A 60,948-nucleotide genomic window follows, 5' to 3' on the forward strand; every position below is an offset into this window, starting at 1 on the left:
ATCTCTTCATCATAATGTTTTTGTGTCTCAATCTTGCGTCTTACGTTTCTGCTCAGTCACCCTCACTAAAAACACATCATACATTTTAGTAGTTCCAAATCAAAAAGAATCGCAGAACCCAAACGGAGCCACGGAGCTTTTGAGTGGCAGTCGGCAAGGGACGAGTCCTAGAGCAGAGTATGTGCCCCATAGAGTTATTATAATGTACGCTAGAGGTTCAACTGGCGCTAGTGTGCTGCTGCAAATCGAAGCAGACTGCAACCAGTCCGAAATTGACTTCCGGTAATGCATTTCTATGGGAAAAAACGAGTGCATTTTCTCGCTTCGCTCGATTACAAAAGCAAATATCACGAATATTTCATATGCACTAGGCACATTGGAACATATCTCAGTCACGCAGACGAAATAATTGGTCAGTTACGGCATTTTTATTTGAAATTCGTGGCATGAAAAACGGTGCTAAAACGGTTTTGTACATGTATTTGTGTGCACTGTCGGACACTGTTAGCGCGAACACGGCGTCGGCGCTTTTTGCGTGGGGGATATACGTGTCAAACGAACGAAGGACATGTGTAAAACCAAGAAAGACGGCAAAAACTATGCAGTAACACTGGATAAGTAACTCCTTGTGCATGAAGGCGATCAAAATAAATTGAAAGCCACGTAATATAGTATGATTTGCAATAAATAAGTACTGCTTTATTTTTTTCTGCCCATGAATATGTGCGAAGATGCATGTTCTGGGTTCAAATCATCAACAGCACGCTCCAAACCTTTACAAATAGGGAGAAGTCGGAGAACAGGTGCCCGATAAAAACTGCCTGACATAAGAGATAATAAAAAGACACACCTTTCGCAGCCCACATGCTTTATTTTTTACATTCAAATGTTCTTTAACCGATCGTAAAGATGCACGACGGAGTCATATTCGTAGAGTGACAGGACGGGCATATTAGCAATATATAAGTGCCACCGGAATGCTAGCGAACTTTGAACACACTCTACATTCCTTTCGATCGTTAGGTAGCTCAGAATCGTCGCTCGTTTTTACATACCTGCCATGGAACAGAGGTTTGGGCCTGAAATATAGCGAAGCATAACATCGTTCAACGGTAAAGAAAAATGCTGTAATTAAAGCAATTGTATTTTTACAATATTAATAAAGATACATACTATCCGGTACAACCGAAATAATAAAATTTATTTCTGTTATTTTCCGGCGAAGAGACGAAATTCACGCGCGTTTTCCCATAGGAATGCATGGGAGCACCGCAAAAGTTGACTGGTTGCTGTCTGCTTCAATTTGCCTCCCGAAAGTCGCATAGACACTAGCGCCAGTTGAACCTCTAGCGTACATTATAATGACTCTATGATGTGTCCCGAGCGATTGTGAGCGTGCCATGATACACCTTTAAAATCCGTTTAGGGTGGCAAAATGCAAAGTCCACCTCTGCTCATGTATAAAATGCCCTAGCCTTTATATTTAATTTCTCTTTCTGTGTCCCAGGTCCGTGTCGCCTTGGTGTCGATGTTGTTGATTCACCGTTGTGTCGGCCTTAATGAGCACATCTTTTCTCTCTCCGCAGGTGCAGAGCCGGAGGTGCAGTCGCCGCACAGCCAGGTGCGGGAGGCGCTGTCGTCCAGGGAGTCCTTCCTCAAGCATTACCTGGTGAGGACGAGCGGATGAGGTGGCGGGGGCCCTCACCCGGGGGTCCCCCTCACCCTTGCAGAACCTGTCGGAGCGCACCATGATCACCTTCAAGCACCTGGGCCGCATCCGGTCGGCAAGGCTGGTGGGCAAGGACATGGCTGAACTCTACATGTGAGCGGACGCCGGAGTGTTCCTACAGCTTTTAAACGAACGCTTTTTAAGGCACTTCAGACGGCCCGCAAAAATCGGTTTCTCAATGTATCGCGCTGCAATTTACTACAGAAGTGCAAGCAGGTGGTGTTTTCCTCTGGCAGGGGTGTGATAACTGCGCCAATTGCACCATTTTGATACAAACCGAATTTTCTGCTCTTAGTTGCGCCAGAAATGTGAAATCTGTCGAAATTGCGCCACACTGCGCCAAAGTAACTCAAAAACAAAAAAAAAAGTTTGCGGCAACACTAGATTTAGCGGAAAACGAGAGCTTGGTTGGCAACATTCAATCTCGTTGTAGTAAAGTACACGGCACGGTTACAGGGTGGCGCAAGCAACTGCCATATTCAAAGATTTCAGCTGTAGTACCCTTCTATACCTATGATACGTGATCTTTTCCCAATTTTCCTACCTCTTTCCGCTGTCAATCGTGACTGCATGCTAACGGTGCGCTGTCACGCGGTCTCGCTGTCTAGCCGCGGGAGGTACGACGCACAGGCTATCAAGATGAGCAAACCTAAGTATTTCTTTCGTTTTGAGAGTAAACTTTTTTTTAAAAGTGCTATTGAGCGCCTCCATTGTGTAATTGTTCATTCGTGTCCGTAATCTCGTCAAAATGGGCGTCGCCGTCGCCGTGAGTACTTTCGGTCACACACGTGTGCGTGAGCAATCAAATTCATCAGTCACACACCTGTATTTAGCGTGCATGTAGTGCTTATAGTTTTTCTACCAATTCAATATTTACCTTGTGACTCACTTTTGTGGGGGGCTTTTTCCATCTGCTTATGCTTTCTACGAGCGTCCGATCGATGTGTGGTTGTAGTAAACCGTGCTTCCCTCTCCATGCTCTCGAATCGCCGCTTTAAAAAGTTTTGCACTACAATTGCGCTTTGGCACCAGTTCGTATAAGCTTGAGGTATCTGGTACCCACCTAACTTTGCAGCAAGCCTCATCTTTGCGCATAAAACTCGCGTTTGCCTTTTCCGTTTCTTTTTTCTTTTATATTTTATCTCGGTGTGTATCAGCGCTGATGACTTATTGGAACCAGGGTGGACAAAATTAACAATTCAGAAAGAACAATCTGATTTATGTGATTTATATAAGATTTTTTATGATTTAAATTGCTGATAAGCTGCTCTAACATTTTCTGCTCCTAATCTGCTCCAAACTGCAGATTTTTGTGCTTCGAAGTTACTCCAAAATGCATAAACTGCTGCTCCGAAACGAGAATTTTGTGCTCCTAAGCTGCTCCAAAATCCTGATTTTTCTGCTCCAAAAATTGCTCCAAAACCTGTTTCACCTGTCTCGCCCCTGCTCTGGTCATTTCACACAACCAAGGCAGAGCATGCACATCAATAAAATTGATATGGCATGTGCATGTAACAATTTCAGAGAGGCACTCGTCCATTCTTGCAGTAGATATATTTTTTAGGGATGTGCAAATATTGAAATTTTCTAATACGAATCGATTATGAATAAGGAAAAAAACTGAGTTTGAATATCGAATATGTGTTTATTAATAATAAATTGCAAAACAAGAGGTAACAGCAGGCTTTATTTCCATTTTAAAATAAATCAATGCCACTGCATTTTACTGGGCTGCAGCAGGCTAAAGATGCTTCTAGTAATGCACCCATTAAAAATTATCATGTAAGAAAATTAGCTGCTCAACGTGTTTAGAAAGTATGCGCTCCCTATGCGCCGTGACAACATTTCGGCTAGTACAAACGACCCTTTCGCTCCGGACTGATGTAGCGGGGATGGCCTAGTACTTCTGAGCGAGTTTGCTTAAATGCGGGAACTTGAAGTGGACAGTGCGCCCCCACCACTCGCAAGGACCTTTGCCCCTGTCCAGAAGAGGCTTCTCGGCGTGTTCTATAACTTCCCTCTCTGGGGCAGATGCCAACTGAGTCTTCTCCTTGTTCATCACTAGATGGTCAAAAGCGTTCCATACACTGGATGCAACAAGTGGACACGAAGACGACGCTTGTATGGCAGTGTCCCCACTTGGTCCCACAACAGCTGACTGGAGCTCCCTTGTCGAAGGTCTTTCAGCCAGATCATATGGGCAGATGCCAGATGAACTGCGACTTTAAAACGAAAGTCAAGAAACATGGCCAGGCTGGCCACTTCATCAAAGTCACACTCCGCCAAGCGAGTCTTGATACATTTTTTTAGATTTTCAGCAAATCCCGAGTTATTTTTGCAACCGTGAAGGCAATGCAGAATTCCAAAAAATAATTGGAATTGGACATGGCAATGAGGAGTACTTTTCATCACTTGTGATCACAGTTGCATCAAACAAGGGCATCAATGCCTCTACAAACTCCACTGCATACCTCCACTCGGCAGTGTTAAAGCCATCTATGATACAGTCCAAAGTGGCAAGCTCAAATGTGATTGCTTCTTTGAGTTTGAGGAGCCTGGAGAGCACGAGGTACTGACTATTCCATTTTGTGTCAACGTCCTGGACAACATGGCGCACGTCTTTGTTTAGCTGCGTATGCAGATCGTCCAGTCGTTTCTGCACACTAGAGCTATGCTTGTAATGTTCTACAATCCATCTCGCCTTGCACAGTTTGTTGAGAGACTCGCATCCTCACATCGCTGATCGCCAGCTGCACGGTGTGCGCGAAACAGGCTCGCTCGAACCATGGCAGTTTACGTTTCGACTGCGCGGGAGTGGCAGGAGTTGTTGTCGATGGCGATGCAGTGTTCTGCTCGCACCTAGCTTTTTCTGTTTTTAATTTTCAAACATTTATATTAGATAATACTCTCGAGATTTATTTTATATTTATATTTCACTCTCGAGGTTTATTTTACTGTATCAATTTCTAGAACGTGCAATTACATCACATATTGCTATAAAAGTGCCACACAACAAAGGGCTTGGTGAAAAAGAAACCGAAACTGATCCTGTCTTGCCGCTATCGATGGATGGAAACAGAGCAGATCAATAACACACACAACATATGCATTTCCCAGTGAATAAACACATTCATAGGGGAATGCGTGGCAGGCAGATTATTTTTTACTTGCTCGAATATTCGCAGTTTGTGCAAATATTTGCCGTTTTTACCGAATATTCGCAGTGACTGAATATTCAGGAAATTCTGAATATGCAATTTTCGAATTGAATATGTTTCGAATAAGGAAAATATTCGACTGATATTCAAAATTTCGAATATTCGCACACCCCTAATAATTTCGTGTTTGGTGAATAAAAGGTTGGTAACCAGTCCCATGACACGTCTTGAATTTTTGAAGATCATTCCTATAGACAGATGGAGTACACAAGATCAAGAAATGAGCGCCTATTTTATCCACTTCATGGCAGTAGAGGTGTGCGAATATTTGGTTAAATTTATTACTTTTCCTTGAACCGTTATGTGAACCAATTAAAACGGGTTTGAACCGTTATTTTTTCTGCTCCAAAGCTGAACCTGAGTTTCGGTTTGGCACCCTTATTGAAACATGCTCGTGACACGCTCCACTTCCGAATAAATGCTTGTCTTCATCATTGTAAGGGATCGGGAGAACACAAGCATGTGTCGTGTGTACGGCATGTCTGAAACCCTCCCAAAGCTCCCCGTAACCAAGCCGAAGTGTGGCGAATTATAATGCACGCCTAACTCGCACACGACAGACTCTGCTCCCCGGGTTATCAGCATGATCGAGACAAGTTTTAATTCTTTCTTTCTCCTAGTGTGGAGGGGAGCCTCGCCATAATGCGTGATCCCAGAAAGCCCAGTAATTTAAATGGGAACTTACGTGGGATGTCTCCTTCACTCCATGCTTTGCACCTGCTCCCTGCAGCCGACTGGGGCAGCCTGAGCGTGCGGTGCCCTTCCTGACAGACCTTCTTCGCACGCAGTCGGACGAGGGCTGGACCCGGCTGGCTCTGGAGACCCAGCAGGAGCTCTGCAGGTGGGTCATCATCCTTCTGTTATTCTTTCGTTGCCCTTCCTTTGTTCTTTCATCATTTTGCCTCCGTTCTTCCAATATTTTCTATTGCCCTTCCTTCGTTCTTTCATCTCATCTGTTATTTTCTCATTTTGCTACATTATTTTGTTATGCTTCCGTTGCCCTACCTGTTTGTCCATCATTCTTCCTTCATTCTTCTGTTATCCTTTTGTTGCTCTAGATTTGTTCTTTTGTCATCTTTCTTTATTCTTCTGTCACTCTTTTGTTGCCCTTTCTTCATTCTTTCTTGGTTCTTCCATCATTCTTTCCTCATTTTTTTTGTTGGAGAAGCTCCCAGGCCCCAGCACTGCATCCAGCAAAGTTCGCACAAACAGCCATATTCATTTCAGGAGAAGCCTTTAGATCAAGTAAAGCTTTATCCCTACTGCTTCATTGAGCTGTGTCCATCCCTCGACGTCTTTGTTGATGTGATTACCTATGAACACGACTTAGTGCTGTTGAGTCGGATGTGTCCTGCTAAACATCCAAGTTTATAAATAACCATCCACTCCTGCAATGGCTCACAGATTATGATCTTCAGTAAATAAATAAATAAATGGATTTTGCCAATTCGGGTAGTATAGTGAACATATTTCTGATTCCTGTTGACTTCATTACCTTTTGTGCTACTTATAATGCCTTGAGAACTAGGAACTGGTATAGTGATAGAACCCCAAGGAAGGTTGCAATGAAGCGGCTACGAACATCGGTCTATGCTGGCAGTCATCATCTGCCATCTGTTGTATTCTTTGACCTCCACAGGTTCAACTGTACAAAGTACAAATTCCAAAACTTGAACAGTACGACAGGTTCACCAAGCACCGAAGTACCACATACCCCACAATTTGCATCGTTAAAACTCGGTCAGCCAGTTCTAACAGGTAAAGGTGTGTGAATGGTGATTCGAACCTAATGGCGCTGCGTTGTTACCACTCTTCACAATGCGAGGGAGTGGCATTGCATACCGACTCTTCTTACGATGTTGAAGCTAGTGATGACACTGTGCTATTTTATTTGAAGTGATGTTTGCACGCCCCTACTGACCAGATGTTACAATTGACGACTTCCACTGAGGTCTAGCCTCCCCCTGCTTTTGCAAAAAATGCAGAAGAGAGGCGACAGATTTGACGAAGCTGAATTGACCGGAATATTGTCCGATGCATCACTGACCACGTTCCAAGATTTCTTCGATCTCGCTCCACATAAGGGGTTTTGTACCTTGGCATTTGAAAAACCACTCACATTGAGCAATGCTCAGTCTGTGTCAGGGTAAAAACGAGAGCAGAGTGCAGTAAATTTTATGTGTTGATATCATTGGTCCTAGGAAAATGAATATGAGAGCAACAGGAAGGCGAAAAAAGAAAGCAGACCATAGGTTAGGAGTGTTTGTTTTTCTGTGGTGAGTTGAAAGTGTTCAAGTGCTTGTGAACTTCTGTTTATATATATATACTACAATATAAATCAGCCCCTCCCAATTCTGACCAATAAAAAAAAAAAAGTTTTTTCAAGAAATATTTTTACAGCAGAGCTGTTAAGGGCTAGGTTCCCCAGGATTCTGTCTGGTACCAAACAAATGTTGACACAAAACTCTAGACAGCTACCGCCATCTATGAGCGACGGCGGCAACCAGACAACCGGCCTGTTGGCCTCGCTCATAGATGGCGACAACCTTTCCAGCCTTTCCACTCTGGTTTTTACCAGAGTGGAAAAACTGAATTTCTCTAGGCGTGATCCTAGAAGTCGTCCTTGAGGTCGTCCTAGACGTCGTCCTTCAGGTTGTCCTCGAGGTCGTCCTAGAAGTCGTCCTTGAGGTCGTCCTAGAGGTCCTCCTAAAAATCATCCTTGAGGTCGTCCTAGGTGTTGTCCTCGAGGTCATCCTAGAAGTAGTCCTTGAGGTCATCCTAAACGCCGTCCTTGAGGTCGTATTAGACGTCGTCCCTGAGGTCGTCTTAGGCGTCGCCCTTGAGGTTGTCCTAGACGTCGTCCTTGAGGTTGTCCTAGACGTCGTCTTCTGGGCGTCGTCCTTGAGGTCGTCCCATCAAAGTACAGCTTCGTTGGTCTTCCTTCTTCACCAGAGCGGAAAGGCTGAAAGTTTTTTTTTTTAAATATTTATTTTTGAGATACTCTAATTTGACATACCTATTTCTGAAAAGGTTGGCTTATATGCTGTAATATGTGATAATGCTTGATGCCAGTGTTTTACTACTACAAAATAAAGGCTGGAACGCCCCAAAACAGGCAAGTGATGTTTTCCACTTTTTTGTGTATATTAAGCGTCACCGGCGACTGGCCCATCGAGACCACCGATGTCCATGTCTAAGCCCCACTGTTTCAAAGCAGCTGAAATGCATGGGTCTTTTCCCTCAGTATTATTATATGAGCCCTGTGATCTGTGTTGTCACATGATATGGCCATGGGGAGCGAGTCAAATCTGTCCGAGTGATATTTGGAGTATAGCCGCTCTGCCGGACAATGTTTGTGAAGAGTGGCCCGCCTGACGTGTGCAGGTGCTACCTAGAGCTGACCCAGTGGGGCAAGTTCCTGAGGACCAGTGCCCAGCTGGCCTGCCACCCGGGCCTGGGCAGGGAGCAGCGGCTGGCCCACCTGGCAGACGTCTGCCAGCACATGGGGGCCCTCAGGGACTCTGGTCGGTAGGCCCAGTAGGGAACTGCTTTTACTGTACTGCCTCCTCAGAGAAGCATCCTTTGGGGAAAAGGGATAGCCCGTAGGTTATTGACTGCCATTGGTGTGTTGGTTTAGAGGTGTCTAGTTTGTCGTTGCAATCCGGAAGTATGCCACATATAAAGGTACATTGCTTTCCGTGGGTCATTTTCTCTTGCATTACATCTATATAGAAACATGAACAAAATTGAACAGTGTCTACCAACCTGGAAAACCTGGAATTGTTAGGGAATTTATGAACATCTGGAAAAGTCAAGGAATTGTCGGGGAAATCTCCAGACAATTTCTGAAGTCGGGGAAAACGACCGATGTGGGCGGCACAGTGGCATGCAACGAGGCAAGAGGGTGTGGCATGCGGTTGCCTGGATGGCCTTCACGCCAAGTGACAGCATAAGCCACCACTCAATTCACCAGATTTAAATGAGAACAGCTTGAACAGCCATACAGCCCCATCCTACGCATTTTCTTCTTTTGTAGTGGCCGGGAAATTTAATAGTAATATTCAGGGAAACCTGGAAAACGCAAAGAATTTGAGAGAAGAAAATTGGCAGTGGTAATCGAGAAGACCTCAGAAGACAATTTAAATGCATCTTAATTTTACAGATTGGAAGACAATGTGCATAGTTTATTTTACGGTCTTCCACCATTTGAAAATCTTTTGTGGCAACACAAGTATGTGTATATGGCAATATAACCGTGCCAATCAAGGCCACTCTTCTAGTGAAGCAGAGAAATACTGAACAAGAGGTCAGTCGTTCGATTCCTGGCAGGGGACACGGTCTTTTGTGAGGACCAGTCATGTTATTGCATTTTCATTACGACAATTCGTGATGCTCTATGCCTGGAGACCAGCCCTAAAACGCATTCTGCATTCATACACCACGCGTAGCGAAGGGATATTGCCTCCGGTAATGCAGTTATCAGAACCGAGCCTCTCGGAACACTGATTGTCACAATAATTGGGTAAAAACTCTTGGGTATCTTTCGGGTTTGTTTCCTTAGACTGCAGTCGAGATGGTCGTAGGCTGTAACGTTCAGCCACCTCACCTAAAGTTCCGACTCAGTGTAAAGGCAGGTCGGGCCGCGTGCACCGGGGACCTTGCTCCACACCCTCTTGCAAGGGAACCATAGTGTTTCCCCCATCCAGGGCCTACACTTTCGAAAGCCGTGACATTCACCATGCAGGGAGGTTTCGTGTCTTCTTCCGCTTGGTGCGGGAACTTGCCCAGCGGCGGCCGTGGTTAAGTTTGGATCGTATGTTTGTGTTGGGAAAGGGGGGGGGGGGGAGGGGGATTTATTTTGTGACGTGTGTGTTCTATCCAGGTGCTTTAAAAAAAATGTTTCTGGGGAGTTCAGTGTCTATTTAAAAGGACAAATTAAGACGCTTCTGTGCTGCCCTCAAAAAAAATTCCCAGTTCCTTGCCGTGTCCTGCAAATAAACTGCGGCAAGAGCCGGCGCGCCGCACGCTCCCGCACACAGCTACACTGCCGCGTTTCAATTAGATTTAGCGGCTCAATTAAGGAGGGAAATTGCGACGTCGTGCAAAGGCATCAATTGACGCTACGATGCCTCAACGTCATGACTCAGTGATTCCCCGCTAAATTTAGCGAGGACATTTTTCTGCCATATCAAGTGGGCCACAACGTACGTACGCAAAATGCATGCGGGACGCACCGCAAAACCTTGCCAATAACGATTAATGCTGAAAAAGTGTGGGGTCATCACCGAAAAACCTCAAATCTGTCTGTCGGAAATTCGCTCAAATCCTCGGAGCGTACGACGGTGGAATGTATTGTGACAGGGGACGGCCCCTTGACACTGGAGTCTGAGGGCATTGTACGCCTGGACCGGGTCTCGGTGCCGGGCGGCGGCAGCTGGACCGCTGGGAGTGAGGTCACCCTGGGGCTGCACCTGACCAGTGAGCTGCCGGCCCCCGTGCGCTGTCGCAAGATCACTCTGCTGCTGGCACGAGAGGACGCTTCCCAGACGGTCAGAAAATGCACTTCGATCTCGCCCGATTGCCGAGCGGCTCGAATCAAATATGGCGAGAAACCGAGGGAGAGGAGGAGATTAGAGCACACAGAGACATTGGAGCACCGAGCTTGAACTGGAAGGATAGTGGGTAGATGCAAAGGCTGGCCGCGTTTGCCTCTACTCATGGTTTGAACATGTTTGAACGGGGAGCAGAGGCAAAGGCGACTAGCCTTGCGTCTACCCTCTAGTCATTTCAACCAGATTTTGGCGCTCTGATGTCCCCACGCACGTTCATTGCCTCCTCTTCCATAGTTTCTTGCAGTATTAGCAGTAAAAATCTATACTGTGTAGATTTTTTGCAAAATTATCCAAGCACTAAGGAGAATGCCGGTAACGTATAGGTACGGCTGGCGACAAAAGTCTACGGATCACGCGAGCCGTGCTTTAGCCGCCCAAGCTGCATCACTGCGCTACCTTGCGGCGCGGCACCTGTTGTCGAGACCCGTAGTGTGTGCATGTGCATCCTTTGGTACCTGTGGGCATGTCATCTCTCCCGCTTCCGGCCGACACCTTCTTATTCCCACGAATATTGCACCGGGCACCACTTCAGCAGTCACCATTGGTGGACGTGCTGCAGCTCTATCTCAGTGGTGTGTTGAGCGGCAAAGGCCGCCATATCAACTCTATCTCCCGCCGTCTGGCATGGTATCGTTTTGCCCAGCTCGGCGGCCAGAAAAACAGCCGTTCTGTCTTTTTTCTTTTCTTATTTGTTTAAGAAGCCCTTTAAGTTTGTCTGCACTTGCTGCTCTATCAACCAATCAGTGACAACAATTAATTTAAAAAGCGTTATTTTATTGTATAGTGCAAACGTTTTCTTTAAAAATCTTTAAAAAATCTTTAAAAACTTAAAAGCTTCTGACACAAACAAATGAAGGAAGAAAAAGACAGAAGGGCTTAGGGTATCTACATGTCTGTCTGTCTCAGGGTGAAGACAGCCTTTGTTGTACTGAGTGGGCCAGCCTGTGACGTGCTGGTGCACTCACTGCGTGACTTGTGCGGTAAATTGGTGTCTAAGCATTAGCCAGGGCTACGTGCTCGAGCCAAGTCTTGCCGGTTTGCACAAAAGTGTGTGCTTGTATGAATTCAGTCTAGAATAGCTGTTTTCCCGGCGGCTGAGTTGTGCAAAAGAATACGATGCCGGACGGCAGGAGATAAAGTTGATATCGCGGCTTCTGCCACTCATCGCGTCATTGAGATATGGCACGGCAGCCAGCGGCAGTTACCAAAGTGGCGCCCGGCATCGGCCGTATTTATGAGAATAAGAAGGCGTTGGGCTGGAAGCAGGAGAGTTGACATGCCTGCGAGTTTGAAAGTACACACATGCAGGCATTACAGACCTCAACAACAGGTGCCGCGCTGCAAGGTAGCATGGCAATGCAGCCCATCCCCGGCTCGCGTGGTTCGTAATCTTTTGTGGCTGACCATAGACACGCTGCACATGCTCATCTTGTCTGTATAAAAGCTTCAAAGCAAATAACCAAAAAAAGGCGTTTGCAAATGCGCATGCAAGGTGATTTATTTTTCCCTTCGAACAGGTTTTGCTGCAGATGCCAGCACGGGCACTGCGTGTAACTAAACTCACAGTGCACGTCTCGGTGGTTGGGTAATTTAGAGAAAGTTCTACTGGATTGAATTGGATTTTATTGACTACCCCAGTAGAGTTGGAGGGGACTGAGAAGAAAATGCCACTTTTGTGTGACTTCACAGAGTTCCTGCCCCAACAAATGTTAGCATTAGGGGCAGAAACGAAACAGAGAGAAGGATCAGATCTCTACAGGAAAGTGTGGGTGCATTACTAACATGGACAATAACAACAGCTGTACAATTTATAGTTAAAGTAAAGGACAAAACAAATGAGTGTCAAATATCCATGGGAATATGTACAACCGATGACACAACCCAAGAGAAATGTTACAGACCCGGGTTCTAATGCACAATTTTCACTACTTGTTTGTGCAGACATATAAGCACATGATGCCCACAACTATAGGTAATTAACCAATGTATGCTAAAAATAGATTTAAAAAATCAATAGTGGGTATGGATTTAGCAGTTAGTAATTCCATATCCGAGTCTCGCGAAAAGAGGCCATTCAGTGCAGTGGGTAGCGTATGTTTGGTTTTTTGCATGCCATAGTTGGTTCTTGATAGTAAGCCTCGATCTGAGTCTATGTACATTTTAGGCAATTCTCAAGTCTTTTGACGTGGACAGTGTTATGTTGAATAGCTGGCCCCTGGTTACTTCCCGTGACGCATTCATGTAATGGAAGAACATTGCGCGACTGCTGCATCAGCGTTCAGCTGGAACTCAAATCCTGGCTGAATGAAGACAAGCCACGGCCGAACATTGACACGGCACTCATGTCTAGACTTTGTGTCCCACACTCGCAGGAGTGCTACCTCTTGTAGGGCTTTCTTTCACAGATGCTACACACGATGATGTGTCAACGAGCCTTAAAATGCATGCCAAGTTCATCTGTGCAACCTCACTGCAAAGCAAAACACAATTCGTTTTGTGTCAAGGCCCGTTCACACTCTTGCGACCGAGTACGACTGAGTGAGACGAGATCTCTTACAACTTCTTAAATGTTTCTAGAATGAGGGAACGGTTGGATGGATGGATGGATCTGGCTAAACCCTGTGAATCGGGCGGTGGCTTGCGCCACCTAGCCAACATTATAAATCTAATTATATGTTTTGAATTCCAAGATTAAATCTCACCCCTGCCTCGATTTTAGCCACCAGTCTGATAACCTCCGCTTGGTTATTTCTACCCGTGTAAAGTCTATTTTTCCTTCACTGTCTTTAAAACCCAATGCTTCGATTAAATCCGCCCGGTCACTGTTAACTGTTGGGTGAAGCCCTTTACAGAAAAGTATTAAGTGTTCAGCCGTTTCCTCCTGCTCCCCACACACACTACATAAAGTGTCCATCTCCTGGTACTTAACCCGGTACGTCTTAGTCCGCAATACTCCTGTCCTGGCCTCAAACAACAAAGAGCTTCCCCTAGAATTATCGTAGATATTTTCTTTGCAAATTTCCTGTTTGAACATTCTGTACGTCTCCAGTGCTGGTTTTGTCTGCATACCCGTTTCCCACAGACCCTTCTCTGTTTCTTTTATCCTTTTCTTAGCCCGTAATTCCTGGTTGGCACCCCCACTGCCTCCCAAATATTTGCTTGATAATTTTCTAGTTCGCTTTCTCCATTTGGTATCTACATTCCTCATGAACACACTGACATTGTGGCGCCATCTATGCGGTGACCCTAGAACTGCATTTCACAAGAGCGAAGGTTTTGCGGGATTTCCGAGGTCAAATGTGCGTAATACCCATAGAAAGGCTCGTTTATAACATTGACAAAAGTTTTTTGAGCCAAAAAAGAAAGGATATTGCGCGAGAAATAAAAAAAAAATATGCCGGACCGCCGAGTTTACACTGCTTCCCAATAGATGGCGCCAGTGTGTTCTCTGGTTTAAGAAGTTTTAAGGAACCCAGGTTTAAGAGGTCGCAAGCAGTCGCAAGAGTGTGAACGGGCCTTCACCAATGATTTTGATACGACAGGGTTCTTTATTTAATTTGTTGACGTGCAACTGACACTACGAAACCCACCCCTTTTCCGCACTATTGCATCAAAGGCGGTGGTGACTTGGAATGTATAGCGCGTTCCTTTCACGTTGAAACTGAGTAGATGTACACTTGGCACGCATTTCGTGCCTTGGCGGCACAAACATTGTGGTATGTAGCATCTGAAAGAAAGCCCTGCCAAAGATAGTGCTCGAGCGAGAGTGGAATGTGAGGTTTGTGTCTATTGCATTGCACACCCCAGCTTTGACCCTGCTATTTCATTTCTCCCTGTTCACTTCAAGGCACACGCTTGTTCTGTTACTTCTTAACTCCAACATACTTTTCCATCATACATGGGAATGTACTCACTTTCTTAGTAACAGGGCCATAGTGCTGGAAGGTAGGACAGAACTGGAAGGTGGAAAAGTTAAAGGGCCCATGAAACAAATTTTGGGTTGGGATAAATGAATTTAGATTGGGATTTGACTAATAGCATATCATTACGTGGGCCAAAAGAAAGAAGATAGAAAGTCAAAAGCCTGATTTTCGGTACGAAAATTTTAAAACACAGCAGACTATTTCACACCTTCTCTCCTTTGAAAGCTCTTTGCCTTTTCAGTGTGATACGTCTTCGGACCTCATTTATTCCCTTCACGTATAAGTTGGCAGTGCGGTCGAAGCTATGCACTTGCCGGACCAATCAGCCACCTCCCTTTCATCACCTTTCCCTTATTTCTGCACTTAGGTATGTGCGAGGTAGTGTGATCACGTGGCAAATGTGTGGCTGGTCCAAGGAGCATGTAGCTTCCACAGCACTGTCAGCTAAGCGGTGAACGGGGTGGGAAAAGCAACTTTTTTCTGAGTTTTGAGGGACGGGCTAATCTTCTAGGGGAAGAATGGCAGTTTTGGGTACACGAACAAGGGTCCGAGCAAGGGGAGAGTCCCTCCTTTCCGTCTTCCTGAACTGTTAGGTACAATGCACGATTTGTGAGTTGAGGAGAAAAGCTAAGAAGGAAAAAGTTGAATAATTGTTTCATGACCCCTTTAATGTGGGTAATTGTCCGGCCACTTTGTGCTGGGTGAGGGGGATGGCACAAAAGGTGTAAAGACTCAAGCACTATAAACATGGTGCTCTTCGTGAACACCAAGGTTCGTCCTCTCTACCTGCAAGAGTCCAGGCATGTTTCCTTTAGGAAACAAACAAAAGCTTTTGTGGCCTTTGCTCCTTCGTGTGGTTTGTCCTGAGAACCTCTGCCACAAAGAAGGGCTGGTCATCCAGGCATGCAGGCATGCTTTCGAATTCACTTCTTTCTTTCTGACATTATCCACCAGAGGCGAGCACTGGGTGCAAGCAAACTGGACACGGGTGTTGCGTCAGTGTTCGGCTGGAATTCGTGTCGAATCAGTAAGGACACAGGTTCCAGCCAAACAGTGGCAAAGCTCTCTTGCGTTACTAGGGAGTGCTACCATGAGCTGCGAGGAGCTAGCCGTATAATGCATTCTGCATTAAAAAAAGGCAATTCAAAACTACTTTTTATGGTCGAATAGAGGCTTCTTTTTAAAGGGGTCATAAAACGCTTTTCCATCTTTTTCCTGTTTAGCTTTCCTCTTCAACTCATAAATCGCGCATTCTACCAAACAGTTCAAGAAGACGAAAAGAGGGGAGTCCCCTCTTGCTTGGAATCTCACTTTTATACCCGAACAGAGCAATTGTCCCCCTAGAAGATTAGCCCGTCGCTCAAAATTCAGACAAAAGTTGCTTTCCCCACCCCGTTCACCCCGAAGCTGACAGTGCTGGGGAAGCTACGTGCTCGTTGGGCCAGCCACACTTTTGCCATGTGATCATGCTCTCTCGCGCATACCAACGTGCAGAGAATGAGGTCAGGTGATGAAAGGGAGGCGGCTGATTGGTTGGGCGAGTGCGTAGCCTCCACCACAATGTCAGCTTAGAGGTGAAGGGAATAAGGGAGGTCTGGTATCATGTGACGTGCGTTTGGACCCGGTGACGCGCTTTGGGAATTGCGGATGTATCACAGTGAAAAGGCAGAGAGCTTACGAAGGGAAGGAGGTACGAAATAGTCCACTGTGTTTTCAAATTTTCGTACCGAAAGTCAGGCTTTTGACTTTCTACCTTTTTTCTTTTGGCCCACTGAACGACGTTATATTAGTAAAATCCCAATCTAAAGTGATTTATACCAGCCCAAAAATCATTTCATGGGCCCTTTAAGTATCCTGAGCTGCAAGTGACCAAAGCTGATAAGAGGTGGCCAGCCATAGTAGGGGTCCAATGGTTGGCCTCTTGCAGCCCCCTCTCCATTCCACAGTTTTGTTTTTCCCTTAGCCATGCTGTTCATAAGCTAAAAAGTTGCCTTGAAAGACATTCAGAAAATGAAATTGAGATATTGTTCATGTGGCAAACTGGGTAATGCGGTTGCAGGTGCCTGGGTCTGGCAGGGGCTATTCGGCGAGGGGTCGCAGGGACTGGGTGCCCCTGGCGCACATGGCCCTAGCCCAGGGACTGGCCAAGAAGGAGGGTGGCACGGCCGTGGGGCTGGTCTGCACAAACCTCCTGGTGAGTCCATCGCACAAGGGTGTTCTTGCTTGGTTACGACGCCGGGCATTTAAGTCACGTGAGAACACAAATGCTTTCACCGAACAGGCACAGACTCTGACTGTAAAAGCAACAGGAATGTATAGTGAGGCAAAATTCTTCCAGCAAAGGAAGTTAATTTGCATTCGGCATATGGAACAAAACTAGCTTGCCTGTCGTCACATTGCTTCCTCTCGTGTACTTCCGCTACTAGTTGAAGTCGTACCGTACAAGCACATGCTAGTATTACGAGTGGCATTATTAGACTGGAACTTACCAGAATAGATGGTCAAGTCTACAAACAGTGGCTGCTGGCAAGGACTGAATTTAGACCGTCTGCTTTAAAGGAAAAGTGAGCTAGCCCTGCAGCATGTTTTCCCCCTTCTGCAAGAAGTACAGTCGGCTCTAAAAAAAATAGCCCAAATGAGCGATTGTGGGGCTGCTGAGAGGGCATGGGGAGCTGCAATCATGCCAACACAGCGGGATCAAGATTACTTGGCAGTTTTCATATTTGTAGCATGGGGGAGGTCATCAGACAGCAGCTATTTTCAAAGCACACTTTCAGTATGCCGCTTCTCTGCCTCAGGCTTTCACTGGTGCCGGTCATGCATTACTGTGCATATATGGGGTTTTTCTTTTGCTCGCTCATTGAGAGCAGTGATTACTTCTTTTTTATTCACCTTCTTACCATCATGAGATATCTTTGAGACGTCAGAGTGGCAAAGAACATAGATGACAGTACCGACGTAGCAAAAAAAGAATTCTTTGGGAAAGAGAACTATCTTCTGAAACACCTGCGAGATCAAAAGGTGAAGGGTGGGAATGACACGACCACTCTCGCTCTTAGCATATTCGTGACTACTCGGTGCCGCATGTGACGCTTTTACTGTTCTGGTCGTTGATCACTTGTGCTAATCTTTTTGAATGCCAACTGTACCATTTTAATGTGGAAGAATAATTTTTTCTGAATAAGTTAAAATCCATGCACATTGTGTTAAAGGGAAGCTGAAACACATCTTAAAAAAAAACGAGTTAGAAGTGAACTCTGGCGTATTTTAGAGCGCAGCTCTTAGGCGCTCGTTTTCAGCTTGAGCGGCGTCGCTGTCCCCGTCGGCAAAACCCCGCGTTGCATCATGGGACGTTTCCCATAATGACGTCAGACGTGACGTCACCAGGGTCATTAGGGTTACGTCTGACGTCACTCGCAACCACGCATTGCATGATGGGACGTTTCCCATAATGACGTCACACGTGACGTTGTGTGCAACATCTTGAGGTTTACGAGTGACGTCACAAAGGAGGAGGGAGGGAGGAGGAAGAAAGGAGGAGGACAATGGAGGAGAGGGAAGAGGGGCATACTCTCCTCTCCGTACCCCCCCTCCTTCTCCTCAAGAGTTGCATTCTAATTCGGCATTACAGGGTGTTGTAAACATCTTTCATTTTTTATCCTGTGAATCTGAATATCACGTTTATTTTCCCCAGAGATGTAACGAAACGCAAGAAAACACGAAAAACCTCCGACCAGTCGTGACATCATTCTAGGATTTTTGGGCCACCAAGCGTGTGTCACTCATGTGGGCAGCCCGTGCAATTGGAAGCTTGCCAGGTATATTTTCCTGCACTGACGCCAGTCGTGACATCTATTTCTGACCTTTTTGAAAATTGCAAGAGTGTGTGTGCATAGCTTTGACAGGCACTGAAGATGTGCGAGAGCAGTGAGTCGGAAAACTCCTAGTATGACGTCACGCCCTGGGAAGGAGGGGCTTCAGCAGTACTTTAAAAATTAATTTCTGCTGCATCCGTGCACCAAATTGAAAAATAATCATGATATTCGTGATCCTGGAGGCCAAATGAAGTCGATTTCGGTGTTTTTCGTCAAATACAAAAACGCTGCAGTTTCTCTTTGAGTAAGTGTTAGAATAGGGACATAAAAAAAATATTACGAGTGAATTGAAGAAGTAAACAATCATGGAAAAGATCACAGTCCTAATCACGTAGTAAGCCTTTGTGTAGACGACCGGCACATCTTTGGGTCACGGCGGGTGACATGAAAATGGTCATATTTGTCACAAATGATTGGCAGAGAGACGGTTAGCACCGTAGGAAACTAAACATTTAATAGGGGCAAACTTGTTCCCCTAACAAAAAAAAAATACAATGAGGTAGCGTCGCAGGTGTCGAAGGTCGGCTGAGTGGCACGATGGAGTGCAAAAGCGAAGACTGACCCCGGACCGCCACACAGAGCATCTTTTATACCCGCGTGGGTTTCTGGAACATTCGGCGTAGAACTTTCGGCGCGTAGAACATTCAAACCTCGATTAGACGACAAGGCTCTCGAACTTACGAGAACGCCAAGTTAAAAGAATAAAAAAAAGGAGCTTCTGCTTCCAGGAATCGAACCTGGGGCCTCCGTGCGAAAGCCGAGCAAGGTAACCATTTGGCCAGGCCCGCACTCGCTCAGCAACACCCGTGGCAATATGTTGTCGGGCACGACTTATAGGACTGGACACAGAACTGGGTAGAACGAAGGCAGTAATGTGTTCAAAAATTTCTTTCCATGGACATGCCTAATGCTTATCAAGATTCCAGATTTTTACTTTGTCTGTGGTCAATGGCAAATGTGGAAGTGCATAAATGTAAGAGCTAAGGAACGCTCTTTGTCTTTAAAGTCTGCTCCCTGGGGACACTAAGCTCTACATTGTGACAGATGTGGCAGTTCTCCTCAGTATAGCGATATAAGACTTTTGGCAAAACGTTCTCATAGATACACCAGGGAAATTCACGAAGCTATCTATATTCCGTCTGCTCTAAAACCGTGCAGTACAGCCAAAGCTACAGGGGAGGAACAGGAGAGGAAGGCTGGGAATCCCAGCCTCTCTTCATTGTTTCTCCTTTCCCTTCTCTTGAAAAGGTTGGGACACACTCTCTCCCCTGTGGCTTTGGCTGCATTCTAGCGTTTTAGTGAGACGGATTATATATTAAACTGTTTTGAGGTATGCAATTCTGCGGAGATATTCGGTGCACATTCAAACGTTCTGGATGTTTGCGCATCCCTCGTGAGCACTCATTGTTGCCTCATTTGCACGGAGCAAACTTCCCGGTGTGCTCCAGTGTGCCCCAGCCGAGTGCTCTCTCTCTCTCTCTCCAGGAGTTGCTTCCAGGGCCACGCCACACTCCCACCTCCCGCTTCTCCCACTCCCCACTAGAGGGCGGCACTGTCGATCTGGTGTTGCTTGGGGCAGAGCTGGTCCCCGGCTCCAACGAGCTGGTCATCACCCACAAGGTTGGCCACGGCGCCTATTATATTTCTGTGTTGCCTTTGCACTTGCGAGCTCTTCAGTCTGCCTTGACAAGCAAGCAAGGTCATGGCCTCAGACACCAAATTAACCCTAGTCATTGCCTGCCAGTACAGTGTTGTCGTTTTAAAAGAAACATGGAAAGAGCAAAAAAGTTTTTTTTAACAGCTTGGATGAAAAAAGGATGTCATAAAATAAATTTACTACGAAAAAAACAAATATTTTTAGAGCTCTTTTTACTGCACGAAAAGAATTTGTAGTTGGCGCCCGCAATAGCCCGTGGAAAAGTGGCCACTAGCAGTCATGCGACTGGCCACCAGTAACGTGGTAGATCAGTGTACTGCCGCGGTGCACCACTGCCGCCGCAAGTTACGCTGGAGCTGTTCAGGGCCGCCGCTGAGGGTGCCGTGCCGCCGGCTGAATGCATTTTACAGCGGAGCTGTTAAGGGCTAGGTTCCCCAGTATCGTGTCTGGTATCAAACGCCTGTCGACACAAACCTACCTGGACAGCTACCGCCATCTATAAGCGACCGTGGCAAGCACACAAGCGGTCTGGTTGCTGCCGTCGCTCGTAGATGGCGCCAACCTTTCCAGCTATCATAGCAGAATGGATAGTTGGGCACGTTGGTGGGAATTCATCGTAGGAAACAGCGCGAAAAACGGACGACGACAAAGAAGAAGGACGGGAACGAGCGGAGCGCTCGTCACGTGTGTTTCTTCGTCCTCGTCTGTTTTGCGCGCTGTTTCCTACGCTCTTATCAGTCTCGGTTTGGACTTAGGATGGGTCGGCCGCACGCCCTTTCGGGGAAAGAAGACTGGCTGCAGAAGGAGCGGCGACGTACGCAGCAGCGCGAATGGGTCCGCAACCGCCGCAAAGCCACTGTCGCCTCGACTTCTACCGCATAGAGTGCTTAAGGTTCTCTTCCTTGCCAAAGAAGAGAAAATCGCTCACCTGGAAAGCCTGCGCCGAGAACAGAACCAGCGATGTAAAGGGCGCCGGCGGGCCAACACCACGGACGACGATCGTGCCACGGAGGCCAAGCGCAAGCGCGAGGCCCGGCGACGACGGCACTCCACGCCGGCTGAACAGTTCCCGGGCACGACGGCAAGGTTCCAAAGGGAGTTCGTGGATTACCCATTTTGCGTCACATGCGCCGTGTGCGACCGACTCTGGTTCGCCGGAGAGGTATCCACGATCAGCGGGGTGTCGGACGAGAAGAAGCGGGAAGCGTGCGCGTTGCGGCGGTGTGTCGAGAACAGCTCTGTTGGTCTTCCTTCTTCACGAGATTGGAGAGGCTGAACTTTTTTTTTCTTTTTCTATTTATACGCAAAAAGTAATTTAAAATATGCCTTCAAATTTAACAAAAAAAACCTTCACAAGTCTTAATAAATCAAAAAATGAAATAAATTTTGGAAAAAAGTTATTATCGTCATCATTACTTAGCAACCTCTATTCACGCCGCCGCCGAAAGGGAACACTCAGGCGCGCCGCCGCCGTCAGTTTCTGACCGGTGCACTGGTCTATCATGTGGTGCTTGTGCTCTTTCGGTAGCTTCCTATGAGCTCTAAAAGTTACTTGTTAATCTTCGTTTTTTTGTTGCACTTAAAATGGAGATTAATAAATAATTTTTAGAGCCCATAGGAAGCTCCCAAAAGAGCGCAAGCACCACGGGACTATATATTGTCCAGCCACGTGGCTCTCGTAGCAACTTTTCGGCGAACCCTGCGTGCGCTAACAAAAAATTTTCTCCTCTCTGTAAATATAGCTTGAAAAATTTTGTTTTTCTTTTGTTGTAAATTTATTTTATGACATCCTTTTTCCATCCAGGCTGTATAAAAAAAATTGTTTTTTTCCTTTGCATATGTCTTTTAATGCAGAATTGCATTCTTGCCGAGGCCAACTCGGATTTCTCGAGTATCTGTTGTACGCCATGTCCTGGCACGGTGGAAGCTAATACACGGTACTCTGTTTCATACTCGGTGCACGGTGTTGCCAAAGCTGCTGGCTCAAGCAGGTGGTTTCATCTTGCATTTTGTTTGCCCATGCTCTCACGAAAATGGGTTCTAGATGGTGTCGCGTGCTTGCATCAGTAGTTTTGACAGCACACAAGGGTTGGACCAGTTGTCCAGCTGCCAAACTCCTCCACCGGAAATCAACTGTGCATGCTGATGACAGATTGTGAGTTGCCCCACATGGTGCTCCCCCGCCTCGGTCTTGCATTGTCGGTGTAGCTGCAAGAAAGAAAAGAATGACAAGCTGACTCTTCGAAAGGACGCGGCGGCCCACACCATGAAGTTAAAACTAATACACGGTACTCTGTTTCATACTCGGTGCACGGTGTTGCCAAAGCTGCTGGCTCAAGCAGGTGGTTTGATCTTGCATTTTGTTTGCCCATGCTCTCACGAAAATGGGTTCTAGATGGTGTCGCGTGCTTGCATCAGTAGCTTTGACAGCACACAAGGGTTGGACCAGTTGTCCAGCTGCCTAACTCCTCCACCGGAAATCAACTGTGCATGCTGATGACAGATTGTGAGTTGCCCCACATGGTGCTCCCCCGCCTCGGTCTTGCATTGTCGGTGTAGCTGCAAGAAAGAAAAGAATGACAAGCTGACTCTTCGAAAGGACGCGGCGGCCCACACCATGAAGTTAAAACTAATACACGGTACTCTGTTTCATACTCGGTGCACGGTGTTGCCAAAGCTGCTGGCTCAAGCAGGTGGTTTGATCTTGCATTTTATTTGCCCATGCTCTCACGAAAATGGGTTCTAGATGGTGTCGCGTGCTTGCATCAGTAGCTTTGACAGCACACAAGGGTTGGACCAGTTGTCCAGCTGCCAAACTCCTCCACCGGAAATCAACTGTGCATGCTGATGACAGATTGTGAGTTGCCCCACATGGTGCTCCCCCGCCTCGGTCTTGCATTGTCGGTGTAGCTGCAAGAAAGAAAAGAATGACAAGCTGACTCTTCGAAAGGACGCGGCGGCCCACACCATGAAGTTAAAACTAATACACGGTACTCTGTTTCATACTCGGTGCACGGTGTTGCCAAAGCTGCTGGCTCAAGCAGGTGGTTTGATCTTGCATTTTGTTTGCCCATGCTCTCACGAAAATGGGTTCTAGATGGTGTCGCGTGCTTGCATCAGTAGTTTTGACAGCACACAAGGGTTGGACCAGTTGTCCAGCTGCCAAACTCCTCCACCGGAAATCAACTGTGCATGCTGATGACAGATTGTGAGTTGCCCCACATGGTGCTCCCCCGCCTCGGTCTTGCATTGTCGGTGTAGCTGCAAGAAAGAAAAGAATGACAAGCTGACTCTTCGAAAGGACGCGGCGGCCCACACCATGAAGTTAAAACTAATACACGGTACTCTGTTTCATACTCGGTGCACGGTGTTGCCAAAGCTGCTGGCTCAACCAGGTGGTTTCATCTTGCATTTTGTTTGCCCATGCTCTCACGAAAATGGGTTCTAGATGGTGTCGCGTGCTTGCATCAGTAGCTTTGACAGCACACAAGGGTTGGACCAGTTGTCCAGCTGCCAAACTCCTCCACCGGAAATCAACTGTGCATGCTGATGACAGATTGTGAGTTGCCCCACATGGTGCTCCCCCGCCTCGGTCTTGCATTGTCGGTGTAGCTGCAAGAAAGAAAAGAATGACAAGCTGACTCTTCGAAAGGACGCGGCGGCCCACACCATGAAGTTAAAACTAATACACGGTACTCTGTTTCATACTCGGTGCACGGTGTTGCCAAAGCTGCTGGCTCAAGCAGGTGGTTTGATCTTGCATTTTATTTGCCCATGCTCTCACGAAAATGGGTTCTAGATGGTGTCGCGTGCTTGCATCAGTAGCTTTGACAGCACACAAGGGTTGGACCAGTTGTCCAGCTGCCAAACTCCTCCACCGGAAATCAACTGTGCATGCTGATGACAGATTGTGAGTTGCCCCACATGGTGCTCCCCCGCCTCGGTCTTGCATTGTCGGTGTAGCTGCAAGAAAGAAAAGAATGACAAGCTGACTCTTCGAAAGGACGCGGCGGCCCACACCATGAAGTTAAAACTAATACACGGTACTCTGTTTCATACTCGGTGCACGGTGTTGCCAAAGCTGCTGGCTCAAGCAGGTGGTTTGATCTTGCATTTTATTTGCCCATGCTCTCACGAAAATGGGTTCTAGATGGTGTCGCGTGCTTGCATCAGTAGCTTTGACAGCACACAAGGGTTGGACCAGTTGTCCAGCTGCCAAACTCCTCCACCGGAAATCAACTGTGCATGCTGATGACAGATTGTGAGTTGCCCCACATGGTGCTCCCCCGCCTCGGTCTTGCATTGTCGGTGTAGCTGCAAGAAAGAAAAGAATGACAAGCTGACTCTTCGAAAGGACGCGGCGGCCCACACCATGAAGTTAAAACTAATACACGGTACTCTGTTTCATACTCGGTGCACGGTGTTGCCAAAGCTGCTGGCTCAAGCAGGTGGTTTGATCTTGCATTTTGTTTGCCCATGCTCTCACGAAAATGGGTTCTAGATGGTGTCGCGTGCTTGCATCAGTAGCTTTGACAGCACACAAGGGTTGGACCAGTTGTCCAGCTGCCAAACTCCTCCACCGGAAATCAACTGTGCATGCTGATGACAGATTGTGAGTTGCCCCACATGGTGCTCCCCCGCCTCGGTCTTGCATTGTCGGTGTAGCTGCAAGAAAGAAAAGAATGACAAGCTGACTCTTCGAAAGGACGCGGCGGCCCACACCATGAAGTTAAAACTAATACACGGTACTCTGTTTCATACTCGGTGCACGGTGTTGCCAAAGCTGCTGGCTCAAGCAGGTGGTTTGATCTTGCATTTTATTTGCCCATGCTCTCACGAAAATGGGTTCTAGATGGTGTCGCGTGCTTGCATCAGTAGCTTTGACAGCACACAAGGGTTGGACCAGTTGTCCAGCTGCCAAACTCCTCCACCGGAAATCAACTGTGCATGCTGATGACAGATTGTGAGTTGCCCCACATGGTGCTCCCCCGCCTCGGTCTTGCATTGTCGGTGTAGCTGCAAGAAAGAAAAGAATGACAAGCTGACTCTTCGAAAGGACGCGGCGGCCCACACCATGAAGTTAAAACTAATACACGGTACTCTGTTTCATACTCGGTGCACGGTGTTGCCAAAGCTGCTGGCTCAAGCAGGTGGTTTGATCTTGCATTTTGTTTGCCCATGCTCTCACGAAAATGGGTTCTAGATGGTGTCGCGTGCTTGCATCAGTAGCTTTGACAGCACACAAGGGTTGGACCAGTTGTCCAGCTGCCAAACTCCTCCACCGGAAATCAACTGTGCATGCTGATGACAGATTGTGAGTTGCCCCACATGGTGCTCCCCCGCCTCGGTCTTGCATTGTCGGTGTAGCTGCAAGAAAGAAAAGAATGACAAGCTGACTCTTCGAAAGGACGCGGCGGCCCACACCATGAAGTTAAAACTAATACACGGTACTCTGTTTCATACTCGGTGCACGGTGTTGCCAAAGCTGCTGGCTCAAGCAGGTGGTTTGATCTTGCATTTTATTTGCCCATGCTCTCACGAAAATGGGTTCTAGATGGTGTCGCGTGCTTGCATCAGTAGTTTTGACAGCACACAAGGGTTGGACCAGTTGTCCAGCTGCCAAACTCCTCCACCGGAAATCAACTGTGCATGCTGATGACAGATTGTGAGTTGCCCCACATGGTGCTCCCCCGCCTCGGTCTTGCATTGTCGGTGTAGCTGCAAGAAAGAAAAGAATGACAAGCTGACTCTTCGAAAGGACGCGGCGGCCCACACCATGAAGTTAAAACTAATACACGGTACTCTGTTTCATACTCGGTGCACGGTGTTGCCAAAGCTGCTGGCTCAAGCAGGTGGTTTGATCTTGCATTTTGTTTGCCCATGCTCTCACGAAAATGGGTTCTAGATGGTGTCGCGTGCTTGCATCAGTAGCTTTGACAGCACACAAAGGTTGGACCAGTTGTCCAGCTGCCAAACTCCTCCACCGGAAATCAACTGTGCATGCTGATGACAGATTGTGAGTTGCCCCACATGGTGCTCCCCCGCCTCGGTCTTGCATTGTCGGTGTAGCTGCAAGAAAGAAAAGAATGACAAGCTGACTCTTCGAAAGGACGTGGCGGCCCGCGTCCTTTCGAAGCATGTTTCTTGAAAAGACAATTCTGCACATGAAGGTTTGATCGGTAGGTAGAAATACAGCTCCAACTTTTTTAGCTCTTTTTTATATGATAGGTAGGCATAAATAGTGGATTTTGTGTTGAAAGCAAATAGTGATTTTAGATGAATATTTTCTAATTGAATATTGGATAGTTGCTACGCCCTTCTCAAAGCCTTTCACTACAGTCAAACCCGTTCATAACGAACAGCAGGAAACTCTACGATCAGTTTGATATAGCAAGTAGTTCGATATAGCAAAATCCATTTACAAAGAACTTTCACAATGCGTTCATTGTAAGGCGAGAGCTTCTCTTTCTTTCTCATCTCTTCACTTCCGCCTTGTAACAACGCGCTGGTTTTTTTTTTTTTGCATGCCTGCAGAGTTTTTTTTTTTATCTTCTCTCCCCTTCTGAATCGCTTCTCTTTGCTTAATTTCGTTCGTGGCTTGAGCTTTTAAAATTTTCTTTCTTTCCTACTTTTTTTAGGGGGGGGGGATGGGGAAGGGGAAGGGGAGGGACAGGCTAGAAGACGATTGTTTGCGTGTTTTTGGAAGCCTTCCCGGGGGGGAAAAGTTAGATATAGCCAATATGTTGTTCGTTATAAAAAGTACTTTTTACATGCATTTTTATTTAAATATTTTATGAGTTCGATATTGACAGTAATTTGCTGTACGTTGGTTCGTTCTAAACGGGTTTCACTGTACCGTTGCACCTAGCGTTCATCATATTGACACCGTTGATGCCACTTATTCAGCTTTGCAAATTTTTTTGGGTTGTTTTGTTCACATGTCGCGACATAGGATATTGTAGCGATGCAGTTGGTTTGAGGGGATAAAGGAGAGCAACATGAGTGATGGAAAGGACGAGAACAGGACAGGACTATGGACGTTTTGTCCTGTTCCCGTCTTTTCCATCGTTCATGTTGCTTTCCTTTATCCCCATAACTTTACCAGCGTGCTCTAATTTGTCAAGTTGGCCTGAGCTGCAAGAAATCCTTTAGAGCACATCCCTTCCACTGCATATATTATTCCAAGATTCGTGTATCGGCCTCTTTGCCTGAAATACATTGCCTTCCTTGCTTTTTCACTCCTGTGCAATTACCCGTGATCATTAATTGTACGGCATATAGTTTACCTCTCCGAAACATTTAACCACTTGTTCAGTTGCATTAATGGCACCAGACATGGCATCAAGAATGTTGTGACAAAAGCTATTTTATTTTTGTATAAAAGGCCCTGTTGCTGCAGCCAACTTTGTAATTGAGATTTCAGTTGTAACCGAGATTTCAGTTGCATGTCAAAAGATCCCTAGGTAATCAAAATTAATCCTCAGTCCTTTCTTTGGACGTGCCAGATGCCCTTTGCTGGTCTACTATGTAAACCCCCAAATTTGACTTTACGATGCTTGTCAGCACGCTCTTGGCAATGCCGAACTGGCATTTACCTCAGCCAGTGTCTGAATTTTTCTTTTAGAGGGACGGGATGACACTCGTGTCTTGACATTGTAGGTTCAGCCGTTGAGCGTAGTTGCATCTGCACCGTGACTGTGTCGCCATCGAGTGCAGAGCACGGTAGACTTGCAGTTTGTCTTTCTGTTTCGGAATGTTGAGTTTTTATGCAATGGGCGATGCTCACGATGCATACCGTAATATCCCGAGAGATAGCCCACCTTAATCCGAGAGAAAATCAGGCGAAAATAAGGAGTGGGCTGAGTGGGCTAACTTTGGGTGTACAATCGGAAAATATTGAAAAAACACTATTTTTAGATAATGTTTTTTTTTTTTTTTTTCTGTCAAACCATAGCTGACTAGCTGAATTTACATCCAGGCCATCATTGATCCCAACACTATGATTACTTGGAGTGGGCTATCTTTCGGTGTTTAAAAGAAAACAGCAAATTAAGCCAAAATTAGAGGTGAGCTATCTTTTGGGGGTGGGGCATCTCACGGGATATTACGGTAAGTGAGAGCTCTGGCGCTGACGCTTCAGTGAAGGCAAAATTGAGCTTTTTTCACATGTTTTATGCATGTGTGAAAATTTAATGGATCTGTTTTTCACGAGGTTATGCCTTTCCCGTAATAATGGGTTTGGCACAGTATGTATAATCCAAGATTTATATAAACAAACTATAAAGAAAGACCTTTTTTGAGGCAAACTCTTTGCTGATGGTTCTTAGTGAGAGTGCACCTGGAAGTTCGACTAGCGTGCGAACACGCTGTGACTGAGCAGGATTATTCTTGTCAAACAAGGCTAGGCAGCACAAACGTCCTATGCACGTCTACGGGTCATTTATAAAACGTTAGGACATGCTCAGGATGTCTGAGGACTGTGCATCTTGCCAAGAGGGATGTGTCAGCGGCTGGCCTGTGGAATTATCTCATGCCCCAGGAAATGAGTGGAGGCGGAGCGGGTGTGCAATAGGTTCCAGCGGCGGAACAGATTTCAGTCACCATTTTAAAGGCTGTGGATGTCTTCTGCTGGTCCCTAGAGATTTCTCGTTGGATGCCCAGCTCTATTGTTCCCTGACATGACAGGTGGACATCCCCGGGCGCTACCGACCCCGGCAGCTGTTTGTGGACTGGGAGCAACTGAGCCTGGTGCAGCTGGAGCTGGGTCCTCAGCCCTACCTGCACGTCACCAAGGAGAGCCCCAGGCTGGCTCTACACTTCCCACAAGGTCGGTATAGTGCAGCTGGGCAGCAGCAGGGGTGGGACCCATCAAGAGAGGGAGTCTACCATATTTCACCCTTCCCTACCCTAACCTAGGTATACTACCCTCCTACACTATTCTAAGCTGTGTTACCCTTCCGTGCTCTATTGTACCCTAACCTACCCCGTCTTGCCCTAGCCTATCCTACCCTAGCTAGCCTACCCTAGCCTAGCCCCGCCCCGCCCCGCCCTCAGGCGGTGTGCCGTCTTTGTTGCTGGCAGCCGTCCTCCACAGCGTATCTTCGTATGGTCGAAGACCCAGTTGCTCGCAGCGGCCAAGAAGTCCATTTTACACTCAGTTCACGCAGAACACAGAAGCTACAAAAGGCCGTGGTATGCACCGGAAGTTGAGACGCTGCGTACGTCGTTCATCCCCGTAGCCAAGTCAATTCAAGAGCGAGGGGTGGGGCATACTTCTTTTTCGCTCGGGGCAAAAGAGCGGGAGTTTCTAATGTGGAGAGGTTGTGACTCCAACTAAATTACGTCCTATAGTGTAAATATTGCTTAAAACTTTTTTTTTTCTTTTGCTGAAAATTTGTTTTGTGACATGCTTGTCCCAATTAGGCTGAATAAAAAAAACATCTTTTTTCCTTGCAGTTACCCTTTAATACATTCAAAATTTGTTTCCCAAGAAAACTTTTGTCAGGAAAGAAAACTAAAGCTAAGGAGCTGTTTCCTTGTTTAAGAGTTACCGTATTTACTCGAATCGAACTTGCCCTCGATTGTAACGCGCACCCGTGTTTCGAGGTCCGAAAAAAAACAAAAAAAAAACGCAATGACTTGATTGTTACGTGCACCAGATTTTGTGGGTTGGATACAGAAATGAAACGTTTTCTTATTCGGAACAACGAAGGTTTATTCCAAATGCTTGTGATGAAATGATGGGCGCTGTCTCTCTGGCGGCAAGGTCATCATCATTTTGAAATGTCAATGGCAATACGGTAGCGCAGTTTTGGGTCGCACTTGATTCTAGCGCGCATGTGATTTTTGGACCTATATGCGAGGAAAAAAGGTGCGCTTTAGATTCAAGTAAATATGGTATATGCCTTGAATGGCAGTTGAGGGACCACTTCCGGTCTTGGCATTGATCCAATAAAGCAATGTAGAAGCCTACAGACCTTGTAAATGATAATGCACATAGTACTAGGGAGTATCTAGCTCATAGTTATGTATCAATGGATGGCTCAGGCTGGCTTGAGTAGTGCACCAGAAGGACGCTTTACTTCAGAGAGGAACGATCGAAGAAATTTGGGGGCTCGGGGAACCCATGAAGGCACTGAAGGGAACCCCAAGGGTTTGAGAAGCCATTCTGTATAGCAAAGGGCTACAATAACGTTCATCTTTGAAAATTGTCCAGCTTAATTGAAGATGAAATACTGATTTCAAGACCAACTCCAGAATGTCACCAGTTCATCAAATCTTAGCTGTTCATAAGCCAAAACCACATAAGTATCTTGGAAAAAAAAAAAAAAAAGCAAGTTTGTAAAGAATGCTAAGTAATGAAGAAATAGGTCTGCTTTGTTGAAGGATATTGTTTGTTATGCTGTTGTGCACGAGGAATGCCCAGCAAAACGAAAAGAGATGAAGTGTGACCTTCAGCAAACAAGAACCTAACAAAATTTAAATGGCTTTTTGTTTTCTCTGTCATCTCCTAAAGTGGCAAGAAAAGAAAGAAGAGCCAGAGAGGGAACAAGAGCCGGGAGCCTTCTGCTCTCGAAGCAGTACGGGTATTTGATCTGCACGCATTTCAACAATAGCTGGGCAGTGCGTTTTTCATTGTGCTCTCTGGCGTTCCAAGAATGTTTTTAAAGGTTACGCTCGTCCTAGTGCGCGGCCGTGGGCTCAGCACATGATTTACTGCAGGAATACAACTTTTAGGCAACATTCTTTTTTTAAATGCTGCAGTGATAAGTTGTAATAGACCAGCAGTTCTCAAATGGGGGTCTGCAAAGGTACTCTAGGGGTCTACGAAGCCCAGCCCCATCAGTCAAGCCCAGAAATTAAAGTTGTCTTTTCTCAGATCGAGAAGAAACATTCTAATTTGTGGGTAAGTTTTCTCGTGTATATGTCAGTAAGATAAGTTTACTTCACATTAGCCCTTAGTTATTTTCATTTATTAAATCGCTATCTTAATTTACCTATACTCTCCCTTCTTTTCACCACTAACGGGGTCCTCCATCATCTTTGCCAATCCAGAAGGGGTCTGCAAAACATCAATGGCTGAGAACCACTGTAGTAGACCATGTGGAAAAATACAAATACCTCAAGTTATGGCTTAATGAGTGAAGGAAATTTTTAAAGGAACATGGAGGAAACATAATTAGGACAGGGAATATAAATTCAGCTGTTATGAGGCTTGAGGCATTGTTGATTTATAATAGGTATGAAGTGGTCACTGGTATATCGAAAGGAGTGATGGTGCTTAGACCGTCTTTTGGCAATAGGGTACTGTGCATGAGGTCGGATGTTAGATCAGGATTAGAAATCTGACAAAGGGGCATGGGCAGGCTGGCAATGGAGCGTATGGGAACACACTGAATGAGAGAGTACAAGGAAACATAAGCTGGTTGTTTTTTGAGAGAGGAGGGACATTCAGTAAGTTTAAACTTGAACAAAAGTTTTCTAATGTAGGATATATGGTAGGCGTTGAAAGTGTACAAGCAATTATTCATAAATAAAAAATTTAAACTCTAATTGGGCAAACTGAACCTGAAAGCTGACCTTTAAATACCTACACACTTGTGGTAGGACTAAGCAGACTAATTCAGTGGAGAAGGGAGTAAACAAGCAGAAAGGAAAATGTGGGATAAAAGAATAAAAGGGAAATCAGCCTTAGCAATATAGAGATCACAATAACAGAACATAAGAAATGAATAGATATTTAATAATTCACAGGGAAGCCCTTTACTGTTTGGGTGAGAACGGGAGTGTTAACGACAAAGACACGCTGTAAGGCTAAATATCGAGAGATAGACATATGAGCCTTGTGCCACAGTGACAGTGAGATGCTAGGACATGTGGTTTCGAAGTGCATGGGACTTTGTCCTGCCTTCTCTGAAGGGGTATCAGATTTGGCAGGAGCACTGGGTTTTGCTGCTCAGAATGGAAGGCCGGAGAAACAAAGAATTTTGATCACAAAAAAGTATAGAGAAGTGTACGACAATGCACAAAGTTGATGGGGCACATTATTTAATGAGGGACGTAAGTTACAGCCAAATTTAAAGGGGAGGGGATGTAAATGCTTCTAGGCTAAGTGGCACAAGCTACCGCCCAATACAAGGCGTACTGCCAATACAATGCATCCATCCTATGATGGAACACATACGCCCGCTGAAATTGTTTTGATCATCTTCAGAACGTCTTGCAATAGAACAGCGTTTGGCTAGGGACAGATGAGCAAGGTAGGTTTTTTCTGCTACTACCAAGGACAGAGTAAGAGAAAGAGGTTTGTCTCAATTATATTACAAGAATAGCACCTTCATAGAAGGAACATCAATGTGCCATCGCATATGGACGTGAAGCACTGCAAAAACGGGCCCATTTTTTTTTTTTTTTTTACACCGTTTTTATTTTAGGGGCAAAGCTCTTTAGGGTCTAGCCTTGTCCGTTTGGCGTCCGTGCTCACATTGATTGCCATCCCATCTGTCTTGTTAAAAAAAGAAAAAATGTTTGTGCAGTCAACAGGATTTGAACCTGTGCGGGGAGACCCCAATGGATTTCTAGTCCATCGCCTTAACCGCTCGACCACGACTGCGGAACGAGTAGGGGGCTCTGAGATGTGGTAGTAACTCGAGCTGGGGATGTCATGGATGAAACGTTGCATGTAGTCGCTCAACGTCTATACAGGAGAGGGCGCTGCGGTCAAATGCGTATATAATCGCGTTAAACTTTGCAAGCTCAACGTTAATAGATGAGAGGGCGCTGCGGTCAAATGCTCAAATGCGTATATAACCACGTTCCATACGAACGTGGTTATATACGCATATTCGAACCCAGGACCATTAACAATAGAACAGAAGTTAGAAAAGATTTTGGAAAATCAGGGCCAGATGAGTAAGGATCTTCAAGAAGTTAAAAGTGGTCAAGCAAACCTTAGGCAAGAAATGCATAATATTCACGGAAAAATTAATAAACTGGAAAATGCAATGTCAAATATTCAGAGCGAAATGGTGAAAGTTGATAGTCTAAAGGAAGTCGTTGCAAACCTAGAACAGACAGTCAGACAGCAAAGTGAAAAGCTAATTGACCTAGAAAATAGAGGAAGGCGAAATAATCTACTTATATTTGGCTTACCCGAAAAACACAACGAAAGCACTGAGGAACTGAAGCGAACCGTAACGAAAGATGTCTTCCTGGAGACTCTCGGCATCACAGTAACTTCGATTGAGCGAATTCACAGACTTGGACGTAAGCGCGAGGAAACGAATAGACCGGTAATCATAAAGTTCTTCGACTACAACGAGATAGAGGAAATATTTAAAAACTGTAGAAAACTAAAAGAAACTAAGCTCAGTATCAGTAGTGACTACGCAAAAGAAACAGTGCAAGTAAGAAAACTATTATGGGGAAGCGCGGCATCGAACAGAGCAAAGGGCGATAAGGTATCACTTGTACATGACAAGCTGAAGATTAATGGTGAAACATTTGTGTGGGATCTTAATCTAAACCAGCGACGTCGTGTTCAACCCAGTGGGGCAGCCTACAACTGACGCGATGCAAGGGCGGCTGAAAACAATCCACCTGAATTGAGAGTTATTAGCCTAAACGCCCGAAGTGTGGTTAATAAAATTGAAGCTCTAGAAATTTTGTTTCTTGCCCACAGTCCCCATGTGGTAGCTATTACAGAAACATGGCTAAACTCCAATATAGAAAGCAATTGCATTGTTCCCCCCAATTATAAGTTAGTTAGGTGTGATAGAACTACCAGAGGCGGGGGTGTGGCTATTTGTTTGAGAAATGACATTGATTGTGTGGTGCTTGAATGCGACTGTGATGAAACTGTTTGGTGCCGAATTTCTTATTACAGTCGAACGTTCCTTTTCGGAGTGGTTTATAGAACGCCAAACGCACCAGTAGAATTTTTGGAGGGCTTGAATGAGTTTTTGTGCAAATATGTAAATGATACTACCAAGGTAATCATGACTGGAGATTTTAATTTGCCCCATGTAAATTGGGGTCTTTTGACAGCTGGTGGCATTGATATCCTTAACGGAGAAAAAATAATTGACATAACGTTTAATCACAACCTTACCCAAATAGTCAAGGAATACACTAGAATCACCGACCAGTCTCAGTCAACATTAGACCTTGTCTTTATTACAGAAAACATATCGGATTACGAGATTTCAATTGTAGAAGGAATTTCAGACCATAAAATGATTTTGTTTACGATTCCACTACCACGACAGGGTCATTGCAGGGTTGCTAGGCCCCTAATTGTTAAAGACTTTACTCGCGCAGACGATACAAGTATTATAGATTACTTAGAGACATCCTTAGAAACATTAGACCAACTAAGCATTACAAGTACAGTGGATGATCTGTGGAATTTTTTTAAAACTACTACTTCCTTTTGCATTAATTCCTTTGTTCCCAATAAAACTAAAAAGACATATCGCACAAATCCCTGGATAACGCGTGAAATTATCCACCTAAAACGTCAAATCAAAAGGCACAGAAAAGGATTTAAAGAACATATAAATGCTCTAAAAATTAAATTAAAAACATCACTCAAACAAGCCAAAGAGAGATTCTTTTCAGTGACTCTTCACAACTTTATAAAAACTGCCCCTCAGAAATTCTGGCGTTTCTTAAGAGGAAAGAGGGAAATGATCGAGCAGATTGTTGAAAATGATGTGGTCATTACTGACAGTGCAGAAATGGCAGATCGGTTTAACGTGTTTTTCCAATCAGTCTTTTCAGCCCACGACGTACAAAATCTCGATGAGGCCTTTCATTCTGATATTGAAACGAGTACGCCAGAAATAGAGATAAGCCGGTCCGGAATATTTGCTAAGCTATTGTCACTGGATACAAAAAAATCAACAGGCCCGGATAAAATACCGAATGAATTCTTAAAGCGATATGCAGAGTGGCTATCTTTTTATTTAAAAATTATCTTCGACAAATCATTACAAACGGAGTCACTCCCGCAAGATTGGCTATCCGCACGTGTCGTCCCTGTGTTTAAAGGAGGAAGCCGCTTTACGATAGAAAACTACCGGCCTATTTCATTGACCAGCGTTTGCTGTAAAGTGATGGAGCACGTCATTTCAAAATATATATTTACTTTTTTAGAGGAGTGAAAGACGTTATACTCTCATCAGCATGGCTTTCGAAATGGTTTGTCAACCGTAACGCAGCTTGTTGAAACGTTTCATGATTTTTCTTTATCTGTAAATAATAAGGAACAGATCGATGTAATTTGTATAGACTTTTCAAAAGCATTCGACCGCATACCTCACAAAAAATTATTATTCAAATTAAAAAAGATAGGTTTGTGTGATAAAATCGTTAACTGGATAGAAGCATACCTGTCAAATCGGAGTCAAAAAGTTGAGATAAATGGAAACATATCACCACCTCTATCTGTAACCTCAGGAGTCCCGCAGGGCTCAGTCTTAGGTCCATTATTGTTTTTGATATATATAAATGATATAGCTACGCATATTGCAGAACCAGTAAAACTAAAACTTTTTGCAGATGATTGCCTTCTTTACTCTGTCATAAACAATACTAATGATCAATTAGCTCTTAATAGGAACCTGGAAAATCTAAGGCAATGGTGTGAGGACTGGCAAATGCAAATAAATTTTCGTAAGTCGACATATATCCATATAACGAACAAAAAAAGCGTTTTGAAATTTTGTTATAATATAGGCAATGTTAATTTGAGTGTTGTAAACAGTTTTAAGTACCTTGGTGTGGTGATCTCACACGATTTGCAATGGCGCACCCATATAGATAATGTCTACTCCTCTGCCTATCGAAGTTTGTGCTTTCTTAAACGAAAGTTAAAACATGCAACTAGTAATGCCAAAATCACAGCTTATAAGACAATGATCCGTCCTATTTTAGAGTACGCCAGCATTGTATGGAGTCCAACCAAAAAGTAGACATCAATAGACTAGAAAAAATTCAAAGGCAGGCTGCACGTTTCATTCTTAATAAATACAAACGAACAGACTCTGTGACTGAAATGCTTAGCCAGTGTGGACTTCAATCATTAGAAACTAGACGGAGAATAGCGCGGCTAAAGTTCTTATTTGCGTTGTATAACAATCACTTAAACATTGAACCTGAACTATATTTAAATGAAACACATAAACGATCGCGCAGATTAAATCACAATAAAACAATCCAACCGTATAATAGTAGGATAGACGTTTTTAAATATTCATTCTTTGTGCAAACAATTGAAGACTGGAACCAACTTCCAGATTATGTCATTAATTCTGCAAATATGTCCCAATTCGAGTCTTCTTTAGAAAAGATATTTACCCAGCAATAAATAAGAAGGGCGTTTTTCCTTTTTTTCTATTTCACTTCTTTTTACAAAGTGTGGCGATATGGTTCACGTTGTCTTCAATTAAAAATTGTATAACAGTCTTCTATTACGTACATATGTATAGAGTTCAAATTTTTGATATGACTATATATATTGTTGTTACCTCTCCTGTAATAGCCTTCAAGTGAAGGCTGACAGTATTCTTAAATAAAAATAAATAAAAATAGCACACATTCTCTTTCTGACATCAGCACTATTTATGAACAAAATCAGTATCATCAGCACCACCAGAGCTTCGCCCCAATCAACATCATTCACCACGTGGAGGTGCGGTCATTTTCTTTTTGTCTTATCAGCTTGTGCAAGTTTATACTCTTCCACTGCTCATTACGTCATTGTTAGTGGATTCCCGACCTGCTTCCAGCGGCAGGTACACCGAAGATAAACGAGAGTGTGCCTCAAAGTGTTAGACACGCACCTCTTTGACATCGCCACACTGTAGCATTGAGCTCCTTGTGACGCGCTGCATGACATGCTCGCGTCAACGGGAATATGAGCTTGGTGGGGTCTTGTAGATTTACTGGCGACAACACAAGAGGAATAAAAGGTGCAGAATTTGCGTTTGAGGTTGCATTGTTTCAGTCTGGGCATTGGGCCACGTGTCTTGAATCCCGGGAACTTGCCACGTGACCCATGCCACCTCTTGCAGGGGAGCTCCTGGCAGGGGTGGCCCAGAGGGTGCAACTGGTGGTGACCTCTGGGAGCCACCCAGTAGCACCCGAGGACAGGGTGTCCCTCAAGGCCTCCAGGGGGCTCCAACTCAAGGCAAGGACCCCGTCCCAATTGTCCACTTTTTTAGGCCCCGCAATTTGTCCGTCTATGGTCACCGACAACATACCATATTTACTCGCATAATTTGCGTCCACGCATAATTTGCGCACCCCAAACTTAAAGCCCAAATTTCCAGAAAAAAAAAAAAAAAAAAAAAAGCTTTTTTGTTAGTTAGGGTGTCTAGTGACTGGGAAAACCGGGAATTCTCAGGAAAATTTTAACCACTGGGAAAAATCAGGGAATTGTCAGGGATATTGTCAAAAGGCGAGCCCAGACAGGAAAAATGAGCCAGATACACCATCGAGTGCCCTGAGCAGAGGCTTGAGGCTTGGGGGCAGAAAAATAGGCAATAAATTCTGCTTAGAGCGAAGCGCAGGCTCTGCTTACCCGGTGTAGAGTCTGCTACACGATGCAAAGGGAACAGCCGACAAATTTAGTCCAAGCCTTGGATTAGATTGGTGTGGATACTAGGCTAGATCCAGTTATAGTTACTACATTTAGTAACAAATTGGAAAGCCACAGACCCCAATCCAACCCAAGCCCTAGGCCGAAAGTATCCGAAAGTGTGCATCTGGCGACCATGCTGCCATTTGGTTATTGACGGTGTGGTTGAGTGTTGTGTTCTCATCGTGTCTCCTTTCTGGAAGTGGCCTCTTCGCCAACGATGTAGTGCTCGTTTAATCCAGACTGGGCGAACCTGAATATTTTGGAATATGCAAGTTGGATTAAGCCCGTGCAAAATGATCCTTACAGTGTTCAATGCCTTGTGTAGTAATGGTTTTATATATTTAATCGCCTCTGCAGTAGTCAGGGAATTTCACCTGAAATAGTCAGGGAAAACCTGGAAAAGTCAGGGAAATTCAAGATAATGATTTTGCTAGATACCCTGCTTAATATGGACACCCCACTATGTAGAAATGAATTTTTAGGGACAAATTGAGTCGACATACAGTCGTGCCCGGTTAGGTATATCACACTCGGGTATTTCGAATTATTGTTTATATGAAACAGTCCAAACATGCCCTTGAAAATCACATGTAATAGTATAGGAGCGTTGCCTTTTTGTATCGAACTTTCATGGCAGGGACACTCTATGATATAGCAAACGAAGCCCTGGCTGCCCTTTGCTTTTCGCGAGATTCGACTCCGCCGGTGGCGAACACATTGCTTGCCTCGTATGGCTGGCAGACCCCCAAGCAGCATACATGCTGGAAGACATGCAAGGAAAGAGCAGTTGTAAAAACAATATAAAATAAACCGTAAAAAAAAAAGAAAAATATTGAGGATCGCAAAAGGAAGGGCATGCACTCATGTGGGGAGCGCAGGGAGTGCCTACTGTGGGAACGGTAGCCCGCGCCCTTTCCTCGAACACTGTTGATACTGGATGCTGCATGACTCCCTGGCCCCAAAATAAAATAAGCAAACAAAAAGTCTTCGGCAAGTCCAGTGTGTCGACAACAACGGTTGTGCAATTGCACTTTGAACGCCTTATCTTTGTTTACTTTGTTTTTTTGCCGTTATTGATTTGCCCCCTTTTTTTTTGCCTTTCTTTTTTCGCTGCTTGAATTTAGTGCTTTCTTTTTTTTTTGTTTAGCTTTTTCTTTTGCCGTTATTGCTTTGCCCGTTTTTGGGGGTTTTTTTACCTTTTTTTTTTTTTTGCTGCCCGAGTTTAGTGAGCTTTCTTTTTGTTGCTTGCTTAACTTTTTTTTATGGATCGAGATATTTTTTATGCGTATTGCTTTTCCAATTTTCTGTCATTTTTTATTTTTTTTTAGTTTCCTAGCTGTTTTGTTGTTTATACTGTGAGGTCCCGTCCAGGCATAGAGATCATACATACTAACGTTTTGCTGCCTGGATACACTTACAATAGAAGAGTTCACAAAATATTTATTGCACAGATAAAACAATAAAAAATGGAACACACATTAGACTGAAGGGTGGGATTACAATGAAAGACAGTATACATATTAGTGTGAAGGGTGAGGTTGCCTTGCTCGCAACAGCGAATTGATGCGTGGCTCAGTCACGCTTAGAACCAGCCTCATATCTGCTGCCGGGTTCAGTCGGTTCCTGTGCTTGTTTTTCAGGTAGGCTAGTGCTGAGAATGCCTGCTCGTAAGCATATGTAGTTGCAAAAGGAAGAAGCATGTCCACTGCCCTGCCAAAGAGGTATGGGAACAGTGAGGCAGTCTCCATCCAAAATGCAACCACATCTTGGCTGCTGAACTTCTCTTTGAGTGCAGTGCTTGCTCTGACTTCAAGGAACTCGTTTTCAATCTCAACAGCCTCATTGTTGAATGCTGTTATGTCCATATGGAAAGGGGACACAAGCCACTGAGCACTGGCCACCTCCGGAAAGTAATTGGCTAAATGAGCCCTGAGTGTACTGAGGTGAGCCGTGATTACCGCTCTGTCAGAAGCAGACAGATCAAGTTGAGCCTCACAGGTGCACAGCCTCTTGAAAGGGCTGTGATCTCCCCTGCTCATGTGGCTCATCCAGCCCTGCAGTTTGCTGCAGAAGGCCCTGATCTGGTCAGCAGCACTGACTAGGGTTAATTGTCTGCCCTGAAGGCTTTGGTTCAGTATGCTAAGGTGTTCAAACATGTCAGCCAGGTAGGCTAGCTTGATGAGAAAAGAGCTCTCCACAAAAGGATCAACAAGTGCTGGATCGTCGGCGAGAAAAGTAGCTAACTCATCTTTTAAGTCGAAGACCCTGCTCAGCACGTTCCCACGTGACAACCAGTGCACTTCTGTGTGAAGCAGCAGGTGTTCATGTGCTGCTCCCACCTCTCCTGCACAGTGCCTTGAAAAGCCGAATGGCTTTGGGCTTGGACTTGACCGTATTGATGATTTTGACAACATGGTTCATTACAACCATCAACTCGCTGCTGAGCTCTTTTGAAGCTAAGGCTTCCCTGTGGATCATGCTGTGTGTGAACAGAATGCTGCTGTTGACCTGCCTGATCAACCCTATCAGCCCCTTCACATGCCTAGTCATCGCTTTTGTGCCATCAGTGCAAATAGCAATGCACTTGCTCCAACTGAGCCCTCCACTTACAAAAAACACATTCAGCGCATCAAATATGGCCCTTCCCATTGTGGTTGTCTTCAGTTCAAGACAGCAGAGGAACTCTTGCACAATTGTGCCGTCCTAAAGGTACCTCACGAATACCACCAGCTGCGGGTACCCCGAAACGTCGCAGCTTTCGTCCACGGCGATCGCAAATTTCGGGGAGTTTTCGGCGCACTTGATCACTTGACTCTCCACGTCAGACGCTATTTCGCAGATCCGCCGGCCAACAGTGTTATTTGAGCATGGTATTTGCTGCAACCTCTTTAGGTGCTCTTCTCCGATTGCAGTCTTGATCACATCCTGAACGCAAGGCATGATGAGATCCTCGCAAATTGTGTGAGGTTTCAACCGCTTCACGATTCGGTAGCTGAGCAGATATGTCGCTTTCGTTTTGCTCAGAGATGATGATGTTAAGTCTTGGAACCAAAAACGTGCCTATATCAGAAACAGTTCCCCAGAGCGCTTGATAAATTTTCTCACCTCTTTGTGTGAACCAAGCTTCATCGCTTCCAGCTGTTGTTGCTTCTTTGCGAAATACTTGGTTGTCCTGTCCCTGTATGCTGGATGTTTCGTGGAGAGGTGACGCGAAAGCTTCGCTGGGTTCATAGAGCTATTGGCCAAAACTTCGGCACAAATAACACACTGAAGATTTCCTCGTTTTTGCGTAAATTCATACTGGAGGTAACTGTCGCAGTATGCTCTCGGTTTCTCTTTCTTGCTCATTGAGATTTAAATGCATAAATACACGTTTATAGCTCGTAATTGTGTCTAAATAGTGCAAGAAAAATACAATTTCATGATGACGATGGCAAATTGCAGCAATTGGTTGCTGCGTGCGAACGCGGGCGGCCCGTGTTGCTGCTGTTGCGACGTCAAGTTTCTGGGTGAAATTGCCCCATCTGAAGCGGGACTGAGTGGCGTGAGGGCCATGAGTGCGCGAGGGGCGTGAGTGGTTTGAGTGCGTGAGGGCCGTGAGGGCAGTGAGTGCATGAGGGGCGTGAGGGCCATGAGTGAGTGAGGGCGGTGAGGGCCGTGAGTGCGTGAGGGGTATGAGTGTGTGAGGGCGGTGAGGGCTGTGAGGGGCGTGAGGGGCGTGAGGGCCATGAGGGCGGTGAGGGGCATGAGGGCTGTGAGTGTGTGAGGGGAATGAGGGGTATGATGTCTGAGGGCGGTGAGTGCATGAGAGCTGTAAGAGCGTGAGGGGAATGAGGGGTATGATGGCATGAGGGTGGTGAGGGGCGTGAGGACCGCGAGGGCAGTGAGGGGCGTGAGGCCCATGAGTGCGTGAGGGCCGTGAGGGTGAGTGAAAGACTGAAGGTGAGTGTGACTGTGAGGATGAGGGTGAGTGAGGGGCTGAAGGTGAGTTTAGCTGTGAGGGTGAGGGTGAGTGAGGGGCTTAGGTGAGTGTGGCTGTGAGGGTGAGGGTGAGTGAGGGCGACCTGAAATGCCGATCTCTGCAAGGTGCCCCCCCCCCCCCCCCCTTCCGTAGCGAGGAGAATGCATGAGCGGCGCCGGCCGCTCAGGCGCAAAACATGACGCCCGAGGAATGCGAGCGAGTGGTGATTATGGCGGGCAGGCCGCCGGCTGCTGCTGTTTTGGTTGTTTTCCTTCACCAAAAGCTTTCTGCTACAAGAAGCAGCGCAGCTCTACGGTTACGCCGACTCGGTGACTCGATAGCTCCATGCCTTCGGTAGGGTCGCAAAATAGGTTGACTCTTAATATTTTACAACATTTCCTAAAAAAAAAAGTAAACTCATAATCGAATAAATACGGTATTCTGACTAGAGCCTTATTTAAGAAGACTGTTCCTTTTACGCCCTATCTATTCTTATCACAAATGGTAAAAAGTAATATGCTCGAGCACCAAAGAGAAACCCTCGATCACTGTCATAAATGAACTCATTTAAAGATTACTAACGAAAAACAGCGCGAAATATTGACAAAGGACAGGTAGAAGGAGTAGATACGACTAGTGCTTTAAGATGTAATCACTTTTCCATTCTCAAGTGATGTGCTACCGGATGTTGGCATCTGCTCCAAAAGCGTGAATGGCTGCTCGAAGCCAGCTACCTGCTACAGAACCTGCTAAGACAAGGTCAGATGTCGCTCCCATCGCTGCGCTGGCTCCTACGACATAATTTGCTGCTGTACGGGACCTGTTTAGATGTGGAGGCGGTATGAGACGCCGAACAGATCATTTGGAGACACGTTCCAGGCGCCAAACTGACTGCGAGCGTTGTCCGCAGGTGACCGGTGGGGAGTTTACGGCCGAAGCGAGCGTCCCGGTGGGGCCCCTGGAGCCCTCGCAGAGCGCTAGCGTAGAGCTGCAGCTGCTGGCCCAGGTATCCAGGGACACACTGAGCCACCAGGTGTCTTTGTCCCTGCTGGAGGCGAATGCCCAGGTGCAGCTACACTTCCTGCCACCGTTCGAGTGCTCCCACAGGCTTCACACCTGCCACCAAAGGTGAGCCCTGTCCCTTGCCACAAGCTGGCCCTTTAATGAGGAATGTGCTCTATTGGCCGAATTCCATGAAAAGACCGACACGTTTGAGCCACATGTTCCAGCATTACGCATACCCGTAGTTTAAAGCCGTATATAATGGGCGCCATAAGTTAATGCGCTCGAGCGCGCTTCAGCAGTCGGAGTGCACTTCAGCTAAACTAAATGACATTGTCTCATTTCCGATGCGCGGTGATGGGGCGAGCTCCTTTGTCGGACATGGTGCGCGAGAGGTCAAACAGGTCTGTTTCCGGTAAGATGATGGCGTTTCCACTTTCGCGGCCAGTCTCGCTGTAGTCTCACGCGTCTCGGATACTTCGACGGCGATCACTTGGCAGCTCATGCAGTCGTAAAAAATGCTGGTGTAGACAAGTATGCATACATCCTTCAAATGCCCGTCAAAATTCTTCATGTGCCTTGCTACAATTTCAGGATCAGGCGAGCCGATGAATTTGGCCATTCAGGCGTCATTCTTTAAATCTTTTGGGAATTCAGACGACGTTCGGCGTACTTTTAGTCGCTGCACCAACAGCGTGCAGAACAAATGCAAGCTCTTGCTGTTGCCGCCTTCACCGTCTCCGCGCACTTATTTGATCAAAGTCCTCGTCGAACAAACACTCAACGAGTTTCGAGTTTTGACATGGTGAAAGCCATGTTTAATTGCGTGCCAGAAAGCCGTAACTGGAAACATAAAGAGTAGGCGTCAGATGCCACCTCGGTTCGAAAAAAAGTGAGGTCGTTAAAGGGGCCCTGCAAGGACTTTTTTACTGGTTTTTAATTTGCACCAAACCTGAGCGCACTGAACAAAGTAACTTAATGAAACTTTTCTTTTCTCAAATTTCGCTTTAGTTTAAAAGTTATAGGCAAATTAAAATTACAAAAACAAGCAAAAAATAACCTCCTTCATGACGTCCTTGGTTGCCTGAGTGGCCGTGAACTAGAGGAGGGGTAGTGAGCCCAGCGAGCGCTCACGGCTGCCGCACTTCGTGTCGACGGCGCGAGAGGGCACCACTAAAGCATAATCTGAATAGGCTGTATGCAGCGGGCAGCCAGAGCGGCTCTCAATGCATCGTTGGTTGTTGCTTGCCGGAGGCCTGTTCATTAGATCAGAAATTTGCTATGAATTGATTTTAAAATGTGATAAAAGACTCGATGGACTAGACAAAAATGTTCCTAGAATTTCCACAGCAGTTCCTAAAGAGTAGTTAATAAAGAAAGTTTTACGCGCTACAAAATGGTGCAAAATTTTATTGCTTTAACAACAATCTGTGCGGCGATTTCGGTAACAGTTTATACTTGCGAGTTCCCGTGCCTGCATTACAGGAAGGGCATTGCAGGAAACTTCTAAGAAAGATCCATACAACGCACTCTATACTCTACACTAGTGATTCTCAACCAGCGATGTTTCAGAAATCCTTTCATCAGCGGATGCGATGGGGGACCACATCCACTGGGGTATCGAACAATTACAATAAAAAAAGTGTAAATGGGATATACTCACTGCATGCAAACCAACTTTGGAGCTTTGAAACAGAGAATAATCAAGCCTACTCACTTGGTGGGCATAGTTTGGTCTATTCAGCATTGTGGAACAGCCAGCATCAATGAAAAATTTGTAACTTTATCACTCGGCTCGATCGACAGTCGAGGCCTTCGTGGAACCTGGAAATGTCTTCAGGGACCTCCAAAGTGTCCATACCCTTTTTGGGAACCGCTGCACTATTCCAATAAAACAATTTTTGCTGCAGTTTGGACAACACATTACTGAAGGTTGTTGAAAGGAAGCCAAAGAGGTTCTCGAAAAAGCGAGTTAAATGTGAATTCTTGCGTATCTTTGTCCTGTGAATTTGAATATCACGAGCATTTGACCCGGATGTATTGACAGACGCGAGAAAAACCTAAAAACCGACCGCCAGGCGTGACGTCATACCCAGAGGTTTTAGCTGTCTCATGCGTGCCGCTTGTGAAGGAACGCATGCAGCGCTTTTGACTGCTCGGGTAAGGCTTGCGGAAAGCTCAGAAATGTGGAGATCTCTGTATATTATGTCATGATACCATCCTTGCACTGAACACAACGAGAAGGAGGGGCTTCGGCGCTATGTCGAAAGGGCCATTGTGGCTACTTGGCGCATTAATCTGAAATATAATTTTGATACTCGTAATTCTGGAGGCCAAATAAAGACAAAATTTTTTTCTCAAATACAGAACTGCTCCTGTTTCCTTTTAAATGTGTTTCTAGTCAAAACAAAAATGCAGTGCAGTTCTACAGTCGTTGACCGATTTTTCCGACACCGATAATTCGAACTTGTTTGATATGCGAGGAGGAGGCGAGGACAGGATGCCTTCATTATGCGCGCTTTGCTTAGGCGAGGGCTTCTCCGCCTCTCTTTCTTATCTCCATGCGCGCGACCCAAAATCCAGACTGCACTGTGCAAAAAAAAAAAAGCTCCCCTCCATGTTTTTTTTTTTTTCTTGCTTCCGTTAGATCTTTTTTTATTGTTTTAACGCCTTTGCAAGGCGTTTTATTCGCCCACGCTGCCCATGCATTTGCGACCTCACTGCACCGGGATAAAAAAGTGTGTTCATTTCGCGCGCGTGGGGGGACGGAGTCAAAATTTTTACGTCCGAGTTGTGGGTGCGTTTAATACGCGAGCGAATAAAAAAGTCGAAATTTTGAGAGCCGACTTGGGTGCGTTCGTTACGCGAGTGCGTTCATTGTGCGCGTAAATATGGTAGTTTACTTGACTAAACATAATATTTACAATATTCGGTGACCGAGCCGGGGCAGCTGGAGCTGGAGAGGTTGGAGCGGCCAATGAACTAGTGTTGCTGCTTCTAGCTGCTTCCAAACGGTCGTCCTCCACTGCGCCACATCGTCTGCTACGTGATGCCATTCAAGCAGTTGTTTTTAGAATTTACCCTCTTACGTGGCACTTAGTGCAAATAATTCTAAAATTTTATTTTTTTATGTCAAAAACTATTGTCATTTCATACATCCTCAAAATATTGAGTAAAAATATATTTTTTCACGTTCCCCATGCATTTGTGATCAGAGCTGGAACCTCCGGGTGTTCGCTGCCAGTCGCTGAGAGATATGGCGTTCTAGATTGCGCTACTCTGCTCTGAAGGAGTTATATAGTGCTCTAGGAAACACAACCGAGAAGCGGCCATTTTGGCTTTTATGTTGGCTGCACATGGATTGGCTTGGCTTGGCAGCGCTACTTAAATCAGTAATGCTAAGTCCTACCACTAGGTGACGCTGTATGTTTTTTTTCTCTAGCTGCACAATATTATCATCATCATTGTTGTTACCATTTTGCTTTGTTCATTTGCCATTGCAGTCGTGGACTTTCGCCTCTCATCTCGACCTTATCTTTGTGAATCATGTTTTCGGACTACGGTAGCTTGGGCATCATTGCCCCATCTGTTCTTCTACGCCGCAATGTTTCGCTAAGAAGCGCAGAAAGTACTCGACGATAACACTAGAAAAGAAGGCAGTGATTTTTAAGCTAATAGAAAGTTGCCGAATGCAAACGGAGGCATAATCTGAAGCAAGGTGCGCAGACGTAACCTGAAGCTAAGCACTATTTATTAGGGATGGGCGAATATTCGGTTATTACGAATAGCCAATCGAAATTCTGTTCTATTCGGCATTCGCTTCGAATCGAATTTAAGTATTCAACAATATTGAATTATTCGACAATATAGAAATTATTGACCTTTCTAAATACAGTCAAACCCGCCTATATCGAAGCCGTTTACATCAAATGATTCCTTATATCGAACAGTTTTTGTGCACAGTAATGTTACAGTGATCTTATATAGCAAAAACTATGGTTACATCGAACAAAAATTGCAGAGCGCCGTTTTGCTCTGCAAGCTGGCTTTCCCCCAACGCGAGCGGCCGCATTGGGGGAAAGCCAGCTTGCAGAGCATGCTGACTTTTTTCCGGGCGGTTGCGTTGGTTGCTTGGAAAAAAAGAAAACATATCGTTTGTGAAGGGAGCGGAGAGAGGGTGTTCCGTACTCCCTCTACCCGCTCCGTCCGCAATAGAGAATATTATTTCTTCTTTTAAGCAATTAACACAACCGCCCGGGAAAAAAAAAACAAGAAAAAAAAAAAACAGCTTGTTCTGTTCCACCTCTTTTAGGGGAAAGCCAACTTGCAGAGCAAAACGGCGCCCTGCAGGAGAAGGCGCTCCTGCTTGGACGTGCTCCGTGCTCTCAGCATAGTTCGGCGCCAATGCGCGAATATACAAGGTAGCGGCCTCATCGTTTTGGAGTCCATAGATAGCGTAGAAAAATATCGTTATCGCGGATGCAATGAAGAAAAAGCAGCAGAAGATGCAAGACTACTTCATTGTGTAATATTTCAGCAGAAAGTGTATTTTTGAGAGTCGAATTCATTAAAACTTTTATATTGAATTGCCCGCTCTATCGAACTGGTAGACGTTTTTTTGCGAGTTCGATATAAACGGGTTTGACTTACTCTGACTTGGATTTCCGGCCAGGTGGCGCGAGCTTCCGACCATTTCGTGCTCCCGAACTCAATACACTTAAAATTAACAATTACAGTACTTCTAATACCAAATAAGTGCAAATATAAAACTATAGTTTAAACATATCTTGTGGTATTTGTTGCTTGTACTATTCAAACTATTTGATTTGAAATTATTCGGCCAAAGTCACTATTCGCTTCGAATTCGATTCGGACCCAAAATCCTCTATTTGCCCATGCCTACTATTTATGACTTTTTTTGTTTTTTTAATTTGATGATTTTTTGGACTGCTTTATTATTCTACCGTCTTTTCGGTCCCTGCGAAGTCCGAAAAATCGGTTGGCGACCGTATTGATTTTATCTGAGATCTTTGTGGAGTTAGGCAAAGATTGTGCAATGGACGGTGCTTTCCTGTCTCTTAGCCGGCATTGCTTTCAGCAAGGGTGAAGTATGGGCGGTTGGTGATGCTTGTTTTGTGACTCCCTTCAGGAAGTATGTGCAGGTGTCCCTGCAGGGGCTCACGAGCCAGTGCTTCACAGTGGGCAACGCCAGCCTGGTGGCCACTGACAACCAGCAGGTCTTCCTCAAGCCGCTGCACTCCAGCTCCCAGCTGCTGGTGAGGGTCCCACCTACAGCACGCAGGGAGAAGGTGCCCCGGTTCTAGGGAAAGGGTGTCGCATCTTGCCGTCCAGAGATCCTGCTCTATGTTGCCTCCTGGCTTCACATCACTTGTGTGGAGGATTAATTTTTGCCCGTGGATGAATTTTAGCCTGTCCCGCCGAATTCGTGGTAAAGGTGTTTGAATGAGGGTAAAGAAATATGGGTGTTGAATGGCAGTGCCAACTTGTAAAATTTCGCCTTTTGTTTATATGACTGGGCACCTTTCCCATTGGTGCAAAAAAAGCCATGAATTATGTCCTCAGTAAAATAGAAATACTGAAAAGTGCCGCATATATTAAGGAAAATAAATAGCAAAAACCACATGCGGATTTTGGAAAAATTAACATAAAAAAGCACAGAACTCGAGTTGTAAGTTTAGATTACAAGCAGTTTTTTGGCCTTCTGGACAGTCATAGCAATAGTAAAACTTACACGCAAACAATAGATTCTACAATTTTTTTGATTGCCAAGCACATCTTAGGGCAGATTATTGATACCTAATTATCTGTAAATTTTAGGGATTTTCAATTCTGACCCACCAGAGCTTGTATATGAAAACCCCAAGAGCTGTGTAATATGCAATCTGCTGCACTGTTTTCGCTTTCTTTTTTCCAGCCATTGGGATGCTGCCAAAGCTTCGTAAAATTGTTTGTTGGTACCGTGAGGGTTACCTCCAGATGGCTCGGACAACCGAGCAGGTTCAGCCACTTGCACGAGTGGAGAGGGTGCTCGACGATCCATTTTGTAAACCTGGTCAGTGTACGCCTTGTATGTAGCGCACGCAAGGGAGCCGGGAACCTTGAGAGCCGTTTCAGAGACAGCATTGGAGATTGATGACGGTGGCCCTTACGCTTTCACAACCATCTTTGCTTGGGTGGAAAAATAAAAGTTTGGGGGGGGCTGCACTAACACTTTACTCCCAGGCATTTTGCAGTCAGATGGTATGTGTGGCAGCATTTCGGAGAGAATGATGCACTGCCCCCAAGGAAGAGGTGCAGGGATCTCTCGCTGTCATTTCTAATTAAAAAGGAGAATTACGGGGTGATGAGAAGTTAAAAAGAAAGGTTATAAACAGTCCTGATACGGTACATTGTCCAGTAAAAAAGCAAAACAAGAAAAAAAGCTTTTTTCCCCTTGCATTTTTGAGTGAAATCGGCTTGGATCACTCGCGGTTCCTACGATTCTCCACAGCGCCCACGGTGGTGCTAGCATTTGCAGGATTGGAATAGGGAGGTGGGACAATGGGTTACACTTGTAATGTGTGTAGACAACAAAAGCAAGGCTGGAACAGTGGTAGCGCAAGGTTCTTAGTAGTGGGAGATTGTCTTTTTAGGTTTTTTTATTCTCTTGGCTAGGGCACGAGGCTTCTTTTAGCTTGCCCAGTACAAAAGGAAAACCATCATCTCGATCATCATCAGCATAATTATTATCATCATCATCACAATCATCATCAACATCATTATTGAATCTCCTTGTGCACAGTGGGTAAGCCCTGGGCAGACGGTGCAGTTGCCCCAGGGAATCACAAATGGGGGCGGCCAACTTTTTTTATAGTCTCGGCCAGGGCGCCAAGTTTCTCGGAGAAGTCCTTTACGAAGGGCAAAGCAGCATCTTTCTCATCCCCGTCCTAATTGTTGTTCGTCCCCTCGTGCTGCAGCGAGTGAGCCCCGAGCAGACGGCGCAGTTCCTCTGGGAGATGATGAACGGGGACGGGAAGCCCGTGCGCTTCTCCTTTTCGCTGCTCTACAGCCTGGCCGGGCAGGGAGGCCAGCGCATCGAGAGCACCTTCACCCATGACTTCCGCATGGACAGCTACCAGGTACGTGCATGGACATTCTCCCTCACCACGCTTCCTTCACCAGCCCCATGGGGCAACCAACCAACGACACTGCAGTGACCGACAAAATGAGAATGGCAGGGAGGAGCTTCAGTTTTGCCCCCAGCACGGGCTTCCTACCTTCAATAACGCTTCCGCGTCGGAGGGCACGGAGCGCATGCTGTAGGACGGGCGTTCGTAATGCATGCCATGTCGTTCTCTTTTAGTCAGTGACTGCAGATTATTTCGGTTGTGGAACTTCCCATAGTCCCTGTCCAACAAAAAGCGTCCAAAAGCGTGTCCCACTTTTTGTAGCGGCGGCACTGCCAGCGCATTAGGTGCACGTCATCATGCCCTAACAGATGCAACAGACTGATTGCTTTCGTTTGAGGAAGCTGACCAAACACTGTAAATTTTGTGCCCTTACATTCTTAAACCATGAGAATAGGGCCTCTTCCACGTGCGGGTCGAGGCAAGGCCTGAGACTCTTTCGGTCAGTCTTGTTGGTGTTATTTGCATAGCGGTCTTCGATCTTCCTTGCACTCAGGGTGGTAGATACTGTGCTTGGTACAAGCTCGATGTCCGGAGTGATGTCTTCTGTCTTCCGACCGCTGTCCACTGCCTTTAAAACCCTCATTTTTGTCTCCAGAGAGATAGTAGGGAGTTTTAGTAGACCGTGTTTCCCCCTCCGCTAGCCCTCCGCTATGAAGTAACCGCCTTTGTGCCCGGTCGCCGATGGCCTTGGCTGTAGAGTGCAGGGTAGCGGAGGGGCTTAGCGGAGGGGCAAACATGGTCTCCTAAAACTCGCTAGTTTTTCGCTTCGTTGCCATCTGCAGCTCCGCTATGAGTGGCGCGGTTGGCTTTAGTTTGCACTGGTTCTTTATGCCTCGCAGAGAAGCCAACAGCGGCGCCACCGCCATTATTTGCTGGAATCATAGGTGGCACTACCTTTCGAAACGCACATTTTTGTACATCGGGCGATCTAAACTTTCAGAATTTTTCATTTAAAAATTACTTTTTGTATATTTTCTACTTTTTAATAACCTTCGTAGTATTTTGTGACGCAAGAAAAGCAGGAATTGTTTCACCATAACCGATAGCGCATCAGATTTCACGGTTTCGGTTTCGTTATATAACTAGAACTCCCATCCAAATAAAGCATGACCAACCAAACTTCATGATTAGTTTGCTATGTCCAATAATTCGCTATATCAGTGTTCTTTATAAAGAGGTTCAACTGTACTCCATGCCCGTTGGAAGCGCTCCCCAAGGACGTCGTGTCTTCCTGCTTCTCTAACGCCCGTGTGCACCGCGGGATGGCGCCACCTGCTCTGGGAGGCTATAGAAAGCCAATTGAAGAGAGAGTCCATCTCAAGCCACGGGGAGTGTTTCCAATTCAATGTTCAACGTTTGCCACGGAGATCGGTCGCAAGTGCCCATGCGCCGCTATTTTTGCGGCGAAGAGGAAAGCAACCAGAAAGGCGGAGACGTTTGCAGAAGGTCATTGCTTTCGGCACCTCCTCGCAGGTCGTATTGCAAACGCGGCCCATACATCACGTGACCCCGATCGAGCAGTTGGAAACTTTCTGTGATACGGGCTCTCGGAAGGCTAACGCCGGGGCTTTGCGCGCGACACATGGTGTGCTCCTTCCTGCCCTAGAGGCCTGTATTACAGTTCCAACTGAGCAATCGGGGTCACACAGGTTTAAGGGGCTGCAGTTGCAATACGAGCTGCGAGGAGATGCCAAAAGCGTCGGTCGTCTGCAAACATCTCTGCCTTCCCTCCTGCTTTCCTCCTCACCACGCAAAAACATGGCGCGTGCGCACTTGCGACCGATCGCCGCGGGAGGTGTCTGCCATTAAATTGCGAATGCTTCCCATGGTTTGAGATGAGCCTTCAATGGCGGTGGCACCCCCATCTGAAGCAACGGCAACAGCATACAACTTCTTGGACGGCGGCCCCCATTGTATTTTCCTCCGTCCAACAGGCATAGAGTATCAGGAGGCATTGCTTTTGATCATCAATATTTTCACTTCTTCCTTCTCTTGTAAGTGCATGAACCCATTGAAGAGTAATTTTCGTTTTCATAGCATACTGCAAAATTTGATTTCAAATCAGCTACTATTTGCTCGAAAATGAGACAAAACATTAATTTGGCCTCCAGGTGTTGTTTGCTGCTCTCGCTATTGATTCCCGACTATCTGATGCGTTCATTTGGGAGTTTTCCACTCTGTTAGAATGGTAATGGAGGCATGAATAGCACTTGTAATAAGTAGCCAAGGGGGGGGGGGGGGGGGGGGGTTAAAACGCCAGTTGCGAATTAGCACTAGTCTTATCTTTGTGCTCTTGTCCACTCGTAACATCTTTCTTTTTTCATGTTTGCCCCCAGGTGCCTGACTGAAAAAAAGTGTTTTTTTACAGCGGAGCTGTTGAAGGGCAACTCCTTTCAATTCCAAAAAATTTAGGCTTACATGTGATTCCATTTCACAAAGCACTGCTAAACAGCTCTACGACTTCGGATTTGCGAAATGTGGAATATTATTTGTGTAATCTTAATTTAAACATCAGCTGATACGGAAACCGAAACTTCGGTTGCGCCAGGCAACATTGGTCTCGTGTCGTCAGAGTCATGGCCACATCGCTTCGAACTACGTGGTCTTGTGACGTTCGTAAGGGCAAGGTACAGGACACGCGACGCGAGCGGGCCGCTTCGCATGGCGTGGGCGGTGAGGGCCCGGGGGAGAGGTAGAAGGGGAGAAGACGAAAGAGGAGAGGGGGAGCGGAGAAACAGACTGATAAGCGTGCAGGGCACCGCAATCTAGCGCATCCATGTTACGGTGATCACATGAACGCCGTTGAGCCAACACCGGGAGGAGAAACTCATGACATCATCGTTCAATTTCGCTCTGAGAAGTAAAAACAAACAAAACATGAGAATGACGTAGTCATGCCTCTGACGTAGTGGTTCAACGTTGACCGCTTCAACTCCGTCGCATTGACTGTGCTGACGATTGCGCCTCACGTCGCATGCTAGAGTTGGCAAATTTCGGCGACATGGCTCATTTGAAAGTTAGCTGGCCAGTTTATTAAATATATAGATGGAATTAGATTGTAATATTTGATATGGCGTCTACCTATATGATACTGAAGAGGGCTGCATAGTTTTCTAAATATCAAAAATGAAGCGAGTTGCCCTTTAAGGGCTAGTTTCCCCAGTTTCATGTCCGGTACCAAACAAGTGTCGACACAAAACTACACAAAACTCGGGACAGCTATTGCTATCTATGAGCAATGGCGGCAACCAGACAACTAGTCTGGTTGCTGCCGTCGTTCATAGATGGCGGCAACCTTTCCAGGGCTATCATAGAAGAATGGATAGTTGGGCGAGTTCGTAGGAATTCATCGTAGGAAACGGTCCATATGCAAAATCTCACACGAACGTCGATCATGCGCCATCCTATCGTCGTCGTGCTGTTGCTTTCTTGCCATCGCCTTTGCCTCTTGCACAGCCATATTAGGGGTGAAGCTCCTTAGGGTCTAGCCTTGTCCGTCCGGCCGGCGTCCATGCTTACATAAAAAGAAAAAATTTTTGCGCCGTCGACAGTATTCGAACCTGTGCGGGGAGACCCCAATGGATTTCGAGTCCATCGCCTTAACCACTCGGCCACGACTGCGGGACAAGTAGGGGGCTCTGAGATGTGGTAGTAACTCAGAAGCTGGGGTTTCTGTCATGGATGAAACGTTGCATGTAGCCGCTCAACGTCTACACAGGAGAGGGCGCTGCGGTCAAATGCGTGTATAATCGCGTTAAACTTTGCATGCATTGGCTCAACGTTTATAGACGAGAGGGCGCTGCGGTCAAATGCTCAAATGCGTATATAACCACGTTCCATACCACACATTCTCTTTCTGACATGGACCGTTGACTTAAGCGGTGGAGATGCATTCCCACGCCATCTAGCAGATCCAAGCTGATCCGCTAGAAGAACCACTGGCTCTGCATTTCACCAACCATAAAGCAGTCATAATGAAGTTGAAACGCAACCCGGAACTCAGCACTACCTATGAGCAATAAAAAAAAATTAGCATCATCAGCACTACTTATGAACGATAAAATCAGTATTATCAGCACCACCAGAGCTTTGCCCCAATCAACATCATTCACCACTTGGAGATGCGGTCATTTTATTCTCCCCCACTCCAGACACGGCGAGACTATGCAAGATTCGCTGTCCGTCCGAGGAGCGGGAATGGCAAGTGGGCCGCCCCGAGCAGAGTAGACGGAGGGCCACAGCCGCATGAGGATAGCAAAGGGCACAGGACCCCAGCTATCACACAGGAGAGGCAGTGCGTGCAAATATCCCGAAGCGCATTGACTGAACACAAATCTTCTAAAGCAGGGTTTCGAACAGTGCAACCGCTGCCGCCGTCAATCGCATCTCACTTTGTATGATAGTTAGCAATTTTTTCATTGTGTGTTTCGTTTCACCAATTAAAGTTAAGTCTCCTTTTGCCTGTCTTGAAATGGACATTGAAGGAAGTCCCAAGATTTCTCTAAAACTGCCTTGTTCCACTTGGTGGTGGGGGGATAAAAATTCCCCAACTTTAAGCATGCGCTTTCTATCCTGCTTTCTTTGGTTCTTTTGCTGCCAAGCTACTTTCTATGGCAACTTCCAAAAGCCACAGTCTCCTCGTTTCTCTGTTTTGCCTTGCGTTACATAATGCTGCCTCACCTTGAATTTCAAACATCTCTGATATTCTCAAAGATCTTTAGACCGAGCATTTTCTTGCGAGGGGCATTTCTTGGCAACATAAAGCGTGCGAAAACTAGATGCTATCGCAAAAACCAAAACTTGCTCCGGGAATCGGATCGAGAGCCGATCCGATTCAGTCCGATGCAGTCGAACTTGGCATTGCTGGTAGACTCGGTTTTTTCTCTGCTAACTTCCAGGGTGCGGGGTCGTCTCACAGAAATTCGTGAATCATAGAAATAACAGAGAAGATACAGGTGAATGATTGTGCAAATCACATTCCCACAATCACTCGAGCTCCCCGCTCCCTTCGAAGTGGCCTGGGAGGGTTTGCCGGAGACGTCAACACTGTGGTCATCCTAGACCGGGGTCTGTATGCCAGGGGGTTAAAGATGGGAGCAGAGTATGGCAAATTGTATGTGTTGGTATCAGTGGTTCCGAAAGAAAGAAAGAGAGTGACAGAAAAGGAAAAAGGAAGGGGACGACGCATTGGACGTGTCCATTTCGGTGCGACTCGCTGAAGTTGTGCAATTTTTCGTCAACTTGAATTTTCTTTTATTCAACTTTTAATGCCCACGTTTTCTCGCAAAGTAGAGCTAGGGGTCACCAATGTTTGCCTCCTATACGTACTGTTTACCATGTAGCTGACAGGACGGTGAAAGCCTTGGGAGTAGTTCACGCTGTTGCAGCTGACTACGACCAAGTCCGACAAAATCAGTTTTTAAGCCTCCTGCTGCAACGGCTTACGACCACGCCGCGCAGGAGCAACAAGGTCCTAAGCGGCCCATTTTTTTGGACTCTGTCACAGTCTGTTGTAACAGTGTGAACTAGCCTTTATTGTTGCTAGACCAATTAGTCACCCGTTTTAAATCACACAACTCCAATTTTTGCGCAATGGTGCACACAGGAAAGGCGATTACTTGGTGCAAGATTGCCAGTTACCTCGTCCAGTGAGCACGTAGCCTCCACCGCCCCGTCTACACAGGCAACCTTTTCCTCTCGCTTCATCGCGCAATCGGCCTGTATTGCCACGCGCAGACGCTGTACGCGGTGAAGGTGCGGGTGGACCCACACTCGGGCTCCGAGTTCTGCCGCGCCGAGTGCCCCTGCAGCCTGGAGGTGCGCATCTCGCAGCTGGGCCCTGTTGCCCACACGTCCGCCCTCATGTACGAGCTGCTGCCGGACCCCAACGTCTGGGCCGTGTGCGGACGCACCGCCGGTGAGTTCCGTGCCTCGCTCCCATCCCTTTCGCCAGCACCGCAGTGCCTAGAACGCATCTTCTGCAGGTGCGTTTACCATGTTCCACACCGGCCACGCACCAAAAAGCGATCCCGAAGTGGGAACAAATTGCGTCGCGGAAGCTGGCACGTCGCACCGTCGAACGGCACTATCCTGGCAGTTGGTGTAGAGGTTCCGACAAATAGCGCAAGCGAACGGGAAGGGCACCGTCGTCGCGGCATCCGGGATCCCAGCTGCCAACGCTTCACATGCTGGAGAGTGACTTGCAGCAGAACAGGCATCTCCTGCATCCAATGGAGTGACATTTCGATGACGTCGTCGAGCCGAACTCGAGGGAAAACAAATGAGAACGCAATAAACAGACCAGTCGGTGACGTGTTCCGGACACCATACCTGAACTGTTCGGGGAGTTGGGTCGCCATCGAACCAGTATTTTATATTAATACCGCAGGAGTTTCGACCGGTGGACCAGTCAGTGCTGTATCACGGAGCGATGCATTGATATGACCGGGAATAAGCGCACATGCACAAACCATGTTCGTGTGGGGGCGTCGTCTGCTAGGCTCTTCTGGTAGGTTCTTCTGCTCACTGCACATGGCCCTTCTGTTGGTGGAGCTAATTGTTTGGGCTTTATTATTGCTTTCGGGTTGAGCTTGTGTGGTATCAAAACGAAAAGTAATGTGTCACTCATAAAATCCTTCACAATCCCCGTTGGGGCTTCCTGAGCAAGTTGCACAGTTAGGCGTCACCTTTTTCGCTTGTTCCATTGTGCCCAGTCTAAAGGATGCCACGAATTAACTTTGTTTTAAAGGTCTCGTAACTGCACAATTCCGAAAGAACCCTACCGTCACTTATTTATCCTTAGTAATGTATTTGCGATAGAAGCCAGAGGCCATTTGCACTTAGTCTGTCAATCATTTGCGGAGCTTATCTTCAAAATCAAGTTTGACTTACATTGTCTACTTGAGGCCAGCTACCTGCAAGTCGCAATTGAGGGCACTGAAAACAAGACACCGAGGGTTTGACCGTATTTTAGTGACAAAGGGGTCAAACTCTGCGTAAGGTAGTGCAATCCCAACATCTACCCGGGTCCATCTGGTTTTAATGAACAGTTGCGAAAAAAACATGTTTGTATAATTCACCGCTGTAGATAATCGGCACAGCATAAAACATCATCTCTAAAACTGGTGCATCTATGACCATAGTTCGGCAAATACTGTAACGTCTTTGCTTCTCACTTCTAGCTGCCTCCCACTAGTCTGTTGACTAGTCCTCCAATTCACTCTTCAGTGGAGAAAAGTCTTTAATCCTTTGACGGTCGAGTTTTTAGGGGCAAAGCTCCTTAGGGTCTAGCCTTGTCCGTCTGGCGTCCGCGCTCACGTCGATCTTGCTGGTGCTCGTGCTCGTGAGCTCATGTGCTCGTGTAGGGCAAAAAAAGAAAATGATGGAAAAAAAAAAAAAAAAAAAAACAACTAAATGTTTGCGCAGTCGACAGGATTCGAACCTGTGCGGGGAGACCCCAATAAATTTCTAGTCCATCGCTTTAACCACTCTGCCACGACAGCGGGACGAGTAGGGGACTCTGAGATGGGGTAGTAACTCAAGAGCTGAGGATGTCATGGATGAAACGTTGCATGTAGCCACTCAACGTCTATACAGGAGAGGGCGCTGCGGTCAAGTGCGTATATAATTGCGTTACACTTTGCATGCATTGGCTCAACGTTTATAGATGAGAGGGCGCTGCATTCGAATGCTCAAATGCGTATATAACCACGTTTCATATCACACATTCTCTTTCTGACATGGATGAAAACGAACGAAAGGCTCGGCATGCTGTGGGTCAGCGTCTACGCAGACAAGCACCACCAGAGCTTCGTTCCAATCAACATCATTCACCACGTGGAGATGCGGTCATTTTTTTCTTAATTATTTAGCAAGAACACATACAGTGCTTGTGAGCTGTTTAGAAATAACAACTGAAAATATTGACTGCAAAAAGTTGTCACCTTTCTTCCATTCGGTTTCATCGTGGCGAATCCCCTTCTGCAACTTCTCAGTGGCTTCAGATTCCTAACCAGAGAGCTTCTCTTTTGGATGATGAGCTCTCATCCTCTGAATTTATTTCCAAAAAGTTACGGAAGACTGAATTGGATTGGCACTAACGCCAGAGCGGCGGGTATGTGAAGCGAGCATCACGTGCGTGCGTGGAGGGGCTAATTTGAAAACTATAAATAGCCCAGCAAAGCGAAACACTATGCAAATAATACGTTTATATATCACCAAAGACATAACAGATAGCAACACCTCCTACGGTGCATGCAGTTTCACGTTTAGGCATTAAGGTTAAACTTCACCATGTCCATTGCTTTTTTTTTTCATTACACCATTAAAGGTGAAGTATGATTAAATATTTGCACACTCTTTAATTTATATACCTATTGATTCTGCTTTGCTTGGTTTCATTTTTTCTGGTGGTCAGAAAGCATTATGTTCTTGCAGGTGTGGTGCACATGAACGAAACGGAGGAGCACACTGTGACGCTGGAGGTGAAGCCCCTGGTACGGGGTTTCCTGCCCCTGCCCACTGTCCGCCTCTCCAAGTACATTCCTTCGGGCACACCGAGGAACGGTGAGTCAACAGTCTTGTCGGCACAAACACTTTTCCAAGTGGTGTGCTCGGCGTCTTGGGACCTCCCATGCCTCGGGGTCGGTGTTCTCCCCACAGTAGACCAACAGTCCCCGGCTGGCTGTCTACATCTGCTATGTCCAACCCACCTCTATATTTTGCCTCCGCTAGACAAAACAAAGTGAACTTTGAAAATTCATGATGCCCCAGATTGTTGTGTTTGGCAGACTTATGTGGCACTACGCAACAGAACTGCATAATCCCCGCAAACAAAATCACTGCTGTGCGGCACAGTCAGTGCCGAGAAACCAAAAGTTGCAACAGTTGCCCCCCTCCTCCTCCCCCCGACACCCTGGAAATTGTCAAATGTACAAATCTCAAGAATTTCTGGGGGAGAACCCTGCTCAGTGTTCATAAATATTGTGGCAGAGGCAGTGGTAACGTAGATTCTACTTTGCGTTGCTCATGAGAAGTGCACGAGTGCTTCGCCAATACTTTTTTTTCCTGGGTGCCATTTTCTGCAATGTGCCTTTTCCACATAAAGACAGTACTGAGTGACAAATGTCCAAATTTACTTTTGGGGACACCTGTCATCAGTGTGTTCGAAACAGCATCTCCGAAAGAAATCCCTTTCAAAGTTGGTGATCGAGCAGGAGAGGAAAGTGAAGTTTGCATCTCTTGCGGTTGAACCTGATATTTTGCATCTTCCCGTTTCCTCCAAACCATGTGCTTGTTCTCTTCCCTCCTGCACACTCTCCCACCGCACGTAAAAGTTGTGGCAAATTTCCAGGCAATTCTGTAGCATACAGGAAACGTTTTAGCATATGCATACTGTGTGTACACTTGGTAATTGTTCCTAGAATGAAGTGATACTACTGCTAATCGGTCCAAAAAACCTGGCGATCTCCCAGCGCCTTTTGTATCTGCGAGCTCCTCTTCCTCAGTGCACGCAGGTGGTCGAGTTCCTCCTCGCCTATCCCTCTGGTCACACGACCTCCCCGTTGACGAATCTGCATCGAGCACCTCACTTCTTTCCCACCCGTCAACCAATCAGTGTCTAGCCTCGCGGCCACATTCTTGTCTGGGTTTCATGAAATGCCATACACGTGGCCAAAGAATGTTTCATGTTAACACATTCTGTGCCGTGTGCATGGCAAAGCCGGCAGCGCACCCGGCTCTCACGTGGAAGTGATGGGTTAAAATTTTGCCAGTTTTCTTTTCTTTCTCGTTTCCCCCACTAGAATAGAAAGTTGAAGTCCATTCTCAACAACCATTGTGCATTCTTTTTCCAGACATTCCTGAACATAGTAAGGCTGCGTACAGTTGGTCCTATGCTATGGTACCTGGAAAGCATCTCGGACTAGTGCGTTAACCGCGTCACAAAAAGTGATCCCTCGATTTCCGCCCGATGACTTCACCAAAGTGTTACGCTGTTGCCAGCCACGATTGTGGCGGTGTTGCAACAGTGGTGATGGATGTGGAAGACGACCATTCTACTGCAAGTCGCTCTCCTGTCCGCGAAAGCCGTCAGCCAATTGAGATGCCGCGATGGCTGCAACACTCGCGTTCTCTTCGTGTTTTTTCCAGAACTTCTACACCCGACCGCCAGGATTGCGACATCTGACAGCGTGGCACTTTTGTTTTTGCAACGTCATTTGTTGCCACTTTGGGACCACTTTCGGTGCATAGGCAGAATAGCACACTAGACGCACCAGTCCAGTTTCTGGCAACATACTTACGCAAGCACTTGATCCTGCCGTCTCGCCGGCATCCGCGACGTCCATTATCATACTTTTGTTTTGGCACTAATTTGCCACATCAAACCTTTAGTTCTCCCAGTCATTCCTGCTGCGTCGCATCATTCACGACATGCCCTCCGGTGGGCCACGACTCCAATGTCGAAATGGTGACCAGTTATGGTGTTCTAGAAATGGAGAGCTGTTGGTCTTCGAGGCACTAAGGCTGCAGGTGTGGCTTTCCCCTTGCAGCTGCGGAGAGTGGTGCCCAAAGCACGGCCAAGCTGGAGCCCTTCCTGCCCGGCCAGATCTACAACTGGAGCCGCGCCATGCAGGTGCACGTGCTGGCACCCTCCACCCTTAGTTCGGAGGCCGCCTAGCACCCCTTTTGAGACCCCCGTCCGTGCCGGAGACATGCCAACGACAACCGAGCTAGTCTTGGCCTAACCCTGCCTGGCACTTGGAAGCGGACAGGTGCGGGCAGGAGACGTTCCTAAATTTAAAAAATAAATCCTTTTTTTTTTTTTTTGTGTTTTTTTTTCTGAGCCCCATTTGCATGCCTCGTTTCCACTAATTAATTACCTTCTGAAATATTCACTTTAGCTGGCATTGCCCGTCGTAAAATCTGCCAGATACAGTCTATGCTCATTACAACAGACCTGGTTACAACAGATATTTGGATATAACATACCGATTTGTGAAGTTTGGTTGGTTTTCCTCTATGTACCATTGACTTAACTTTATATCTGCATACAACATACTCCTTTTACAATAGACCAAAATCTTCGTCAAATCAAGGTCTGTTATAACAAGCTTAGACTGTATTGCTAGAATTGAAA

At 46.1% G+C, this 60,948-nt stretch overlaps 2 protein-coding genes and 1 non-coding gene across 3 annotated transcripts; 2 read left to right on the plus strand and 1 right to left on the minus strand.

The window, feature by feature from the left end:
* The first annotated feature begins 1,435 nt into the window (after window positions 1–1,435).
* LOC115322760 (trafficking protein particle complex subunit 10) lies at window positions 1,436–60,634 on the plus strand. The gene is made up of 16 exons (XM_042291477.1): window positions 1,436–1,442; window positions 1,587–1,669; window positions 1,731–1,822; window positions 5,678–5,788; window positions 8,332–8,471; window positions 10,309–10,496; window positions 16,542–16,676; window positions 19,843–19,977; window positions 28,700–28,841; window positions 37,090–37,205; window positions 42,530–42,747; window positions 47,771–47,897; window positions 49,599–49,760; window positions 55,548–55,728; window positions 58,248–58,376; window positions 60,362–60,634. Exons 1-16 carry the CDS (start codon window positions 1,436–1,438, stop codon window positions 60,487–60,489), a joined length of 2,094 nt encoding a protein of 697 aa, XP_042147411.1. The 3' UTR covers window positions 60,490–60,634.
* LOC120837346 lies at window positions 32,908–33,582 on the plus strand. The gene has a single exon (XM_040206622.3). The coding sequence runs from the start codon at window positions 32,923–32,925 to the stop codon at window positions 33,580–33,582; it is 660 nt and encodes a 219-aa protein (XP_040062556.1). The 5' UTR covers window positions 32,908–32,922.
* Trnaf-aaa lies at window positions 53,351–53,432 on the minus strand. Its single transcript has one exon. It is a non-coding gene; the product is annotated as a tRNA-Ser (tRNA).
* Window positions 60,635–60,948: the final 314 nt, after the last annotated feature.

The sequence above is a fragment of the Ixodes scapularis genome, unplaced genomic scaffold, assembly GCF_016920785.2.
Source record: "Ixodes scapularis isolate PalLabHiFi unplaced genomic scaffold, ASM1692078v2 PGA_scaffold2__306_contigs__length_199485367, whole genome shotgun sequence".
Classification (NCBI taxonomy): domain Eukaryota; kingdom Metazoa; phylum Arthropoda; class Arachnida; order Ixodida; family Ixodidae; genus Ixodes; species Ixodes scapularis.

Bases quoted from the DNA above. Each gene is read 5' to 3' on its own strand.
- LOC115322760 (XM_042291477.1), top strand. The intron at 10,497-16,541 runs GTCAGAAAATGC...ATGCGGTTGCAG, and splicing joins GAGAGGACGCTTCCCAGACG to GTGCCTGGGTCTGGCAGGGG. The intron at 49,761-55,547 runs GTACGTGCATGG...TGCCACGCGCAG, and splicing joins TCCGCATGGACAGCTACCAG to ACGCTGTACGCGGTGAAGGT.
- LOC120837346 (XM_040206622.3), top strand. From the start codon at position 32,923: ATGAGTAAGGATCTTCAAGAAGTTAAAAGTGGTCAAGCAAACCTTAGG.